The sequence below is a fragment of the Cervus elaphus genome, chromosome 18 (genome assembly GCF_910594005.1).
Source record: "Cervus elaphus chromosome 18, mCerEla1.1, whole genome shotgun sequence".
Taxonomy (NCBI): domain Eukaryota; kingdom Metazoa; phylum Chordata; class Mammalia; order Artiodactyla; family Cervidae; genus Cervus; species Cervus elaphus.
In genome coordinates this window covers 86,532,947-86,605,035 of record NC_057832.1, presented here as the reverse complement: position 1 = coordinate 86,605,035, position 72,089 = coordinate 86,532,947, and the positions used below count along the sequence as shown (strand labels likewise).

Below are 72,089 nucleotides of genomic sequence, written 5' to 3'. Positions count from 1 at the left end.
GGTTGGCCCTCCTTATCCACAGGTACCATATCCATGAAATCAACTATGGATCAGAACTAGTCAAAACAATAAATTCCAGAAACTTCCAAAAGCAAAACTAGAACTTGCAGCAACTACTTACTTGGCCATTTACATTGCATTTACAAGACTATTTACAAAGTATTTTCACTGTATTAGGCGTTACGAGTAATATAGAGGTGATTTAAATTAGATAGGAGGATGTGTGTAGATTATATGCACATACTGTTATTTTCTATATAAGGATTTGAGCATACGTGGATTCTGGTATCTGCAGGTGGTCCTGGAACCAATTCCCTGCAGATACGAAGGGATGACAGAATACCTTTAATTTGAAAAAGTTTTCTTGCGCTCTTCTTTATGGGACATTGTGTCTCATGCCCTCCCACTCCCTGGACATCTTCTTACTAGTGCTGAAGGTTGGGGTTCACTTCCAGTTTGGTTTCATAAAACAAATACATTTCACTGCTGCCTTCTGGTCATAAGTTCCTTCCAATGATTCTCTGTGACTGTCAAATGGACTCCAATATCCTACTCACTTTATTCATTACCTTTGCTCCAGGTTGTGCGAGCACTGTCCGTCACTTTAGGCCATCATTAAATAGATGCAATTCTTGTCCTTTCCTTGGGCTTCAGACAGCTTATCTACTAAAGGAGCATTCCAACCTCTAATGTGTTCTCTTGCTGCTTATAAATTTCCCTGAGGCTCTCACATTGCTCCTGAAAACCACACCCTTCATTTCCATGGATACACCTGGAGCATCACAGCAGCCTCTAGAGTCATCCTTCCTTCCAGTCTGTGTGATCTCTGTAGATTCCTTTGAGGGGACCAGTATTCTACTGGTGCGAACTTTATTCTTGGTGTCCTCAGAAAGCAGAACTGGGATTTGTCATTTTTTACATTATCAGAAGGGAGGACTTTCTAAAAATTAAAGCTGTGGAAAATGAAAAGAAGGATTCAACATAGAGGGTTTGGGAAAGAAGAGCAGGAGAGGAGAGAATTTCTGCAATGGATGGAAAGATGTGATTACTGTATCCTGAGGTTCATTCTCAGTGAGTTCCCTCCCTGGCCTACCTGCCTAACTTAGAGACTCAAAAGGGTGAGGTGATCTCTAAGGAAAGGACTTTGTCGGTGTGCAGTCTATCCTTGTTGTTACCTAGTAGGGGGAGGAAGCCTGGGGGGATCCTGCAAAGATGGAGGAGGTGGAGAGAGGGAATTTTTATTTTCCCCTGGTCAATACAGAAGGACAGGATGAACAATAAGATTCTGAGGAGAGAGGATTTGCTAAGGGAATCCAGTGACCAGAAGCGCAGATGTTAATCAGACTTTCTAAGGTTCAAAGAAGAGAGACAGTCAGGCTTTTCTAATTAGCCCTGCTGCGAGAAGTGGAGAAAAATGAGGAAGACCAAAATCCACCAAATGGGGTTTTCAGGGTAAAACTGGGAATACCCTGGGTAACTATGATGACTGATCGTCTACTCAGGATTTTGCAGGATGATTGATCATCTACTCAGGACTTTGGTAGGTATGGCAGCTACTACCCAGACTATGAGAACTGATTGGGGGAGCTGCAGAGTTTTCTGGATCTACTGACTCATAATCTGGTCACCAATCCCCGGCCAGTTTCTACTGATGATACATCAGTATCAAATATGCATGTATATTATCTGTGCATGTACAAGATATATGCATGTACATTATATATGCATGTACATTATATATGCATGTATAATATATACATACATACATATGTATATATTCCATTGTAGGAGGGTGGGGTATAATGGCAGGTGCTTGGACTCTAGAGCCAGACTCTTTGGGTTTAATGCAAATGGTCTTCCATTTTCTCACTTGGAAAATAGAGAAACAAATTCTACCCCTTAGAGATGTTGTGAGATTTAAGTGAGCTGATTGATACGAAGTGCAATTAGCATCATACCTGGCAAATAATAAACAGTACATTTCAGCTATCATTATGCTCACTCTTGATCCTTTTTTCATGGTCTCTTCTTTTTGACTGGGTCCTACTGACCCAGCTAATCTCTGTCCTCTGCTTCTCCCTTTCTGTCAACAGTCAACTCTCTCTACAGGTCAAGTTCCTATCAAGTTAATTATCACCATCTCTGCTGGTTGGAGCTTGGACACCAGGCCACTTTCACAGGACTCCCTAGTCCAGAGATGGGGCACAATTATCATCTAATCAGCATTCTTAAAAATAATTGATAAAATTTATAAAGCATGCTTCCAAGAGTGGCAAGGTCACACAGTACGAGCTGGATGACCTCATATTTCCTACAAGGAACCTGTATGTCATTCTATTTGTAATTAAGAGAAAAGGTTATTTTAAAAATAGTGTGAGTAGACCATGACCTTGTCTGTCAGGAAAGCTCTGAGGGAAGCCTCACGAGTCATGTTCTCTGTCCCTAGAAAAGGGCAGTGGTTCCTGAGAGCAGGAGTGAGTCTATTGATAGAGAACAACCTCCTTGTGGCTGGACTGCACAGTGCTGAGCTGGGGCCTCGGGACTTGCTCTGTGCTCTGACCCTCTCTTCCATTACGGCCCCTAACATCCAGCATTGGAGCCACTGACATATATTTTGCCTGCTAGTGGTAACTAGTTTCTCAATGCATCAGCTGAATCAAAGACAGATCCTGTATTTATACCCACAGTGCTCAGAACAGAGCTTGGTGGGTAGGAGGTACAGTAACACCCACATGTTCAGTAGAATCAAATGCAAGGTCCCAGGAGGCATTTCTCAAGGTGGGCTTTCCTTTGACTTTGACTTTCCAATCCTTTGACTCATCCATTCTTGGTTATTCCTTCAAATGCAATACCTTAGTGCCCATTCCTGCTTGTGCAAGAGCCTTGGACTTTGTTCTTAAGGGGTTTGTTGTCTATATGCCTGGAAATCTGATTCAAAAGGAAAATAAAAGATCAAAATCCAACAAACTGTAATCCGCCAGGCTCCTCTGTCCATGGGATCTCCTGGCAAAAGACTACTGGAATGGGTTGACATGCCTTCCTCCAGGGGATCTTCCTAATCCAGGGATCGAACCAAGGTCTCTTGCATTGGAGGCATATTCTTTACTGTCTGAGCCACTGGGGAAGCCCATGGATAGTAAACTCGATAGCAAATCTACAATGCTGAAACCTCAAAGTTAAAAAAAGAAAGTGAGTCTGCTTATCCTTCCTGAACTGAAACCTAGAAAAAACTACCAACTGCAAGTCAGAGTGTGCTGGAGAAAGAAGCTGGGGTGGGATGGGGGGGATGGGCCGTATCAGGCTCAGCGTTTCTATTAGCATTTCAGCCTAGTAATAACCCACAGCTCATCAGAACCCAGTAGGAGTTTAAGCAGTGCTAACATCTGATTGGCTAAGGCAAAGTTTCAACTCTATCATTTAATTAGAGTAGAGTCTTCGTATTAAGTTAGAGTAATTGTCACTTTCTCTCCTGTTTAGCCACTGAAACTACTGGGCTAAGAAGAGCAGGAAACTATTACTAAAAAAAGCGGGGAGTGGAGAGTGTCACTGCCCTTATCAAGGCTTTGACACAAATATTTACACTGCATTTTACATGTTTTTTTTTTTTTTTAACTTCCATTATCCTGAAAGGGATTTTATAGTTTTTCTGACATATGCCAAAGCAGGTTTTTACATTTTGCAAGTATGCAAATAGCAAATGGAATAAGAAATTCATGCAGATACTTTCCCAGATTTTCAAATGCAGAACATCGTGTTATGCTGGTTCCAGAAGTTATAATTGCACTTGAAAGTCCTGCCTTGGTGTGGCATTCAGGACTTGGGGAACTCTGTACGCTAATTCATGTCTGGCTTTTACAGCTTTGTAATCAGCCCTATTCATAAGAACTGGCTTATGGAAAACACATTTCTGCTTCGGAGGGAGAAGCAGTGATTAATGATGATTTGGAGAGTGCCTTCTGGGTCCTGGAGAAGCCTAGTAAACAGAGGATACTTTAGCCATTCTCTGGAATCTCTGCCTCAATCCCCAAATCCCCCTCTTTCTGCAAACTCTGTCTTGTGTTGATGGGCAGAAGGCAAAGTCCCCTCTGGACAGCACCTATTGTCCCTGCCTCTCTGTCTCCTGCTCTCCCTGGATTCTCTTAGTAATTTATCCAAAGTGGCAAACTTTCAGGAATGCCCCCTTTAAGAGTCTGGCAAAAAGTGTAAGCTTGTATCATCTTCTCCTCAAAAAGAAAGGAAAGCTCTTTGGAGAACTGAAAACATTTCCTTTCAAACAAAGGCAATCAAGTACTCTCAGGGGCTAGCCCAGAGAATTATTCCTCATCCTCCTGGGACTAAAATGGTGAAAAGCACGAGTGTCTCCCCTTCAAAGAGTTCCAAGATCCTTGCTCTGAAGGACACTCCCTCCCAAATGTCTGCACACAACCAGGCAGACAGTAGCTCCAACTCCTATGTCAGTCTGGTTAATCCAGGACATCTGGTCACCCCATGTGGGAACCGGATTCTGCATGCCCTCCAGTGTAAGGAGAAGGGCCTGTCCTTTGCATGGTAGATCTGGCTGCCATGGCAAAGAAAAGGCAACAAGAATAGAGCAGGGTGGTAAATCTCCTTCATGGGCTATGTTGGCCTTAGGAAATAATTGCAGGCAAACAATCAGTCACTATAAAATAATTTTCAAAACAGGCAAGCAATCAACCTAAACTTCCTAGATGTTTCTTGCTAGTTTTCTTATGATTAACTTAATCTAGTGGTTTTTCATCTACAAATTCTGGATAATCAGCTGTGCAGGTTTACAGTTACTATGGCAATATTTTGGAGAGGGAAGATGTGTTCCCTTGAAGCCCCGGAAAGAGCAGTGGGCTCCAGGAACTAGCACTGCGACTCTGGCCCGGGGCAGTGTGAGTGTGGTTGACCTAGAGCCTAGTGTGGTAGTTTTTAAACCTTAGTAACCTTAACCTATGGGCTTCCCAGGTGGCTCAGTAGTGAAGAATCTGCTAGCCGATGCAGGAGATGCAGGTTCAAACCCTGGGCGGAGATCCCCTGGAATAGGAAATAGCAACCCACTCCAGTGTTCTTGCTGGGGAATTCCATGGACAGAGGAGCCTGGCAGGCTACAGTCCATGGGGTGGCAAGAGTCAGCCACGACTGAGCATGTACACACAACCTTAACCTGGGAGACAGAAAACAATTCTCACTCCTGTTCACACTAACTGGCTCTGAAAGTTTAAGTCAACTACTTACCTTCTCCATTTTCTTACTTTTAAAATAAAATCGTAGAATTGTAAAAGCTACAAGCAACCTTTTTAGGGGTCGGGGAGGTAACCTAGTTCAGCTTCTGTACTTCATTTCACAGATGAAGAAACTAATACCCTCATTATCTATCTCCCAGCCAGCCTGAGAAGGTCAACTGAAATTCCAAAGTGCTTTGAAAATGTTGAGGTTGTACAAACTGTTCTGCGATTGAAAGGAATCAAAATTATGACTCATGATGTCAATGAGAAAAATCCTTCAAGTTTCAGTCCAAATACTAATATTTTATTATCATTAATAATACTCATGTTTAGCTAGATGTGGGTATTTTTATTGCTCCCAAATTTTCAGAAGTTTGGAAGAATAAAAAAGATTTTATTTTCTCTCTGACCAGTCAATCTGTTACATGCCCTCTGAAACCAACAGTGGATTTCATAAACAGTGCTCTAAACTTGTACAGAGGGTTACTTACAAAGCTTTCAAACCACTTCAGTCAGAGGATACCAGTCATGTCATTAAGGGACAAACAGTCATGTCTGTCTCTATCTACATGTCTTAATGGTTTGGGTTGGCAATGCACATGAGTCTTTCAGACCTCAGAAGTAAAACTCTCATCTCTCATACATCTTTCCTGTGAGTTATTAATACACCTTAGCCTGGATTCCCTTGAAAGCTGAGACAAGTAGTTTGTTTGATGGTATTTGATTTGAGAACATGATCCCAGGGAGCAGGAGGGGAGAGTGTAATGGAGGACAAGAAATTCAACTCCGGGATGCAGGATCAAGTCAGATTCCAGAGACTAGTGCTCAGGTTCTGGGGACCTTCTAAGAAGCCTTACAAAGGTGTGTCCAAGGACAAAGAGTGAGCGCTTTTGTCTGTTGGATGTCTGAACTTCAGAGTTATAAAGGTATGAGTCCAGAATAAGATCCTGCAGGCTCCCCTTGCTATGGTCAGCAAAGCTCCAGGGCAAGGGGTGCCTGGTCTGATCAGATTGTACCTAGTAAAGCTGGTTGAAGCTTGCACAAACCTGGTCACTGCAGCAGTGGCTCGATTAAGAAGTGGGCCTGAGAGAGTTAAAGGCATATCCTTGAGGTATCTGACACAGATTAACTCCCGTGTAAAGCTGTACGCTGTCATTTATTCACTGAGTACTGCTCTTTGGAGGTTCCTGATTCCTAGGATGACCCAGCTCCCCTCACCCTGCCTTTTTTTTCTTTTTTAATCTTTAAAAAAAATTTTTTTTTTGGCTGTGGTGTGGCATGCAGGGTATTAGTTCCCCAACCAAGGATTGAAGCCATGGCCCTTGTAGTGGAATGAAGAAGTCTTAACAGCTGCACCACCAGGAAAGGCCCCAGCTCCCCTTAATTACTGAAACAATGCGTAGTTTAGCAGTGGGTACCTCTTAGCATCACCTGAGGGGTAGGGAAAGTGTGTATTTATCCAGGCTTGGCCAAAGGAGTGTTTCGATGTCATTTAACATGGAGTAGGTTTAGAGGGCTTTTGTATAAAGTAGATAACTTTCACTTAGGTGTATCTCTGTGTCACATAAGGCAAGAGAAGACCTTCACCTTATAGGTATCTGATGTCACACTGTAGGATCAAGCCACCTTTGCACAGCTCCATTTAGTCCAAATCTGAAACATCTCCAAGTTTTAGGATTGACTTAATAGGTATAAAAAAGAGGTGAATGGATGATGAGAAGGGGTAGTCCTGGGACCAGCAGTCTCAGCACTACCTGAGAAGTTGTTGAAAATGTAAATTTTAGTTCCCATCCTACACCCACTGAATTAGAAATTCTAGGTGTGAAGTAAAGCTATCTGCCTTTTAACAAGTCTTCCAGGTAACTCTGATACATGTTAACATTTGAGAACCATAGGATCCTCCACATAAAATCATAGAATCTTTCAAAACATTTGATGGCTTCAGAGAAACAACACAAAACAATGATCAGACATGCACCATATTGGAGCACATGGTTTCAACACTTATTAAGAGCTAGTTACATTTACTGCTTCTAGGAATACAAAAGTGAACAAGGCCAACCCCTTGATCCCAAGGAGTTTACCATCCAGACAAGTAGTCTCATAAGAATAACACATTGGAAAGAGGAACACCTAAGTGGGACCCAATCCAAACTAGGGGAGGGAATCAGAAAAAGGAGGGACTTTCAAATTAAGGGAAGAAAAACCAAGGGTGCCCTGGAATGAAATGGAAGGACACCTGTTACAGACCAGACAGGTCATTCAGTGTTCTAGGGGAAAACTGAGTCAGCCTGGTGAGGACTTACAGGAAGTCCAGGTGCCTGGAATGCAGATTCCAGGAAGGGAGTAAGAGAAGAGAGATTGGAAAGATGCCAGGAAAAGATCGTGAATTGTTTAATATGTAAAGAATCCTGGATTTTATTCTGAGAGTCAGGAGGAACCATTAGAGCATCTCAGCAGGAACCACATCTTGATATGTCTGTTGGGTCCTCCTTTACATCCTGGACACAAAAGTGGGTGTGCCTGAGAGCTCAGCCTCCCTATCTCATCCAACTCAGAGGCTTGACATGCTGACCATGTGCTGATGGTCTCCAATTCCATCTAGTCAAACCTGCCTCATCCCCAGATTTCCAAATTGGCATCTCCACTGGGATATTCAGAAGACATTTCTAACTTAACTTGACAGGATCAGAACACTCGATTCCCTCCCCAGAGCCCCCCATCCCACCCCCCGCCACCCTTAATCTTATGTCTCCTTCAATCTTCCCTCAGCTCAGTAAATGGCAGCACCATTTACCCAATTTTTCAGCAAGAAAATCTAGGACACATACAAGAGTCCGCCCTTCTCTCATTACCTACATCCAAGTCATAAGAATATCCTGTTAATTCAGCAAGTTTTGTTGGCTCTACTTCCAAAAACTACCCTGAAGCATTCTATTTCTTTTGAGTCCTTCTACTTTCTTCTTGATGGCCAGATGACTTCTCAACAGCTCAAAGCCCATAATATGGTCCATGCTCTGAGCATCTTTTAGTCTTTCCCACAGAAGCCCCATGCTGGGTTTGATTTGCTTGGACTGGGTTTCATGTTCATCCATGAACCAATGGTTATGGCCAAGTGAGATAAACACTCTTTTTCACTCAATGCTGGGTCACAAACCCTTCTTGGCAGGCAGAGCCAGAAACAGTTTCCCTCAAACCACACAGTGGCAAGGGCTGGAAGGAGCTGTGGGGAGACCAATTGGGCAGGGATTGTGGGGGTCAACAGTCCCCTAAGGAGATGTAAAGTCTTATGGAAAGAAGGATAATGGATGCTGGGCAAGCAGACAAGAGATTTCCACTTGAGTAGCAAACCAAGAAACCACTGAATGATGAAAAGAGAAGAGTTTCTTTTTGAAATGTACTTGAATATTGCTTTTTCTTTGGGTATTGGCATTTCATTTCTAAGAGTTTAAATTTAAATGAAAATTATTTTACGCGCCCTGGGCACTCATTCACCAGCATTAGCATTAGCATTAATGCCTGGTTACTTGTAACATTGTGTTTGCTGGGCTACACCGAAGGCTTTGATTTCCATCTTCTAGTAAAACTAAGTCTCACACAAAGTGTGTCAATATCCAAAGTCATACTAATCCAGTTCATACACTAAAGGAATTATTTACTCTCCCACATCTGACCATACATGACTTGTATAGTATATAATGACTGTACAGGGCATATATAATGATAATAACTAGAAGCAGTTTTGGAGGGGTGTGTCCATGCCACAAAAGTAAAGCCAAAGACTTAAGAGTGTAGTCCAGACCAGAAATGGATATAAACAATATAGAAAAACAGAATTCCATTTTTTTTTTCCTCTTTAAAGTTACTGAAGGATTTCAGGGAAAGACAAATATAGTGCTGACGTGGAATAAGAATGTCAGTGGGCAAGGTGTGTCGTCCTTTCTGAGAAGCCTGCATGTGCAGGCACCTGGACCATCTAAGTAGAAGAATCCGGCATGACCCCTGTACTTATAAGCAGAAAAAAAAAGAAAAGTTCTTTACCTAAAGGACTCCCTTCTTTCTTTATAACTTTCAACCTTGTCCCCAAATAAGGACTTTTGATTTGGAGATCTCTCCTTACCCTAGTTGTTGGTGTCATGGGATTTGATCCCTGCTATTCTGAGCTGGCATCTTGCCCCATTTTGCTGTGCCAGCCACAGCTCATAGGCAAACACATTCTACCTGTATGGTGGGACTTAAGTTGGCCCAAGGGGAGATAGTTTATTTTAAGAAGTATCCATTGCTATACACACGCACACACACACACACACACACACACACACACACACACACACACACACACACAAAGACTGACTGCTGTGTTCCCAACCTGAAATACTTTTGGGAGGAAATTAGAAGGATACAGTTACAGACTGAGGAGAGAATTAAAGGAAGATAATGGGTATTTTCTTCCCAGCTGATCTTATCTGTTGAAATGTGTAGAAACTATAACTATTTCCTCTGCTTAAATAATAGAAAAATAGCTATATTTATGCCAAAAGCTAAATTCTCACAGCAAAAAAAAAAGACACCTTAAAAACTGAAGGCATAAACCAACAAAAAAGCAAATAAACTGATAGCTCCTCAACCACAAAGCATTTAATACTGAAGCCCTTTGACAGCTTTATTGGATTTTCCTACAAAGATCACAATAGTTACCCTTGCAATCAGCTTTTGAAATTAACTTGGAGTGCCCTACAGTTAGAAGTTGGCTTAGTAAGCAAGTATCATGTTTTTCTTTTTGTTACCCCATTCTCTTTGCCTCTCCCTTGTTTGGACTTCTACTTTTTTTCTCTTCTTCTTTTTGAAGATTTCAAATGCACTACTTTATCATATCTCAGGGCCTCAGAATCCAAAACTCTGTAGAAGAGTCTATTGACAGCGGAGCTCACTAATGTGACAAAGGCACCAATAGAAGTATGTTGTCGAGAATGCAAAAGAATTCCACTAGATAAATGCTTAAGCCCCTTTTGTTCTGTTTTGCAACTTTTCCAAGGCAAGATGCCTAGGCCCTTCTTTCACAAAAAAGTGCAAGGAAAGCGGACTTGACCTTTGCAGACTGTCTTAAATTTTAGGTTCTGTTTGTCAGCTGCTAGAGGCCTCACCAAAGCAGTGAATTGAGAAACAAAGAGAGTGAAACTGCTCATGCTGCCCGAGAAGGAAGCATTTATCCTATCACAATAGTTCTTTGTCTTTCCTGAATTTGGATTGGGTATCTGGGTTAGTGTCCAGATACACTAAACATGGACACCTGATTTTCTCAAGGACATAATGTGGGGGGCGGTGGGGGGGGGAATGCAAAGGTATTTTAGCTTCCAAGCAGTTGTATGATGACTTTTTTGCTAAGATGACTTTTTACTTTAGAAATCTGGGCAAGCAAGGATAGTAATTTTCATGCAGAAAACTTCAGGCTTCCACTCATAAGATGACTTGGTCTTCCCTTCCAGTCCTACCCAAAGGCTCCTTTAACCTCAATACATACAGCAATAGATGTTCCAAAAGAGACTTATAAAAAGAGGTATTGTGCAAGGGGCTTGGAAAAAAAAATGTTTGCATTCAAAATTTATAGTAAAAGCCATAGAATTTGTTCTCATGCTTCTTTTTCATTTACAACCTTCTGAAACTTGAAACAATTGGAACAATGAACTTCCTCTTGTTTATCATTCGATCAGGATCATCAGACTCCTTTGGCCATGCCATGACCGTTTGCAAGAGCAGTGTATCCCTAAGTGAGGACCAACTACTGTACAGAAGGACTGAAATCTGAAAACGACTTAGAATAACATTTCAGGGCTTCACTGCTGCTTGATCTGTTTCTTTTTAGCTTGTCCTAGAAACAGTGAGGCTCTGCCACATTTTTAAGGTGGGGTGGGTGGGGGGGATAACATCTAAATTCCTCGTGTATCTCAGAAATCTAAATTAAAACATTGAGGAAGCAGTTACTAGGTTGTTCTGACAAAGATAACAAGGCTGTGAGGATTGGATTTAGAAATGAACATTGCAGGGCTCTCTCGGTTGTATCCAATCTGGAATGTCACACTCCGACTTACAAGTAGTTAGGACGAACTTAAATAGCCCGACCCCATAAAAGAAAAAAAGTAGCATTGCACATGATTATGAGCTGTAAGGCTTGGGACCATTATTATAGAATGCTGTACCATTTTGTTTCAATTAAGGAACACAAATAAATCACAATAAAAAATTGTTCAATAGGCTTGGCATCACTCTGTATAGTCATAACAAAGCTACCACACTGCTTAAATCGCCTGTTGAGAACCACTTGGTAATGACTAACAGAGCAAGGGGACTAAGGGCCTCTTTCCCAGTGTTCTGAAAATCACTAGGAGTCCCATTCTCTTCTGATCCCCCACTAACAGTGTGAGGATGGATGAGAAGAGACAGAAAGATCCCAGGGTCACAGACAGACACTTGCAGCAGATAGCAGGAGACCAAGGCCATGGAATCCATCCCATTGCTACTTGGGAGAACCAGTGTCAAGATAAGCCAGGCTCAGTCCCCCTGTCCTTGTGGCTCGAGTCCACCTCCCTATCTTAGTGTGATATCCTTCTTTGTCTGTCTGAGTGGGGGGTGGGTAGAGAGAGGGTGTCCCCAGGGGCCTATCATTCTAGCAGGTGGGTTAGCACAGAGAGACCTTGAAGACTGAGACATCCCTTTGTTTGAGAAAGACTAGTAAATGTCCCCCATCCTCTCCCCATCCCATCACCAAAGCCGTCCAACTTTATTTGGGCAGTGCTGATCAGACCTATCCTGAAATTTTCATTCCATCAATACTATAGTTGTCAGAACAAAGCATGGAGCTCTCATCTGCTTTACAGAATTTATTTGCACTGCTCATTCTGACTTTGTTAAGCCAGCTGCATGTAACTGGTGAGCATATTCCCAGGAAATAGTTCCCTGATAACTTCGGAGCCTGCAAGTCTGCAGGGTGTTGTTCTAGTTTCCTTAACAAAGAAGTGAGTGTTGGGGCTTCAAATGAAAGTTATTTTTTGCCCTTCTATAGTTGAGGTTGGGTGAATTTCCAATGTCTATTCCTCCCCCTCTCCCCCCTTTTTTGAAAGAAGGTGTTTGTTCATTTTCTCCTCTCGATTGTGACTGTAGATCATTTTGTTGTGGGATTCCTCTTGCTCATTTTTCTCTCTACCTTCCCAGGCTGAGGATTATGCCATCCCTCAAATTTGTTTTACTACTGTGAGCATAAAAAGCAGCACGTTTGCATTTTGAACAGAGCAGAGATTAAGGCACTGGCAGCCTTGAAATAGTTCTTTCTCAATTTCCATTCCCATGAGGTTATCCACAGCAAGTCGCTGTTAGTACAGGGTCAGTGTGATGAAATGTATTTGTTGAGTCTCTTTGGTGCCAGAGTTTTTGCCAACAATCTGATCTACCTGATAGTAGTGCTATTTCAGAAATGTCCAGTCAGTAGAGCAAATACAGTGCCTGCAGACCTTCAAGCCTAGCAGTGATAACTGAAACTCCAGCAAGCAAGAACTTTAATTTTTCTCTTTAGAGACAGGCAGGCGGGAATGGCAATATCAACAGAATTTGTAAAATGAGAATGTTAATTTTAGGACTAAGCCCTAGTTAGACCTCAATTGAAAATCCCGCTAGGGTTATGATATTCCTGTCACTATCCTTTAGCACTCTCTCAGCTACATACATCAGGGCCCGCTTGAAGAGGTATTTAACACGAATACAACATGTAGAAATGTTTAAAAAGAGGTCATTGTATGTTTAAAGTTTTTAAAACAGGGATACATGAAAAACATACCATGTCAGCATGGCGAAAAAAACCACAGCAGTAATAAAATAGCCAGAGTGCATACGTGAGGAAGGTAATCATAGCTTACCTGAATGGTCTTTGCTCTGCTAGGAAATGGAGAAATTGGGTTTTTCTTACCTTTCCATTTCCCATCTTAAAATTAGCTGATTAAATGACCCATGTATAAATCCAAAATATACCAAAGTAAAACCAGCATTTATATTTCACTTGCTTGATCTGTAAGTGACCTCTTATAACCTTGCATAGATCCCATGCCAACCTTACTAGGTTAAAGTAACCTATACCTGAGGTCTTGAATCTAAATGACAGGTGTGGGAAGCAGGTTGAAAAGCTGATGATAGCACTTCTTGACCTTCAAGATAAGAACTGAAAGAGAACAGAAAAAATAAGGTCATGAAAGATGTATGTGTGTATGTGTGTGTGTGTGTGTGTAAGAGAGTAGAGGCAGGAGGAGGGGTCGTGGGGGGCAAGTGGACCAGGTCTAATATGTGATAACCTCATCTTGCCCAGCTAGAAACTATGAAGTCCAATGTAAAAAATAAATTCTTGACAGAATTTACAGATGTCTATACAAATGATGCCTCTCTATCCTTTTCTTCCTTATCTCATACATAAAGTCAGTTTTAACAAAATTCACAAAAGCCTCTGAATTCTGAAACAAAGAAAAGTCTTGGCCTTGATCATGATTTCTGCATACCAGTCTGAAATTTAGGGCCAACAAATTATAGAGCTCAGAGTTCCACCCTGCTGCATGGAACCATGCAGGAGTCCCACAGTGCTCTGGCTTGTCAGCTCATCTCCTAACCTACCAAACATGGGGAAAAATCAGTGGGTTAAATGCGAGCATAGAGACTTGGTTTAAGTTCCAAGTTCTGTAGTTTTTACTTCTAAGTGTGTGGACTTGAGTAAGTTGCTCTCTTAGCTCCACTTTCCAATCTTAAAAATAGAATTAAGGCTCTATATAAAATACTCTGTGATGCCTGGCACATAAACATGTTCTGTAGACATTATTATTATTGTTATAATTATTTCTTTCTTCAGAACTACCTGATAGCTGACTTCAAATTTCCTGTGTTCTGAATGGCTGTTCCAGCTTTCATATCCGTTTCTCTATATAATCTTGACAATCCTTTCCTTTAACCCTTTGTAACACCCCTCACCACCACACACATACACACGCATGAATGCACACACACATGTCGCTTAGCTTAGGTTCATCCCTCCCTTCTCAGATTCAGTGAAGCCTCCCCTGAGGACCACCTGTCCTGTCTTCACTCTGTCCAGCAGAGATCATATACATTTGTTACCTGCTCTTCTAGGAATGTTTCTTTCCTTTAGAAAGTCCCCTAAATTTGCAATTGAACAGTCATCAATGTATTAGATTAACCTTCCCTGTTTGCCTACAAAATACAAGCCCCTTGAGGATAAGACATGAACTCCTTTGCCCTTTATTCTATGTCTACCACCTGGCAGTGTAAAATTGTTAAGTATTTAACAACTTTAGCTCAGTGAATGAGTACAGAAATTAATGAAATTACGATTTTATTTCTTATTGTATACACTATTTGGGTCACTTATACTTCTTCATGAAACTTTTTAAATTCCCAAATAATCAACCTCAGAATAGGGATGGCAGTCCTAGATCCACAGAGTTATGATGGACATAAGACCTGATGGCCAGTAAAGTGACCAGAAAGACATGGCTATTCAGTACTTGAGAGTTCTTTTTCCCTTTATCACCAGCCAGCATATCATGTAAACCAATGCCAGCCTGTCAGGGATGGAAGACAATCTGACAGGGGGCTCTCACAAAGAAGGTTTCAAGCAGAAGAAAACACAGTAAAGGGCTGTGCCCCAGGGTAGCCAGAATGTAGAAGTCAGAAGACTTGGGGGATGACCCTGGAAACATGGTGGCTTTGCAGAAACCTTACACATGTTTCCTGGTTTTAATATCTCTGCTGTAGTTCACAATCCTCTTCCAAGTCCAGATTTCACAGACCTTTCTGAGAATGGGCTTCTAAACCTGCTCCCCATCTCACTCATCCCTATATACAAAATGTATTAATCCCATATACATTCTTCTCCTTGCTTCTCTGATGATCCAGTCCAGATAGAACACCACTTTCCCCAAGTGAATGGTGGTGGAATGTACTGGGCTCATTGTTTTTGGAGTCAGACAAGTTGAGAATGAAATCCTAGTTTGGCTGTTTAATAGGTCAAGGTAAATTTGAGTAAGTCTCTAGACCTTTTAAAGCTTTGGTTACAAGTATATAAAAGAATTGATGTGAGGAATAAAGGAGATGATTTCTATTAACGACTGAGTCCACTTGCACATATTGAGATGTTCAAGAAATGCTACCTTTACTGTGCGTGTCTGTGGGCAATCAGAACACCCTAACCTGAGACCCAAATTGGTGCTTCATAGATATCTGCCCTACCAGGAATGAGGCCCCTCACAGTTTTCCTTCTGATTCAACTAATAAAAGCAGCTTCCTTTCTCTCCTCAGGTTAGTGAGATTTTACTTGTTATATAGAAAATCCATTCATCAAAAAATGTAGTTGTTATATCCAAAATGCATTAATCCAGAAATATATTTGTTTTCTCCAAAAACCTTTGGGACAAGGGCATCAGCAATCTCACCAGGATGTAGCAATCATGAACCAATAAACCAAGCAATTTATAAAACAAAAAGTGGGCTTCTAGCCCTGTGCCCAAAGGCAATGCAATCCAAAGGAACACAAATGCTGTGTGTGCCTCAGGGTGTTCCCAGTCTTGATGAAAATAGAAAATCTGGAAACTATGAAACATTGGGGAAATATTCAAGAAAATTCCAAACAGGTTATTTTTGATGATCAAATGTATAAATAAAACATTTTATAGAATTTCTGAAAAAGAAAGTCTAATATAGAGATGGTCTCTGGGAAAAGATTAGGCTTCCAAAGACGGTTGCTTACTGTTGCATGCTCACTGACTCTTTGCAACCCTGTGGATTATAGCCTGTCAAGCTCTTCTATCCATGGGATTCTCCAGGCAAGAATACTGGAGTGGGTTGCCATTTCCTCCTTCAAGGGATCCTACTGACCCAGGGATTGACCCTGAGTCTCCTGTGTCACCTTCATTGGCAGACATGCTTTTCCATTGAGCTACTTAGGAAGCCCTCCAAAGGTGGTAAAGATCCAATACAATGAACAAATATGTAGCGTTATAATCAAAGCAGAGCTGGGGTTAAGTCTTAAATCTATAAGTCTATAGTTGTTTGCTCTCAAGTAAATTACTTAAATGATCTGAATTTCCTTATTTGTAAAATGGAGAAAAATAACCATTTAATAAATGAAAGAATGTAGGAATACCTGGCACATCAATAAGTGGATGCTATTTTTTTTTTTTTCTTAAATCAAAGGCTTGAGTTCAAAAGCATTGGGCACAGATGAGTTAGGGCAACAAATTTACGTTCAAATCCTAACCATCCCACCAGACACTGCATGACATCTGGCAAGCTACTTAGTCTACCTGAGTTTCAAATTCTTCATCTCCAAATCTGATAGAATTACACCCACCTTTCTTGACTGTTAAGAGATGCAGGTTAAATGCATAAGAAATGCCCCATAATGGTAGCTGTTCTGTTGTTTTTATCCTAATATTATTGCTATTATTAGCATTATTATTTGTTAATATTGTATGAATGGAAGGAAAGAAAGGAGAGAAGGCAAAAGACAATACAAGCCCGAACCAAGAAGCTGGAGTGCAGTAAATGAAGAGGCAGCTTTCAGGTGAGAAGGAGCTTGGATCTGGAAACTGATAGACATAGAGAGATAGGGAGAAGTCAGGTTAAAAATTGATTTTAGGGAGCCATCCAAGTGCCAATACGTCCATATAATCTTAGAACCCTCCTAGAGATTTTTAGGAACGAGACATCAACCGCTTTTCTTAGTAAATCATTTCTTACAATGCCTGGGATTTTTGTATTTCCTTCTATTGTTGTTGTCACAGTCTAATTTTTCCCCCAGTTTTATTGAGATAAGTTGACATGTAACATTGGATAATTTTACTTATTTATTTTTAAAAAAGTTTTTGGCAGCACCATACAACATGTGGGATCTCAGTTCCCCAACCTGGGATCGAACCTGCACCCCCTGCATTGGAAGCACAGAGTCTTAACCACTTAACAGCCAGGGAAATCTCCCACGTTGGATAGTTTTAAGGTGTACAAAATGTGATTTTATATACATACATATTGTGAAATAATTACTGAACTAATTGGATGGATGTTTAGTTAACATCCATCACTTCAGAGAATCTGATTCTTCATTCTGCTTCAGGGCACATGGAAAAGAGTCAATAAACACTCTTTAGGGAATACATTGTATGCTATTTAGTGCTTCTTTGGGTAAGGTGAACTGATCTTGTTGAATAATGTTGCTCCAATGACAATCACTATAGCATTGAGCACCCACTGGATGTTGGACAATTCACACCCAGTAGAGCTGATTTTAGTGTTTTTGTTTGCATATGAGAACCTGATTAGAGAGACGTGAAACAGCCTCTCACTTTACGTGGCCATAAGAAGGTACAGCCAATACGTGACTATATCTATATAGTCAGCAAAGTTCTTGCCCCATTTCCAGGAGGAATTTCTTATTGGGTTCTTGTGGCTATCTATCAGCATTCTCTTTGAAGAGGGTTGTTGAAGGTGTGAACACAGGAATATAAATTTATTTACTTCTGATCTTTCTTCAGCGGGTCATTTTTGTTTCTCACTCTCCCTGCCCACTAGTATTACCTAGATGCTTACCACATACTGGCCTCAATTAGATCCAATTAGACATGAAGAAAAAAAAATCAGGCTATTAATGGAAAGAAGATTGAAATAATGAAAATAATTCCATTCCCAAATGCAGTGTTGCCATAGTCTGTTGATTTGTAATAAAATCTGTCAACTATTTATACATATATTCACATTGAAGACCATTTTCAGATTATAATTAAGAAAAAATAAAACAAATCGTTCTCAACCTCCCAGAGACACTCCGATAAGGAGTAAAGTTTCTTCAAAATGATCAACAACCGTGCATCTAAAGGAAAGTGTGTGATGGTGATGGAAGACACACATGCTTACATGACAGGTCGCCAACAGCAGTGCGCAAAGCAGAAGGCATAATGCTTTAGACTAGCAAACTCAGCTTTGCACGGTGGAACACACACTTTGTCTTCACTTCCACACAGAAATGTGCTCTCACATTTTTTTTTCTTGAAATATATTCTTGAGTCAATTTTGGCTTCCTTTTTGACTTTTACTAAAGACATGACTACAGAGAATTGTCTCTTTGCCATGACATAAACAGTAGAACAGAGAGCAGTGTGAGCTGGTATGAATTGTTGCCTGCCTGATCCCCCTGACTCTACCAAGAAATTGCACCTGCGATTTTTTTTTTTAATTTTCATTTATTTTATTTGGGTGCATTGGTCATAGTTGCTGCATGCAGGATCGTCCTTGCATCATGCAGGACATTATATTACAGTGCACAGACTCTAGTTGTGGTGCATGAGCTCAGTAGTTCTGGTTGCTGTTGTTGTTCAGTCGCTCAGTCATGTCCAACTCTTCGTGACCCCATGGACTACAGCACGCCAGACTTCCCTGTCCTTCACCATATCCCAGAATTTGCTCAAACTTATGTCCATTGTGTAGATGATGCCATCCAATCATCTCATCCTCTGTCGTCCCCTTCTCCTCTGGCCTTCAATCTTTCCCAACATCAAGGTCTTTTCTAATGAGTCAGCTCTTCACATCAGGTGGCCAAAGTTTTGGAGCTTCAGCAGCAGTCCTTCTGATGAATATTCAGGGTTGATTTCCTTTAGGATTGACTGGTTTGATTTCCTTGCAGTCCAAGGGACTCTCAAGAGTCTTCTCCAACACTACAGTTCAAAAGCATCAATTCCTCCTTCTTTATGGCCTAATTCTCACATGTATACATGACTACTGGAAAAACCATAGCTTTGACTATATAGACCTTTGTTGGCAAAGTAATATCTCTGCTTTTTAATATGCTGTCCAAGTTTGTCATAACTTTTCTTCCAAGGAGCAAGCGTCTTTTAATTTCATAGCTGCAGACACCATCTGCAGTGATTTTGGAGCCCCCAAAAATAAAGTCTGTCACTTTTTCCACTGTTTCCCCATCTATTTGCCATGAAGTGATGGAACTGGATGCAGGCTTAGTTTCTTCATGACATGTGGGATCCCAGTTTCCTGACCAGGGATCAAACCCACATCCCCTGCATTGCAAAGCAGATTCTTAACCACTGGACCACCCGGGAAGCCCCTGCATCTGAAACTGCTATTGGTACAAACCCAGAATAAAAGTGCTAGAGCAGAGGAAGTGCTGCAGTGATGCTCTGTGTGTTCCTGCTCAAACTCATCTTCTCTCTCCTGAATATCCTGACAAACATAATAGCTCTAATCACACAGTTTTCATTATGACCCTTCCTCTAAAATGTTTTCCTCCTTCCAGAAGAAGATAATGGGGATACATTAAAAAGAATACCCAAGATGGCAGATTGAAGTCATTGAAATCTGAAGCTTCCAATACAAGCTAACACAAATAATTGACTGAATGCTTTAAAAGAAATCCTGTGGACCACGACCAGAGATCAAACCCATGGAAGGAAGCAAGGAAATAAGAGTATCGCTGTTGGTGCTGGGTCTTTGTGGGGAGATCCAACTCTATGTGACAGGCTTTCTGCCTGAAGCCAAGAGCTGGGACCAAGCTGCTTCTTATGAATGAGGGTTGCAGGAGTTCCCAAGACAGGAATAGAAGCAAATTTACCACTTGAAGCTAAGACCCACCACGCATAATAAGAGGCCTGAATTTTGGTCATCTTTGTGGCAGGAGAGTATAACCTCTAGTTTAGAGCCACATACTTTATAAGGCTAAGGCAAAAGCAGAATTAAAGCCTTCTTAAAAGCTGGGGGATATTCCTACAGATGAACAAGAGTTACCAAGCAAGTGAAAAAATCTAGCAGTATAAAAATTTCAACAGATTCATTAAACAAAAATTCCCAAGTAAACATACATGTTATAGAATGATTTTCAATCATAAAATGAATATGATGTTCTCAAAGAAATGAAAAATGGACTACTATCCTTGGGAAAAACATAAACAAAAACAAGAGATTACAAAAACAAAGACAGGTGCACATGCCAAAGAAAATGTTATTTGTTGACTTAAACTGATCAGCTGACAGAGGTAAAGACAGAGAATCCTTAAGACTGAAGATAAAACTAAGGAGGTATCACAGAAAGCATTATAGAATGCTAAACTATTGGCAAACAGGAAAAAGACAAGAGACAGAGGATAGATCAAGTACTTCCAACTTAACATCAGATTCAGATAGAAAGAAGAGAAAAAATGGTTGAGAGACAATGTTCAAACAAATGGGTCAGAATTTTCCAGACTGTTAAAAACCTGATGTCTTCCACTGATGGACAGTTGGGAGAGTTTAAAATGAAAACAAACCCCAAACTAGGGTCATTTTAGTGAAAATACATAATCTTCAGACAAAGAGAAAATCCTAAAAGCTAGTAGACTAGTAGGAGACAGACTACTTAAAAAAGAATGGTAATCATTTGATGATACTCAATAATAAGGCACTAGAATATGGGCTTCAAGGTAGTAAGTGAAAATATAATTATCAACCTATTTTGTATAACACACAAATAATCATTCATAAAAAAGTAAACATTAAAGCTATTTTAGACTTTAAATTTATTATTGACAATGAACGAGTTTAGAAGGGAAGTGGTAAATGGAAAAGCATAACTTCCAAACTGGGGGGAGGGGCAATAGAGGACTAAAGTAAAAAGAAATCAATCTATCATAATTTAAATAAATAGAAACAATTAGGTAAGGGGGAAATCATATATGTATACATATATACATTTATATGGCATAAAATATGACCAAAACAATAAGTAATGTCAGCAAACATAGTAAGGATAAGTGAATTCTCTTAGTTAAAAGAAAGAGATCTCAAACTAGATTTTTTTTTAATCCAGTTTAAATATTTACAGTATATAAATTTAAAGCAAAACTATAAGACAACTTATATTTAAATACAGGGAATTTAAATACAGGGAAAATACTTCTAAAATAGATGTCTGTTCCTTAAAAGGTGCTATAGCTATATGAAAATAAGTCGAAAGAAAATTTAAGCTAAAATGTAGTGCAGGCTAGATTTCAAATATTGACGTGTTTTCTTTTTAACCATCTATTACCCAGTCCACTTTAGAGTAAAATATCAGTAAGGGAGGAATTTAATGAGCAAACAGTCATGTTTCATTCTCTGGATAACCACCTATCTTTTGGACAAGCGTAGTAGAGACACATCTTGAATTGAAAGCTGATCTCTCTCCAACATATTTATTTTCTTTAAAAATCAGACAACCTAGGATTTCTTTTTTGTGATGGAAATGATGAGTTAATGATAGGCTGGTTTTTTAATTACTGAATCTTCTGACTTTGTTTCTGGAAACCAAACAAATTAAAACCTATAATAAACCACAAAAGCAAAATAATATTAATAATGAATAGTCTAAGAATTCAGGGTATATGCCCATCACTGTTCTGGGCACCTTCTTTTAATCCACCATGAGACAGGCTTGCTTTCAATTCCATATCCCATAGTGAAGTGATGTGCTTAGAAAAAGCAGAGCCTGGCTAGGCACCCAGATGTGGCTGACCTCTCAGTTCTGTACCTGCTCCCTGGTCCACATTCCCATCATCAATTCACACTCCTCTCTCTGGGATGGAACTGAGAAGCAACTAGAAGCTTATGCACACTGGAGAGCTAGTCTCTTCCTCTGTCTCCTGAGATGCAACCTAGGGAATCAGAGGATGACTTTTAAAAAAAGTCCAGAAAGCCTCAGTAAGCTTAAGGTTCTTCTCTTCTGAAAAGCCACAAGAAGAAAAACAAACATGGGATCAGAGCATCTCCATGGCTTCAGGGAGGACACTGGCTATGCCCAGGGTAGGTCCCGGCTCCCGGCCAAGGAGTAACCAGTTGCAGCTGTGTGGGCCCTCAGGAGGGGGCAGGGTGGGGCGGACACTCAGATCCACAGCTGCTCCGCAGGGGTGAGGCGGAGCCCCCACTAGGCCAGGGGACCTGCCTGGCTGGAAGCTGCTGGAGCTGTGTGTGGTTTTTGAGAGGCCAGGTGCCCTGCCCAGCCTCCAGAGAGGAGTGGTGATGGACATGCCTTAAAATAAAGCAGGGACAAAGTGACGAGTCTCCAGGAGAATGTCACAGCTTTATTCTTTGCCTGCCTCCTCTTCTAATGGGCATTGTCCAGTGAAGCTGGTTCTCAGGCACAGAAAGGAAAATTCAGTGAATCGTGATAAAACAAGAGGCTTGAAATCACGAAAGAAAACTCCACACACCACATGTGTGCTGTTCTTTGAAACCTTGTTCTTTCTCACACTCAGGCCTCTTGGAGGGTGGAGTCGGGCTTTCCTCAACATGGAATCCTGGAGTGAGTAGCAGAATGCAAAGGGGAAGCAGGCTCTTCACTGATGTTTGAAGAAAACAGCAGTCAAAGACTTCCCTCTAACAGATGGTCCCAAATGTACAAGGATCAAGGTCATTTAGATGAGAGAAGTCTTGTGACTTTCAGAAAATGGGATTGCTTTTCCTTGATAGCCACTGGAAAATAGGTCTCTGTGAGAGCAGTAGGACCAAGGATAAGGGCCAAAGAGCACAGGAAAAGACTTTCAATAGGGAAACGCAAATCAAAACTACAATGTGATATCACCTCACCTCTGTGAAAATGGTTCTCATCAGTGTAATAAGAGATAACAAGTGTTGGCGATGATGTGGAGAAATTGGAACCCTTGTACACTGTTGGTGGGAATGTATATTGAGCAGCCATTATGGATAAGAGTATGTGAATTCCTCAAAAAATTAAAAATATAATTACTATATGATCCAGAAATGCCACTTGTAGGTATCAAACTGAAAAAAATGAAACCCTTATCTCAAAAAGATATCTGCACCCCCATGCTCCCTGCAAAATTAATCACAATAACCAAAACATGGAAACAATCTAAGTGTCTATTGATGGATGAATGGATAAAGAAAATATATATCAGCCTTAAAAGAAAATAAATTCTTGACCTGTTTGACAAAGTGGATGAAACCAGAAGATGAGGACATCATTCTAAGTAAAATAAACCAGTCACAGAAGGACAAATATTGTATGATTCCTCTACATGAAACAGTCAAATTCATAGAAAAAGAGAGTATAAATGTTGGTTTCCTAGCACTGGGAGGAACATGGGAGATGGCCTTTCAATTGGTATGAAGTTTCATTTATACAAGATGAATAAGTTCTAGAGATCTGCTATACAACTTGGTACCCATATATCATGTTGTTTAGAAGTACAATACACCATTCTATTGTACATCTAAAAAGTTCTTTAAAGGGTCAATTTCATTTTAAGTGTTTTTCTCACAACTGAAAAAATTCCCACAGTTAGGTGGTAAATTTACAGATCATCACTCTATGCTATTATACACCACAAGATACATAACTGTAAAAAAAAATATGCATTTTCAAGTTTTAAATCTTGGGATAGCTTCATATTGAAGGTTCAAATTGAAGATATCGCTCACCAAGAGTTGATAATTAAAAAGTGGCCTTGTGTCTGTGTTTGGCAGTCTATGAACTCACTAAAGGTTTATATGCATTTATAAATTGACATATACATTGTTACAGGAAGTCACATTATATTTTATTAGGAAGGCCATATGGTTTCATTGATTCATTCAGTAAATATCAGTTGAACATTCACTGGGTTCCACGTAGAGGGGCTGGAGACATGGTGATAGGTAGGTGCATCACAAGGCATGATTCCAGCAGGGGAGACAGACAGAATGTTTATATGAAGGAAGGCCATGGGCTAAAGTCAAATAGTGGATCTGAAGCTTTAGGGGAAAAATCACTTCAGGCAGAAGGCCTGACACCCACAAAGATCCCGAAATGGGAATGAATTTGGCCTATGAGAATGAGCAGATAAGGATCACAAAGGTAGGTTGTCATAAAGCATTTTCATTTTATACCAAGGATAATGAGAAGCCACTGAATGGTTCTGAGCAGAAAGAAATGTTTCTTAATTTATATTTCACAATGCAGTAGATGGAGGCAGTAGTCAAGCATGGATTCGCCCATTTATTCATTCAATAAATATGTATTGAGCACTTCTTATGTACTCTACTAAAGGTTTGTATAGTCAAAATTATGGTTTTTCCAGTAGTCATGTATGGATGTGAGAGTTGGACCATAAGGAAAGCTGAGTGTCGAAGAACTGATGCTTTCAAACTGTCATGCTGGAGAAGACTCTTGGAGAGTCCCTTGGACAGCAAGGAGATCAAACCAGTAAATCCTAAAGGAAACCAACCCTAAATATTTATCAGAAGGACTGATGCTGAAGCTGAAGCACCAGTACTGTGGCCACCTGATGGGAAGAGTTGACTCATTGGAAAAGACCTTGATGCTGGGAAAGATTGAAGGCCAAAGGAGAAGGGGGTCAACAGAGGATGAGATGATTGGATGGCATCATCTACTCGATGGACATAAGTTTGAGCAAACTCTGGGATATGGTGAAGGACAGGGAAGTCTGGTGTGCTGCAGTCCATGGGGTTGCAAAGAGTTGGACACAACTTAGCAACTGAACAGTGAACAAGAACATCAACTAACTAATTATGGGGCAAATTAAGGGTTTCTATGGCCCTATGTTTTTTTTTACCTATAAAGTGGTCTCCCTGGTCTCCCTTACTACAGTCAAGCTTCTGTCCCAGGAAAGGGGCAGGCTCTCTGGCCTTATTCATCTGCATCTGAGACAAGTCCGCCCCAGGACTTCTGTCTTAGACACAGTTTCTGGAAACCTTCATTTAGAGGTACATGAGACACATTGGGTCCTGGGTTTGTATCTGAGGAATAAACTCAGAAGTCTAGGCCAGCATAGATCTAAAAAGAATGTAGCAGAGTTTTGAGGCCTATGAAGATGAAAGTAAGAGCGTCTCTAAGAGCAGTGGAGCTGGGGAGAATTTTAAATAAAGATACATTTAACTTCTGTGAAAAAAGGAACTGCAGCAAAATCAGAAATTCCATAGGAAAACAGTTAGGTTCAAGGCAGAGGTAAAATTTTCTGATGGCCATGACATGATGGAATAACACTGAGGTACAGATAACAGCCTTCCTGGAGGCTCAGCTGGTAAAGAATCCTCCTGCAATGCATGAGACCCGGGTTCAAACCCTGGGTTGGGAAGATACTCTGGAGAAGGTAATGGCAACCCACTCCAATATTCTTGCCTGGAGAATCCCCATGGACAGAGGAGCCTGGCGGACTACAGTCCACAGGGTCGCAAAGAGCTGGACATGACTGAGCGACTAAGCACGCACAGGCAACAGCCCTGTGGCCCTCATATAAAGTGACAGTCCTATTTGCATTCTGCCCCACCTGGTTTCCCTGGTGGTTCAGACAGAAAAGAATCTGCCTGTAATGCAGGAGACCCAGGTTTGAACGCTGGTTTGGGAAGATCTCCTAGAGAAAGGAATGGCTATCCACTCCAGTAATCTTGTCTGGAGAATTCCAAGGCAAGAGGAGCCTGGCAGACTACAGCCCAAGGGATTGCAAAGAGTTGGACATGACTGAGTGGCTGACACCACCAGCACCTGTAAAGTGTACATCAATCAGGGCAGGCACATCCTCTTGGCCCCAGGGAGCCATGAGATGCACTGTGGACCAAAATGCAGTTACAGCCAAGGATCAGGGAGCAGAGTGTTCCTCTGGTGGGGAGAACTTTAGCCAATTAGGTTGACCACAAGCTAGTGGCTTCAATGGTACCATTCTGTAACCAGAGACATTTTGTAAAAAGAAAAGAAACTATCATTGGAACAAGGGAATTGGTAAGCATATGGGTTCTTGAGAAAGATAGCCTGGTGGGTTCATTTCCTGCCTGCACCATCATGTGACTGAGGGAAAGTCCTCAACATGTCTAGGTCCTGGGATCCTCATTTCTCAAATGGGGCCATGTCACAACTTTCTTTCATAGTTGATATGAGAAATGTCAAATTATGATATGAGAAATATATGAAATTATGTATATGAAGACCTTGGTGCAGTGTTTGGCATTTGACAAATACTCTTTAGGTATAAGCCACCACCATATATAATTAATCAGAACATTAGAGAAGAATGGATGCTTTTCTGCTAAGCCCAGGGACTGCACTTATATGGTATCTCAGACAGTTATGATAATCAAGTTCCTTCCTGGAGTTATAGGAAAGTGCTTTAGCCCTTCTGTGGGCACAGTTTAATTCTCTGCTTTTACGGCTTGAGATATCATCAGCCTGCCTCCAAAGAAATTTAGTAGGGAGAACTTTATTATCTCAGGGAATTTCCCATGGTTCCAGGTCTAGCCCAAACCTAGGCAGAGACACCTGATTTTGTAAACACTATGATCATGTGTTCACTTCTTTTGGGCAAAATCACCTGAAACAAGATAAGACTGACCTAAATATCAGAATGTCATGGAGAGAGGTACTCAGAATCTCTCTGACTCCATGTATTATTTATCTAACTGTAATCACACAGCCATATGAAGAGAATGCCAACATAGTGATCTGCAATGCAAATGATGCCACAAACATTTCCATGTTCAAAATCTGTAGGGCCAGTGCACAGTGACACTGTGGGCTGAGTTTCACAGGAAAAAAAGGAATCATCAGAGAGATATTTGGGATGAACATGGAACTAAACAAAGAAGAGTCATTAAATGGAATGTTTGAAAGGATCAAGCTAATCCATTTCACCACAGGGCTGGACTTTCCCGAGGCACAGTGATTATTGGTTACAGTGCTCTGCTTCTATCCCACATGAAGGATCATCTTGCCAATAGGTCTGAAATCTTTGAAATCCTTTGGTTACTACTCCCTGCCCTCACACATTCCTCCAGTGAGCACTGGATATGTTTTCTAGTAACTCATTCTTTCTTGGCTAGTCAGTTCCCTTATCACCCCCTTTGGATGGACTTGTCTTCTCTTTGTTGTTATTGTTCAGTCGCCAAGTCATGTCCAACTCCTTGTGATCCCACGGACTGTAGCACACAAGGCTTCTCTGTCCCTCACCAACTCCCGGAGTTTACCCAAGTTCATGTCCACTGAATCGGTGATGCCATCCAACCATCTCATCCTCTGTTGTCTTCTTCCAATATCGTGAGTCAGGTGGAGAGTTCATGAGGATGAGGATGTGGCAACATCTTTTTCTTTAAGATATTCATATAATCTCTGAATTATTATACATTCTTAATTCCAACGATTTCCAAGTTATTACAAGAAAATCTGTAGAACCCTCCAAGTGCTGACAATAAAAACTAATCTCTTTGGAGTCTTCATACATTTTTCCCTGTTCGTCTTCTCATTTCCTGTCAATTTCCTCTTTATTCTCTTTTCAAATCTCATATACCACAAGGTCACATTTCTCAACAGAGCAACTTTGAGCTAGAAGTGGAAAAGAAATCTTTGCCCTTCCTTAAACCCTTTCTCACTCAATATGGGCTTCAATGACTCCCAAGGGGATCTGATGTGGCAAAGAGCAGATAATGTTCCTCAAAGCAGCAAATATCATTTAAAGTTTTGTTTTTGACAAAAGAGTTAATGTAGAGCTGAGACACCAGTCTTATGCTAACAAACTTTAAATTTTATCAAGTTAATAAATGAATTTGTCATGTAAAAGTCAGTCATGGCTCAGACAGTAAAGAATCTGCCTGTGATGTGGGAGAACAGGGTTTGATCCCTGGGTTGGGAACCCCTGGAAAAGGAAATGGCAACCTACTCCAGTATTCTTGCCTGGAGAATTCCATGGGCAGAGGAGCCTGGCAGGTTACAGTCCTTGGGGTCTCAAAGAGTTGGACATGATTGAGCTACTAACACTTAGTCATGGAAGAATGGAAGAATGTAACAAAGATATCTGTCCATGTCAGTAAAGGTTCTGCTGATCTCAGAAGAGAATGTGGTTCGTGTCAGAGGACATGCAAAGTCATCACAAATACGCTTCACATTTGTGTTTCTAGCTTAATTGCTCATGGTTAAATTGAAAATAATAGAAATGAGGTTTTGTTTACATAAAGCATGAAACTTTGTCCTGGGAACTTTTGTCCTCCAAAGAATTCCCAGCAATGTAGGCTTTGGAAGGTGCCCGACTATGTGGAGTTTTAACAGGAAATGCAAAGAGAATCAATGTAGAGTTTAAGAAAATGTCACAATGTCAGTGGGTATGAGTGATTTCCGCTATATAATATCAAATGGGGAGGAGATGTAACCGCTCCAGTGAAGAAAGAGATGCGCTTGTCACATTGTCAGTATCTTTCCTTTTGAAAGACTTTGTTGTTCTGATAAATCCAGTCAAAGACTCTGTTACTCAACACTATAGTTTCGGGGACCACTGTCTGTGAAAAGCAGGGTCTTCTGGAAAACTCCATTTCACAGTACTGTACTATTAGTTTTGAAATTGATGTAATAAATCTACTGAAAAAAACACTCTCTGCCTACATAATCGTGTCTATAAAATCATCTAGCTGTGCTTTTCTTACTAATGAACATAAACTTTGGGCCATGCTCATTAAAGGCAAGGTTACCAGGAGGGTATTTAGAGCTGTCTTCAGGTCAGACCCATGGCTGCCTGTTTTCATTTCCCTCTGACGCACTGGATCACTCTCTCTCCCACATACCCTTAATTGTCTTGGCTATCTTTAGGTTCTGCTTCCAACTTGCTTGAAACTGCTTGGGACATTTTCATGTCCTCTCTTTCTCAATAAACCTCCCCAACCCCCTTCCCCCTTTGCTTCTCTCTCAGTTAACCCCTTGTCCAGTTTCCTCTTCCACCAATAACCACAATTTTCTGCCCTCCCAGTAACCCAGATCAACTATTTTCTAATCACTAAGGCACAAAAGTGCTTTCCTCATGTTGTCAGAGATTTAACTTCCCAGGCAATTCCACCCTCTCTCATCTACCTAGAGTTCACAAAAAAAGGATTTTAAAATAAGGCTTTAGAATCTAAGCACAGTAAGATGTACAGGGGGTTGAGATCAGTCAGAAGTCTTCTTAGAAGGAACAGAGGCAAAATAAACATTTTAAGAATTTATGAATGAATGGATAAAGAATGTGGTACATATATATAGTGGAATATTACTCAGACAAAAAAGGAAAGAAGTTGGGTCATTTGTAGCGATGTGGATGAACCTAGAGTCTGTCATACAGAATGAAGTAGGTCAGAAAGCAAAACAAATATCGTATTTTAATGCATATACAATGGCACCTAGAAAAATGGTACTGATGAACCTATTTGCAGGGCGGGTATAGAGACACAGATGTGAAGAGGAAGGTGGGGCGAATTGAGAGAGTAGCATTGTCTTACGTACACTACCATGATAACCCAGTTATCTAGTGAGACACTGCTATATAACACAGAGGGGTCAGTTTGGTGCCCTATGATGACCTCGAAGGGTGGAATGGGGAGTGGGTGAGAGGGAGGCTCAACAGGGCATGGATATAGGTATGTTGCTGCTGCTGCTAAGTTGCTGCAGTCGGGTCCGACTCTGTGCGACCCCATAGACGGCAGCCCACCAGGCTCCACTGTCCCTGGGATTCTCCAGGCAAGAACACTGGAGTGGGTTGCCATTTCCTTCTCCAATGCATGAAAGTGAAAAGTGAAAGTGAAGTCGCTCAGTCGTCTCCAACTCTTCGCGACCCCATGGACTGCAGCCCACCAGGCTCCTCCGTCCAAGGGATTTTCCAGGCAAGAGTACTGGAGCGGGGTGCCATTGCCTTCTCCAGGATATAGGTATACTCATAGCTGATTCACTTTGTTGTATGGCAGAAACTAACACAATGTGATGGAGCAATGATACTCCAATTTTAAAAAGTTTATTTGAGCATCAGACTAGATGTGGTTAAGTGTCCCACTGACAGGCGCTGGGGAAAGACTTTCATAGAGAAGAGGCAAAGAACAAAATGAGGAAATCACGTGATTGGCTGCAGCTGAGATGGTCGCTCTCTTTAGGAAAGCTTAATTGGATATTTGTGATCAGTAGTCCTAGGGTTTTAATTTCTTAATCTTGAAGCATTCAAACGTAGTTTTGGATTTGCCTGCTTGCTCCCAAGGCATTAGAGCCACCTCAGGCTCATGGCCTCCATGTTTAAGTAATTTAAAAATTCACCTTTTTTGTCATCCACTCATATGTAACAGAGAGAAAAGGCAAGTAGGGAAAAGGCAAGAGAAAATAAAGCTTTCATATTGTGGTAAAGAACCCATCTGCCAATGCAAGAGATGTAAGAGATGAAGGTTTGATCCCTGGGTCTGGAAGATCCCCTGGAGGAGGAAATGGAAACCCACCCCAATATTCTTGCCTGGAAAATTCCATGGACAGAGGAGCCTGGTGGGCGACTAAGAGGCTGCTAAGAGTCAGACACAACTGAACAACTGAGCACACGCACACACCCACATTATTGAAGGTAAGGCTCTTGCTGTGATCTCGGGGGCGCTGTCCACCTCAAGATGTCATTTGCTTTGGAGGAGGAACCTCCCTGATCCATTTTAATTTTAGATCTCCAACTGGTGTGCAGTTCCAAGGCTGTGGAGGAGGACTTTCTGGCAGGCATATGTGGATGAAGGTTCAAGGTCCTCAAAGTTTGGCTGCCATCTGAGTATGACCATTGGTATGGCCCCTTCCAATGAGGTTCAAGAGCCGTCTTTGTTCTTTGTGATTCCAAGTCAAATGGGTGGGAGAAATTTGGATATATTATTATGGAGAGTTATAGGCAGATATTTGAGAAAACAAGAAGAATTCAAGACTCAGTCCAATTTCCAAGTAGATAACAAAAATCTCAAGTCCTCAGGGAATAGGAATTGAATTTAATACCCACAAGAGTTGCTATATTCTTCCACCAAAATACAATGTTTTTCTCGATAGTTTCTCCTATTTCTATAAAGGTTAATTGAAGTTAGGCTAGTTTGTTTGCAAAACAAGTCTAGTTTTATTAAACTTGACTATTTACACAAGTGAAGCAAGAACAGCAATTGACCATATAGGCTCTTTTAAAGTTAGTTTTGCTGGACCTTTTCATAAGGAATCCCTCATGGGCTTTCAAAGGGTTCTCTAGGCTAGGGAGCCAAGCTGAAAACACCATCAGATTTTGCTAGGAATTTCTATAGATCTGGGTGAATTCCTTTCTTTTGGAGGGCCCCAAATTTCCTCATGTTCCTCAGGGTGTCAGGAAGTGACCTTGTCACCTTGTAAGGCTTGGAAACTTGTCAACAAGGTATCAGGTGATTTTTCCAAGAGGCTTTATTGATTCTGTAAAGTCAACCTTAGCGCTTTTAAAACTATCTGATCAGATGTGATTTTATGCACACGACTCAAACATGATATTCCAGTCAAAGACTCGGTAATGTAACTGATGCTTCCAATTGTGTCCTGTTATAAAAAGAACAGATTCTTATTGAACTTATGCCAACAATTATATTGCCATGAAAATAAGAATGCTCAATGAGTTTTCAAATTCTGGAGGGATCAGATAGGGAGAAAAAGAAAATGTTTCAATTTTGTTTACAAAGACATACTTTATTAAAGTGCTGTAGGTCACAGATAGCTTCAGGGAAGAAGATTTCCTTAAACCTGGAAAATCAAAATGTTAAAGAATCAGCAAAAAGTCATTAAAAACTAGAATTATTCTCATCAGTTTATTCAATCTTGCATTGTTAATTCTTATTTTGCTTGAATCCAGATTTTCCATTAGATCTTTGGAAATTCTTACCCAGTTTAGGTATCTAATCTTAAAATTATCAGAAAGCTATATTCTAGAGTACTTGTCACAGTCTTTTCCGTGATTTTCTCTGAAAACACTTTTGCAAGCATCAAAGTAAAACAGCAATTGTCTATGAATTACAAAAAGAGTTTAAAAATGGCTGTAAAGATCTGATGAAAGCTTATTTGATAAGAAAATTTAGTTATTTCTGTGGCAAATACTAACTTAAGATAATAATTGGACAGTAAAGAAACTGGTAAATGTATATTAGCTTCAATTTCTGGAATAACTATATAAGTAACATATATACCTATATAACCTAAGAAGATTTACCAGCACTTCTTATTTGATAATGCTTCCCACGTAATTTAGCATGAATATCTATCATGTAACTTAATTTAGTGTAACAGTATGCTTTCAAGTTGCCAAAAAGATTTTGGTGACTATTTATAAGGTGACATAAAACATAATTATTGTTGAAGTTTATAAACTTTTATCTTGCTTGCATTTGTTTTTAAAAATTATGTTTAGCTAATTCATGAAGATTCCCCTATACATTACATAGCCCACCATCATCTTAAGTTCTTTTTCTTGCCAACAGATTTTGAAATAGAGATTACATGAGTTTATCTGACTTTTAGTAAACCCAGAATAAAATGTGTATGCCTGAATTACGTAATATTGGTAAATCTGAAGTGCTTATTTTAACTAAACCAACAAATCTTGCACTGTTTTTATTTACCAAATATTATCCAAGATCATCTGAACTTGAAAAACATTTGGGTTAGTTTCTATATTTTCTGAAAGAATATATAACTTATATAAGCACTTATTTTTCTTTCAGCCAGTTAAAAAGAGTTCTTTTACAAATTAGGTTTGGCAATACCATTTGGTGGTAGAAAAAGTCACGCATCTATAACACACATATAGAGACATACATAAACATACAGGCAGATGTAAGCAAATATAATAGCTTTCATTTTTAAAAATTTTAGCCATCAGACTGACAAGATAATACAAAACTTACTAGGTTCTAAAAGAACAAATGAATCCAAATTGTGTTTCTGGCAAATGAGTTCTGGAATAAGTTAAGTTTACCTGTGTAGATGCCTTAAAACTTTTACTGATTGTATAGAAGACTTTTAAGGTTAAGATCCTTGTTTCCAGGGAGCTTCCCCACCCCACCCCCCATCTTCTAATAAGAATTATCTCCCTGAAGTTTGCATTCCAAAGAGATTGTCTCTTTGGGTTCCAGGAGAAGACCAGGAAGGCGTATTTACATAGCAAAGTCACAGGATGTAAGTTTTCTCCCAAGTCTTGTTTCCACTGTCCTGATCTTTATAGTATCTGCAAGCATTTAAGATGGTATAGGAGGTCTGGGGATTAATCAAAAAAAAAAAAAAAAAATAGGTGAGCTTTGAGTTGCTTCTAGAGCCACATATCTGTTCTTATAAAAACTAGATTTCTTAAACCACTGCAAAGTCACAAGTGTTAGTCACTTAGTCGTGCCTGACTCTTTGCAACCCCATGGACTGCATGCAGCCCACCAGACTCCTCCGTCCATGGGATTTTTCCAGGCAAGGATACTGGAGTGGGTTGCCATTTCCTTCTCCAGGGAATCTTCCTGACCCAGGGATCAAACCCCCGGTATCCTACACTGCAGGCAGATTCTTTACCACCTGAGCTACCAGGGAAGCTACCAAGACACTACAGTCGTTTTTAATTCCTCAAAGGATTGGGCTGAAACCAGAATGATATCCAGAGGCTGACTCATCCATCTGACTACACTGTATTCATTTTGCTTCTTCATATCAGGGAGAAGATTTCCAGTGAAGATGGAAATCAATAGATTTCTATGTCCATTTTATTTTAGGGGAGGAGACCTAAAATTTTCTTTTTTTTTTCCTTCTATCAGGTTCCCAATAACAATTTCCAATTTAGTCAACTTTTGACCACAGAGCTCATTTTAAAAAATCCTTTCGGGGATCCCCCTAGTGGTTTAGTATTTAAGACTCCTGAGCTTCCATTGCTGGGATGTGGGGGACACAGGATCAGGGAACTAAGTCCCCCCAAATGCCCCATGCAGCCAAAAAGTTAAAAAAAAAAAAAAAAGGAAGAAAGAAAAAGAAAATGAAAGCTAAAATAATCCTTTCAAATATCTTATTATCAGAGTTTAGCCTGAACAAAAATAATACAGATATTGCCCACTTTTCAAAAGTTCACCTTAAACCACTTTGCTTTTACAAAAGACTGACATTAGTACCTGTTTTTGCTAGCTAAAAGAAATATGAAGAAGAGTTTCACTGTTATGAAAAAAGCAAAAAGTGGAAATAATGTCCAGCATGTGTTTTGCATCTAGCCAGTACAGAGGCAGCACACACCCTGAGCAGTAAGGGTGGCACAGCCAAGTTCCTCCCCCAGAGCTACACTCGGCATCTCAGCGTCAGGCTGCCGTAACTTAAAGCTGTGTCTGTGAACTTCAGTGGCTTTATCTAGATGGATTTTGTGCAGCCATTAGCAAGTTGCAGCCTAAGGTAATTACTTCTTCATCTTCTGCCATTTTAGCTTATGAAAGGTTTCCTAGAAAAGACTCTACTTTCAGATACCAGGGGAAAGCTGTATTCCTGCCAGTATTGAATTCCTTTTTTTTTCCCCCTCTTTTAAACCAAAGAAATGCCTATGAAATGACTCAAAATCAAAAAGCCTTTTATGGCTTACAGACACCCAGAGGCATCCCCAGGAAGGGTGCAAAAGATACAGCCCTGCCAAGATCCAGAGCAACTCCCAAAGAGAGCCAACAGAAAGAAAGATTTAGACAATTCCCATGGGAGCTGCCAACCTTCAGTAGCAGCTAGCTGAAAATGGGTACAACTCACATTTCTATCCGGTCATATTTCAGGGTCTCCAGCATGATGGTTGAGATGCCTGGACTTGTAAAAACTGACAGCCAGTGTGTTCCAAGCAGGCAGAAAGTCAAGCCAATCCCCAGGACATGCAACGAGACAAACAAGAAAACAATAGCTGTCTCTGGGAGGGGAATATCCACAATCATTGAGTATCCTGGAACCAAACTCACAGTCTTCACTGGGAAAGGAAAGGATAATCTGAAATTTTACCTTTTTCTCTTCACTGGGCACAACAGATATAGATTTGTTTTTTTAAGAATTCTCACCCTCCCCCAGCTTCTACCAGTTTTCTCAGGATCCTGTCTGCCAGCTCCAGTGTGAGCAGGGTATCCCAATGGGTCCCATCTGTATTACCGGAAATTGTAAGAGAGGAAAAATTATTTTCCCTTTATATAACTGGGACTTCTTTTTCCTCATCAGTGGATAAGTTTATCAGGGCTAAATGTCTCCCACTGTGGCCTCTGTAATTCAAGATTATCTTTGGTAAAATTAACCTACTTATTCAGACAAAGATTTGGGCCCATAAATGTTGCACAACTAGTTAGCCAGAGTCCAAGGTGGAAGACTCCCAGCTCTGCACTCATTTCTCTTTCTCTCTTTCTTTTTTATTTTCTAACAAAAATTTAACTGAGGTCTCATCCTGGACCCAGTCCAGTTTATGTCAGACTCAGTTCAGCTCTGGACTGAGGTAAAATGAATGCTCAAATAAAGTCTAAGAATCCATAAATGCAAAACCTGTGGAGTTGGGACATCTGAGAAGGGTTTACCTGGGACTTCCAGATGCAGTGAATATCAGTGAGTACAATAGGTTGGAGGGTACCTTTGTTTGCTCATTGCTCGCTACTCCCAGGGGCCATCAGGGTTTCCTTTAGATCCCTCTTCTGACACTAGAACTGTTATACGATAGAGACATATTAACATGTTTAAGTCTTTTGGAGACAAAATTGATTTGAATTGAGCAGTGCCTAACCAGAAGTGGTTAGGAACACTCAACCAGTGGGAGTGAGGGGAAAGACTTTCGGAGAAGATGAAGTAAAAAGCAAAGAAATTATTTGACTGATTTAGCATATGAGGTTGACTCACTTAGGAAAGCCTACTTGGTTGTTGGTGATGGGAGGTCCTTATGTTTTTTGTTTTAGTATAATTGCTTTAGAATGTTGTGCTAGTTTCTAATGTACAACCAAGTGAATCGGCTATATGTTTACATATATCTCCTCTCTCTTGGGACCTCCCCACTCCATCCTACCCATCTAGGTCATCACAGAGCACTGAGCTGAGTTTCTTGTACTATACAGCAGGTTCCTACTAGCTATCTATTTTACACATGATAGTGTGTGCATAGGGCTTCCCAGGTAATTCAAATGGTAAAGAATCTGCCTGCAATATGGGAGACATGGGTTCAATCCCTGGGTCTGGAAGATCCCCTGGAGAAGAGTATGGCTACCCACTCCAGTATTCTTGCTTGGAGAATTCCATGGACAAAGGAGCCTGGTGGGTTACAGTTCATGGACATGACTGAGCAGCTAACACACAATCCTAGCCATTTGTTACTCTCTAGTTTGCCTCCCCTTCCTCCACTGTGTCCACAAGTCTGTTCTCTACATTTGCATTCCTACCCTGGAAATAAGTTCATCTGTACCAATTTTTTAAATTCCACATACATGTGCCAATATTTATTTGTTTTTCTCTTTCTGACTTATTTCACTCTATTTGAGGGACTTTAGGTCCATCCACATCTCTACAAATGACCCAATTTTGTTTCTTTTTATGGCTCAGTAATATTCCATTGTTTTGATTTATTAACCTTGAGACAGTTCAGGCTTAGACTTTAGTTTGCTTATATAGGCTGATAAGGTATTAGAATAGCCTTAGTCCAATGCCCTCTTTTAAATCAATTTAACAATCTGAATCTTTGGTAAATCTGTTCCTTCATAGAAACAACAACAACAAAGGTGAAAAGGAAAAATGGGTTTGGCAATAAGGACCTCAGAGCTGTGATGGTTAACACTACATGTAGAAACTTGTCTAGTTTGTCCTCGACACTCAGCAAATGCTCAGCAAAATTTGTTTTCTCCCTTTTAATGTCAGTCACTAAACTTCGAAGCAGACCTTTGCTTCTTCTTCTTTATTATAACTTTTTCATCTCCTGCTACTGTGTATTTATACATCTTTTAGCAAATTGATTTTTCCTTATTTTAAAGAGTTTTGTGCCCTCTCCCAAGTATCCACTGATTGTGCAGTGCATTCAACAAATACTTCACATGTCTAAACTGCCGAGTATATGACTCATAAGTCCTTTTTGGTATTTCTTCATCCAACACAGGCATAAAATTAGTCATATTGTTTCAAAGAAAGCTGTAACTTCCTAGGAAAAGCAGTGAGAACCCTGTGCCTAGGCTGAGTGGAAACACACACATCCTCTCCCACTGGTACTCACCCCCATCTCCAGCTCCCACTGCATCTGGCTTTATTCAGGGGAAAGAGGGGTGGGGTGGATTAGGAGTTTCTTGGGAAATAATTTAAACCTTGGGCTTCCCACATAGCTTAGTGGTAAAGAATCCACCTGCCAATGAAAGAGATGCAGGTTCGATCCCAGGGTCAGGAAGTTTCCCCTGGAGAAGGAAATGGCAACCCACTCCATTATTCTTGCCTGGAAAATGCCATGGACAGAGGAGCCTGGCAGGCTCCAGTCTGTGGGGTCTCAAAGAGTCAGACATGACTGAGTGACTGAGCAATTTAAACCTTGTTCATAGGTAGACTTCAGACCATTCATGATCATTTTTAATTTGTCATTCACTTACTCCTGCCAGGCCCTCTTCCAAGACTGTAATGGTCCATTTCATCTTGTGACCACCACCACCTGACAGGCAGGTACTCCAAGATTATTAGGTAGAAAATGGAAGCAAGTCAGGCAAAGTGGCCCCTGGTGGGACTTAAGCTCAGGCAGTCAGGGTTGAAAGTTCCTGCCTTACTCTCTTTTGTTACTGTTAATTTTTATTTTATATTGGACTATGGTTGATTTACAATGTTGTGTTAGTTTCAGGTGTACAACAAAGTGATTCAGTTATATGTATACATGTATCTATTCTTTTGCAAATTATTTTCCCATTTAGGTTATTCTAGAATATTGAGCAGCGTTCCCTGTGCTATATAGTAGATCCTTATATACAACAGAATATTACTCGGCCAGTAAAATGAATGAATAATGCCATTGGCAACAACATATATGGACCTGGACATTATCAGATTATCAAACTAAGTGAAGGCAGACAGAGAAAGACAAAAATTATATGATATCACTTATATGAAGAATCTAAAAAAATAATACAAATGCACTTATTTGCATAACAGAAACAGACTCACAAGCCTAGTAAACAAACATATGGTTACCAAAGGAAAAAGGTGGGGGCGAGGGAGAATGAACTAGGGGTTTCAGTATATAAAATAGATAGCAAACAAGGAGCTACTGCCTTACTCTCTTGAACTGTCATGGAAGGAGTGGAGTCATAGAGAGGTGCACAGAAGCTAAATCATGAGGGACTCCAAAGGAATCTGGAGATTGATTCTATCCTGGGGGAAGGAATGAGGAGTAATTAGCTATGGCCAGCAGGGCTTAAGGTTGAGAGGAGAGCAAGTGTCCCAGTTGGTATAGGGATGTTTGATATCTACCTCTAGACTGATCCAGGCTCACTGCCCCCCAACCCCGCCACAGTGCAAAGCCCCAGCCTGGCAGGGGGACATGGATGTGGGAGGGGCTGTGACTCCGTGGCCACATGGCTTCCTAGGTCCTTGGGGGTCATATTTAAAATGCAGCATTTTGTCCAGCTGTGCTCCCACCAGGAGGGTTTGAGAAAACCTGCTTTCTCCTATCTGCCCTAGAAACCATTAAGCATTTTCATTTCTGACAAGTTAGTGTAGGAAATTTTTGGAGAAGGAAATGGCAACCCACTCCAGTATTCTTGCCTTGAGAGTCCCATGGACAAAGGGGCCTGGTGGGTTACAGTCCATGGGGTCGCAAAGAGTCGGACACGACCGAGCGACACACACACACAGAGCATAGGGAAAGTGTTCTCTTATGGTTTGACTTTGTAGATCCCTTTTTTGCTGGGAAGGAAGAATGTTTTTCTATATGATCATTGACCTTTTTTTCTCTCCTCTGAATTGCCTTTCCACAACCTCTGCCCATTTTTTCCCCTTTTATTCTCTTGGCCTTTTGCCTTTTCCTTGTCATTCTGGAGGAGTTCTTTATATAATTCTGGATTGTAATCCAGAAACATGCCATATGTTGCACCTTGTTATATATGTTGCAAAGATTTTCTCCCTGATGATAATTTATATTTCAGTTCAAGGTGTCCCGTGGTGGTGGGAAGTGGGTGGTCAAAAAACTTAAACTTCCTTCAGCAAGGAGAGGAGAGTCCAGTTAAAGTACATGACCTCCATTCTGTGGCCTGCTCGGCAGTGGATTCAAGGAGTAAAGTGGGTCTATTTTTGTGAATATGGAAGCATATCTAAAATTTATTATTGTTTGAGGAAGAAGGTTATAGAATGAGAGCTCAATATTTACTGTTTATTAAAAATATATATGGACCTTCCCTGGTAGCTCAGCTGGTAAAGAATCCACCTGCAATGCAGGAGACCCTGGTTTGATTCCTGGGTTGAGAAGATCCCTTGGAGAAGGGATGGCCTACTCACTCCAGTATTCATGGGCTTTCCTGGTGGCTCAGACAGTAAAGAATCCAGCTGCAATGCAGGAGCCCTGGATTCAATCCCTGGGTTGGGAAGATCCCCTGGAGGAGGGCATGGCACCCACTCTTAGTATTCCTGCCTGGAGAATTCCCAGGGACAGATGAGGCTGGCGGGCTATAGTCCATGGGGTCACAAAGAGTCGGACATGATTGAGTAACTCAGCACAGCACACCAAAAAATATATATATACAAACAACAATACCACACATTTCCTATGAGTGTGTATATATAGAGAGAGACACAAAGAGTCAGATACAGACACAGAGAGACACATTGTATAAGTTAGAGCTCTCTTAGCTGACAGACTTACTTCTTTGGGCTCCAAAATCACTGCAGATGGTGACTGCAGTCCTGAAATTAAAAGACACTTGATCCTTGGAAGAAAAGCTATGACAAACCTAGACAGTGTATTAAAAAGCAGAGGTATTACTTTGTCGACAAAGCTATGGTTTTTCTAGTAGTCATGTATGGCTGTGAGAATTGGACCATAAAGAAAGCTGAGCACCAAAAAATTGATGCTTTTGAAAGGTGGCATTGGAGAAGACTCTTGAGAGTCCCTTGGAATGCAAGGAGATCAAGTTAGTTAGTCCTAAAGGAAATCAATTCTGAAGGACTGATACTGAAGTTGAAGGAAGTAGTGGGAGATACTTATTGAGATCCTGCTTCTCAGTAGGATTGATTGGAAGGACTGATAGTGAAGCTGAAGCTCCAATACTTTGGCCCCCTGGTGCCAAGAGCCGACTCATTAAAAAAGACCCTGATGCTGGAAAAGATTGAAGGCAGGAGGAGAAGAGGATGACGGTGGATGAGATGGTTGAATGGCATCACATACTTGGTGGACACGAGTTTGAGTAAGCTCTTGGAGATGGTGAAGGCCAGGGAAGCCTTGCGTGCTGCAGTCCATGGGCTCGCAAAGAGTCAGACACAACTGAGTGACTGAACAACAACAATTAATACAGTCTCTACTCTTGATTTCCAGATGATGAAGTTAGGGGAAAATGACTTAAACTGCATTCTCACTATCCATGATGTGTCACCTGTTATGGGTCCTTGCCTCCCTTTGTTGAGATTGCCAAGGGTCTGGGTTTCAAAATTTCCTTTGTGGACCTTCCTTAGTTCAGGGAGCAAAGTGACTGCTGGAGAGTGGATAGCAACCTTGTTTCCAACTAGGAGTTCTGTAAGCAACTTCTTTAGATCTTCTCTGGTAGTTGGAACTAACTCTATTTGCATCACTGTGTTTTATATACCTCAGGTTACAGAAATGAAGGGAAGGAAAAGAATATTTCTAAGGTTGTCTTCCAGGGTTGGAGGAATAGCAGAAATGAGAGTAACAAAAAGAGAAAGGATGTCTCTGGCTGTGGGTCCCTGATGACTAGGATGACAATGTGGCTGAAGATCTGTGGAAAGAATAGTCTGTGAATTAAGAAGGGCTTAGTTCACAGAAACCAGCTCTTCTAGGAACTGTCTGAGTCTTCTTAGGTGAGTTATTTCACCTTTTTGAACTTTTGCTTCCTCATTTGAGAAATGGTGATGATATTAACCCAAAGATTTGTAAGAGTTTTACATAAGATGCTTGCATATGAAACCTTGTTCTATTCTGCCAAGAAGCAGGATCTCAGTAAGTATCTCCCACTACTTCCTCCCCACAGAGGTTTGAAAACTGATAAGAAGCCTTATGAAGAAAGTGATCACAGAGTCTATCATCCAAACCAATATTTTTGAGACTAAAAGGGGCCACTTTCAGTAACCATATCAGGACAATAGGCATTAACTGAAATTGTCCGTGGAGAACAAGTCACTCTTCTAATAGAAGTATACAGGAAACAGGGAAACCTCTGGTCCAGGAAAGCCATATAGCCATGCTGCCAGATACATCCAGGAGTTTCTAAGAGTAGATTTGGAAGGGAAATGAAGTTCACAGACTCATAAAAACAGACAGGCTTCCTTATAGATAAATAGAGGCTAAACAAGAAAATAATTGACTTTGGGCCTGGGCACTCACTAAGTTCACACTAAGAAGAGATACTGGAGACAGGGAGAAGGAAAGGCCTGAAGGACAAAGATCTGTACATAGCTCCCATTTTCCTCTCTGCGTCTTGGAGTTCATCATAATATAACAACTCATGTTCTTACATTCCGGACAGCTGGTTATATTTTATTCTGTGGATGACCCATTTTTAAAGGGGAGTGAGGGGTATGAGGCAGAAGTATTACGAGATCAAGGTCTGCAAACCCAGGCTAAATTCAAGAAGCCCCACTCACTCAGCAGCAAGTAGCAGGCTCTGTTAAGATCTGCAAAACTTTCGTCCTAGAGATTCCTGCAATGCGGCATAGAGAGGGTGGGCAACGGGGGGCCGGGGCGTTGCTCTTGACATTGTAATATGGCAATCCTCCACCATCAGTGGTTTTCTCTGGAAGTCTGCGGTCTAGCAGTTTTATATTTGAGCACTCTTTGATTGATGTAGTCCAGTCCTCTTAACCAAAAGGGGCGTTCAATAACCATCCCCCCTACAGTGTCCATGTGGGCAGATGGAGGGCTTAGAGGGAGAAGAAAGCAGAGCAGGCTCTACCCTCTCAGCAAAGAGGGCCCTGAAGTATGCCCATAATTTTTGAAAAGGTCAGAGAGACAGAACTCACTTTATATGCAATCGTTTTTTTCCAAGACAAGCCACAATGGAGCAAGGGAAAATACAGTCTAAAACACACTCAATTTCAAGTAGTTGGGGCCAGTTCAGAAAGTTAAAATGAGGTATCAGCTAAATAAAGAAAAATTATGGAGGAGAATCTTCCCCAGCCAACTTTGGAGTCAACACAGTCAGATTTTCTAAAAATAGAAAGGTTGACTTTTGGTGGATTGTCTATTGGGGAAACATTTTAACATCAATATATTTAGTTTAAAAGTCAATTCCTTCTCAAAGTTTTGTTTAATGCCTTTTTAAAATGTGTATATGACTATGTTTGTCTACACATGCACACACACACACATAAAAGGTGTCCATAAAATCTGGAAACACAATTTTGTTCCACAAATTAAATATGTCTTTGACAACATTATACACATTCATTTATCTTTCCAAACTTTATGAACATCCTGTGTATCCAATGCCATATTTATTATTTTTATTCCAAATTTCTATTTTCTTCAGTCTAATTTGTTGTTTTGTAAAGCATGGACCTTTTCTGGAAAAAAAAAAAAAACCTCCTCCCATATTGTCAAGAGCTGACAGCAGTATTGTTAAAATAAGCCTTTTGTGGTTTTAATGCTGAATCCTTGGTGCTATTTTTCACTGATATACACATGTGCATTTATATACCCAGAAGAGTCCTTCTTTCTAATAATTTTTATTCACTATTTGGTTTCTTCCTTTATATTTACCTATAACTACAGTTCACTGGGTCCCTGCTATGCCAGGCAGTGTGCGAGGGATCTCATATATAGTCTTCACTTTTTAATGAGAATTCTGAAAGTTATTATAAACCATTTTCCAGTTAGAAAAGTCAAAATTTTGAGATTTTCCTTTATGTTCACACTCTCTTCCATGCTCCTGACCCACCCAATTATCACATTTTATTGGTTCATTTTCCAAATCATTTTGTACATCCATCCCATCCTCTCCATCTCATCCTCTCTCTCAACCACTCTACCGTTAAAGCAAGAAGCCCCACATAGGCTCTCTCAGTTGCAGTGAACTTCTAACTGGTCTGAGCCTTACCTTTCTCAGGAACCTTACCTACCTTAGGAACCACTAACCTAAATCTATAGACAACTATCACTTTCTGTTTGAGCCATCTGATAGCGTCCTAGCAGTCGAAGAACAGCTATAGATACCACTTCAACTTTCAGCACTTACTCTTCATCTGACTGTGAATGAGATCTTCAATCTCTGTTGCCTTGTCTATAAACTGGGGATAAAGAGTGAGGATGACACTTTCGCAGAGGAGGCATCTGTATCATTGAGAGGTGAAGTAATATCCCCAGTTCACACGTCTTTTTCCTGGTGGTCCTGCTCTAGAACTTGTAGGCTTACCCACTGCACTATGCTGTTTTCCATAAGCACATCTTACATCATGCACTTCATGGAGTTGTGATGAGCACTAGAGAAGCTAATACATGTGAAAATTTAACCAGAATCTGCAACATAATCGTTATTTAACCAATGTCCGTGTTTTGTCTGTTTATGGAACCCAATAGGTAATTCCCAGCCCTAAAAACTGTGTGGTTCTGAGCTACCTCCTAGGATCAGGGAGGGTGGTAGACTGCTCTGCTTTGACTGTATGGGAAAGGTAAAGGTTAATTAAGACAGGGTGATGATTAGAGACAAAGTGGTACCTTCTTCTTCAGAGTTCTTTTCCACTTCACATATTCAAGCTCTCCACCTTCGGAAGTGTCCTCAAGGCCCTGCTACTTCAGAATCCTTTCTACCACAGCAATCTCCTCTCCAAACTAGGTACCAGTTCACCCAGAAGAGGGAGCCACCTGTGTTGTCTCCCAGAGAAGGAAGCCTGAGGATGGAATGAGAGAACTGATTTTGTGAAAAGCAAAACTAGAAAGCAGAATATAGGGTCTTCTATGCTGAACACAGGAAATGTTTTATGCAAGTTTGACTTTGGTTAAATTACTCAACACATGCAGTCGATGTTGATAACTGACCAAGTGAAAAATGTTTCAACGTAACTTTAGAAACCTTTTCAATATTTTAACCTTGCTCCAAATTTGTTTTTCACTAATCTTTTTCTTCTAGTTTACTGTGATGCTGTGGCAAAAAGTTCCAGTTTTGACATACAGAAAACTACGTGTGCATTTTAAATGCTCACATTGTGTTACTCATTATACATGAGACACTGTGCCCCTTTGTCACAAAGCCACTTCCTCTTCAGCAGGATGGTTCCTGGCCTGGAAGGGGGAGGGATGGAGGTTCGGATGTCTGGAGCCAATAGACGTCTCTGGAATTAGCCAAGCTTGCAGACCGTCATACCCTTCTTGGATTTCATTATCTGGGGACATGTCATCTAGTTCTGCCATTCATGGGACTGTTGATGTAGAATTATGAAAAATGGGCATCTGAAGGTGCTACTGAAGACTTAAGAGGAATTACAGAATGACCTCAAATGATGACAGCAATTTCCATTCAGAAGTTTTAGAATAACCACATGGTGTGATCTCGGAAATAAGCGACAATTGCAAAAGTGAGATGGTTTAACTGCTCTTTCACTCACTGAAGGTTCTCAGTAAAAGACTTCAGTTGTCACCCTAGGGGGAAATATGGTTCCAGAATAGCCGGCTTCTGACATGCTGTGGAAACTGTTTACTTCTCTTTCCCTTCCTTTGTGTCTCAAAGCTCACAAATTCCACAGAGACTCAAGAAAGAATGGTTAAAATGAAAGTAAATATTTTCACACATGTGGACCTTTGGGAAAAAAGCAGTAATACACTGTTCAGCTGCTACTATACTCATGGTCTTCTAAACTGTTTAATGTCATTCCAGTGTTTGATTAGTTCAAAATATCCCCATCTGGGGTGCTAAAAGGAGTTTGAATGGTTATATTGTGAAAGGCAAAAATCCTTACTTTGAAAATTCTAAAATATACTGATTTATTTATTTTCGATGAAGCTCATAACTGTAAAGATAAAACATCTTTAAACAGGTTCAAGACTTTTCCACATTGTTGGCTTGATAACCAAGTGTTTGGGGCCAGGAAAGCCCCACTGGCCAGTGGAATTTTTAGTGACAAAATTTAGCCCTGATATGATTTCCAAGGGTGAAGATTTCCAACAGTTAGGGACAGAGGAGCCTGGTCGGCTGCCATCTATGGTGTGGCACAGAGTTGGACACAACTGAAGTGACTTTGCAGCAGCAGCAGTAGGACTAATGGGCCTCATTAGGGGAGCAAATAGACAATATGTGGTGGTTTATTTGCTAAGCCGTGTCTAATTCTTGCTACCCCTTCTCCAGAGGATCTTCCCAGGGATCGAACCTGGGTCTCTAATATTGGAGTGGGTCGCCATTTCCTTCTCCAGCAGATCTTCCCAGGGATCAAACTTGGCTCTTTTGCTTTGCAGACAGTCTCCTGCAATGCAGATGGACTCTTAACCAGGAGAGGCTAAATAGATAGTATTGGAGGAATTAAAATAGAGCATAAGAATAAATACAGTAAAGAAAACTGGGGGAAAAAGCAAAGTGAAGAGGTAAGAAATTTTATAGCATCATTCCTTGGTAACATGCTCTAATGGTAACTTTAGGCTTTCCATGCTTAGTAATAAGTCATAACCCAGTGTATTATTTATGGAACCACTTTCAGAGTAGAACCTGACTCTAAACTATAGTAAGTTGCCTTAGTATATGATCAGTCAGTCAGTTCAGGCACTCAGTCATGTCTGATTCTTTGCTACCCCATGGACTGCAGCACTCCAGGCTTCCCTGTCCATTATCAGCTCCTGGAGCCTACTCAAAATCATGTCTATCGCATCAGTAATGCCATCCAATCATCTCATGCTCTGTCGTCCCCTTCTCCTCCTGCCTTCAATCTTTCCCAGCATCAGGGTCTTTTCCAATGAGTTGGTTCTTCCCATTAGGTGGCCAAAGTATTGGAGTTTCAGCTTCAACATCAGTCCTTCCAATGAATATTCAGGACTGATTTCCTTTAGGATGGACTGGTTGGATCTCCTTGCAGTCCAAGGGACTCTCAAGAGTCTTCTCCAACACCACAGTTCAAAAGTCTCAATTCTTTGGTGCTCAGCTTTCTTTATAGTCCAACTCTTACATCCATACATGACTACTGGAAAAACCATAGCTTTGACCTGACAGACCTTTGTTAGTAAAATAATGTTTCTGCTTTTTAATGTGCTGCTAGTTTGGTCATAGCTTTTCTTCCAAGGAGCAAGTATCTTTTAATTTCATGACTGCAGTCACCATCTGCAGAAATTTTGGAGCCCCCTAAAATAAAGTCTTTCACTGTTTCCACTGTTTCCCCATCTATTGGCCATGATCTAGAAGCTTAACTTTGTGGGCAGCACATATGCTAAGAAGACCAAATCAGAAGCATTAGATTCATGTCTGGGGAGTCTCCAGTTTTAGGAAGGATGTTGACAAGTAGTAGTTAATCTTACAGAAGGTAGCTAGCATAATTAGGAGGGTGCAAAAAACTGAAAGAGGGTAGAAATATTTGTAGTGGAGAGGATAAGGAGAGGGACCATGAAAGCTGTCCATACAGGGCAATTTGCAGTGGATAAAAGAGAAGAGCCCGGGTCTGTGCTGCTCAGAATGAAAGAACTAGAAACAGTAATCTACACTATAGGGACTGAGTTTTCAGCTCCACCCAAAGAGTCATTTTCAGACAACCAAAAGGGTCTTTGGACCCTTTGTGTTAGTATATTTTCTGTAAGCATATAAACATAGCTTGTCAATGTTATAATAATAGCTGAAAACTCTAAAATATTTTACACTTCTTTTTAAACTACAGCTTAAGTTTTTTACATAGAAAATATCTTCAGAGTACATTCTCTGGTTTGAAGGTTAGATATTTTGAGACCTTTCTGGAATCTGGATTCTTCACAAGAATGTCTCATGATTTTCAAGAGAGCTGGTAGTCTGGTGGACTTTTGCTATCAGAATTTCAGCTTTTGGCCTTCAAGTCAAGCCCTGTTTTTAATTCATAACAATATTCCATTAACTACAGTGGTGTCACTGAAACAAAACAAAGCGAAACTTGGCAGAACTTTTAAAAGGCAGCCAGAAACATTGTGTAAAATGAAGCTGCCATGGACACCTTGGGAATATTTGAACTCTCATTCCAAATAGATCAGAGAAAGATAAGAGGCTGCTTTTTGTAAATCCAGTGTATTGTCCAGGACTCATCCTTGGCAAAACCTGAGCCAAATAACCAGTAACCAGTTGTCATCATGGAGTGATTCTTTACAAGTGGGCAATGAACTGTGCCAATCCATTGTGAGACCGATATTACAGGAAGAGCAAACTTTGAACTGATCTACTTTCCATTGTCTTGGCTGTGACATTTTCTTCATAATATCCAAGGACTTAATAGGAAATGTTGTACAAAGATCAAATGCATGTGTGTGTTCTCAGTCATGTTCAATTCTTTGTGATCCCGTGGACTGTAACCTGCCAGGCTCCTCTCTCCGTGGGATTGTCCAGGCAAGAATACTGGAGTCGGTTGTCATTTCTTCCTCCAGGGGAATCTTCCTGACCCAGGGATTGAACCTGCATCTCCTCTGTCTCTTCATTGGCAGAGAGATTCTTTATCACCAAGCCACCCAGGAAACCCTACAAAGATCAAATAGATGACTGCAAAACTGGATGACATTTAACCTTTTCCTTCCCTATCCTAAAATAAACCATTTCCCAAAGAACTTTTACAATGAGGGAAAAGCAAAATCATCATCATTAACATCATAATAGTTGCTTCAGTGTTGTAAATTATGTGAGTCCCTCCAAGTGATGGAACATTCCCAAGAACTTCTACTAGATGTCTTACAGGTGGGATCAAGTTCTGAAAGGACACCCAGGGCTGATATGAAACACCTCCTCCAGAAAGCCAAGAAAAGCAACAAGGCTTGTCAAGAAAATGGCAGAGAAAATCATGGACCCTACGGCTAGCTTAAAGTTTAAAGACTTTGATCTGGTATTGGGGTCAGATACTGAAAGAATCCCATGGACAGAGGAGCCTGGCAGGCTACAGTCCATAGGGTTATGCAGAGTTGGACATGACTGAAGTGACTTAGCACACACGCACTGACATATATATTTAGAAATGTACATATGTGTGTATATTAGTGGTAGTAGTTGAAAGTTGGTCTGTGTGCATTCTTATTGATAGGCAATGGATTCTTTAAGTTTTCAAATTCAGGTCCTTGTCTAGGGCAGGAGAGTGTTTTTTCCTTGGTACCTCTGCTTTATTTCTATTCTATTTTATATGGGTCTTTTTTTCCCCCATGAGATCTCTCCTGCCTATCCTTTTAAATAGTCAACTTCTCTCAGTTTCTCAACCTGGTCCTCCACATTACTAATTATATTTTCCAATTCCACTGATATTCTAAAGACCTTCCATATGGATTCATTTGGTCAGCTCTCAAGCTTCCTAGAACAGTTTCTCCCCCAATCTAGCTGGTTCCTTCTAAGTGATGCTTCCCACTGTGTCAAGAAAGTTTCCTTCCTTCCTCATCCTCTATCAAAGAAATGCTGCCAAAGCCCTTCTGTTCCATTCAATAGGTGAATACCTGAATTCTGACAGGAAGACCTGTCATCGGCTCTTCCAGCTATGTAGAAAATCCAAAAGATTGGCCAAAGAACTCCTGCTATTACACATGATTATAGCACCGTTGCAATATACAAAGCTAATATAAAAAAATCTTCTCTTTCCTATGTACCAGCAAGGAACACATGGAATTTAAAATTAAAAGCACAATACCATTTACCTCAGCACCTCCCTTCCAAAATCAAACACTTATGTATAGGTCTAACAGAATATGTGCCGGACTTATGAGAAAACCTCAAAATTCTGATGATAAAAAACTAAATAGAAAGATATTGCATGTTCATGAATAGGATGCTTCTGTATTATCAAAATATTAGTTCTTCGCAAATTGATCTATAGATTCAATATTTCACTTAAAATCCCAGCAAATTATTCTGTGGATATTGATAAATTGATTCTAAAATTTTTGTGAAGACACAAAAGACTCAGAATAGTCAATACCTGTTGAAGAAGAATAAAGTAGTAGGGCTGACACTACCCAAATTCAAGATTAACTATAAAGCTACAGTAATCAAGACAGTGCCTGAAACAATATTTCTTTTTATTCCTACTCTTTCACAAGGGTAAGTCTCTAAACTCCTCATGAATGGAAAATTTCTCATTATGACTATTTAAAGGAGCCCAAATCACAATTTTCCACTGTACTTCTTCCCTACTTTCTATCTTTTGTCAACATCTATTGTCCCTCTGCTACAGCCCCCAAAACAACTACTGACTTCTAAGTCAAGGTCAACAGTATCTCTTTTGCTGCTTGTGTGGTCCCACTCTTTTGTGTCTATGTATTTGGCTGCACAGAAATCTTTGCATCACAGTAATGGCCTGTGACGGGTATGTGGTTAGCTGTAACTCTTTATACTGTATAATCATCATGTACTGAAAGGACTGTTCCACACTGATAATGACTTATTGGTTGGAAAGATGGAGAGATATTCCATGTTCCTGGGTAGGAAGAATCAACATTGTAAAAATGACTATACTACCAAATGCCGTCTACAAATTCAATGCAATCCTTATCAACCTACCAATGACATTTTTCACAGAACTAGAACAAAAAATTTCACAATTCATATGGAAACACAAAGACTCTGAATAGCTAAAGCAGTCTTGAGAAAGAAGAATGGAGCTGAAGGAATCAACCTTCCTGACTTCAGATTATACTGCAAAGCTACAGTCATCAAGACAATATGGTACTGGCATAAAAACAGAAATATAGACCAATGGAACAAGGTAGAAATAAACCCATGTACCTATAGGTACCTTATTTTTGACAAATGAGGCAAGAATATACAGGGAGGGCAAAGACAGCCTCTTCAATAAATGGTGCTGGGAAAACTGGACAGCTACATGCAAAAGAATAAAATTAGAACACTTCCCAACACCACACACAAAGATAAACTCAAGATGGATTAAAGACCTAAATGTAAGACAAGAAACTATAAAACTATTAGAGGAAAACATAGGCAGGCCACTTGATGACATAAATCAAAGCAAAATCCTCTATGACCCACCTCCTAGAGTAATGGAAATAAAAGCAAAAGTAAAGAAGTGGGGCCTTATTAAACTTCAAAGCTTTTGCACAGCAAAGGAAACTATAAGCAAGGTGAAAATACAACTGTCAGAATGGGAGAAGACAATGGCAAATGAAACAACTGACAAAGGATTAATTTCCAGAATATACAAGCAGCTCATACAACTCAATACCAGAAAAACAAACAACCCAATCAAAAAGGACCTAAACGAACATTTAGGGAAAAAGACCTAAACAGACATTTCTCCAAAGAAGACATGCAGATGGCTAACAAACACATGAAAAGGTGCTCAATATCACTCATTAGTAAAGAAATGCAAATCAAAACTACAATGAGATATCATCTCACACTGGTCAGAATGGCAATCATCAAAAAGTCTACAAACAATAAATGCTGGAGAGGGTGTGGAGAAAAGGGAACACTCTTGTACTGTTGGTGGGAATATAAATTGATGCAGCCACTATGGAAGAATGTATGGAGCTTCCTTAAAAAACTAGGAATAAAACCACCATATGACCCAGCAATCCCTCTCCTAGGCATATTACCCTGAGGAAACCAAAATTGAAAAAGACACATGTATCCCATTGTTCATTGCAGCACTCTTTACAATAGCTAGAACATGGAAGCAACCTAGATGTCCACTGACAGATAAATGGATAAAGAAGTTGTGGTACATATACACAAAGGAATATTACTCAGCCATAAAAAGGAATGCCTTTGAGTCAGTTCTAATGAGGTGGATGAACCTAGAACCTGTTATACAGAGTGAAGTAAGTCAGAAAGAGGAAGATAAATATTATAATCTAATGCATATATAGACTCTAGAAAAATGATACTGAAGAATTTATTCATAGTGAAGCAATGGAGAAACAGACAGAGAATAGATTTATGGACATGGGGAGAGGGGAGGAAAGGGTGAGATGTATGGGAAGAGTAACTTGGAAACTTACATTACCATGTGTAAAATAGATGCCAACAGGAATTTGCTGTATGCCTCAGGAAACTCAAACAGAGATCTGCGCCAACCCGGAGGAGTGGGATGGGGAGGGAGATGGGAGTGGGGTTTGGGAAAGATGGGATATATGTATTCTTATGGCTGATTCATGTTGAGGTTTGACAGAAAACAAAAAAATTCTGTAAAGCAATTATCCTTCAATAAAAGTATAAATAAATTTTAAAAAATAAAAAATAAACCATACATATGATAATATGAATAATGGCACTCCTCTTTTTCAAGTAGATCTGTAAATCTATATCACCTTGCTTACTTCTGGATTTAGTTATATGATTGGTCAACACCAGATTGGTAAATCTTCAAAATAGGTTATATTAAGATTTCATTATTTATCACAAGTGATAAAAGCAGGCTAATTTTAAGAGCTACCTAAATTAAAATTAGACTTAGCATTTGCGTGTTTAACTGATAAAATCTATTTGGGGCATGTGTCTCCTGTGATGAGATTCAAATGTAAGTTTCCTATGTCGGCAATTTACTGATTAACCAATTAGAAGTTTTTAAAATCCACTATCTATAGCAAATAGGAGTGATTGGAAATGCTGATTAATGTCTGACTTCTCTTCAAAATAATTGCTCTTTATTCCAGTGTATCCTTTCTGGCAATATGGTGGAGAATTTCTGAAGTGAAAATCCCAAGTTACACCACTGTTAAGCAGTTTCTGGTCCGATGCTAATGCCCAACTTTTATTGCATTGTCAGACAGTAACAGTTACATTGTCTGAGAACATTGTGAACTTGCTCTTTTAGCCTTTGGAGAGCTTTCTGTGCTGCAGACTCCATTTATAGGGTTTTCCTTTGGTAAGGCTTGGTTTAGCTAATTTTCAAACCACAAGTAAGGAGGAATTTTTAGTAATAATGCAATATAAATGGCATGACTTATGTTCCCTATTTCAATACGGTAGGAACTAGTCGTAGGTCAGGCCAGCCTCGTCCTTGGATCCCTCAAATATCTTCAACTGCTGCTCAAATGTGTTGGGTTTGGCACAACCTGCAAGACCCTGGGCCAGGCACTGTTTCCTCTTTGATTTTTAAGCCCCTGTGTATTTCAAGGGAAACTTAATCCATATGTTTCTGATTCATTTACACTTAACTCATCAAAATGTTGTCTTGAAGGAGCTATTTGATATCCAACAAATCTTTGGAGCCCTTTTCTAGAGGACTTTGAAAATCTTTATTTTGATCCCCATAGAACAGAAAGTTAGAGTTACTCTTTTGGTGTGTGCGTGTGCATGAGTGTGCTTCAGCAAGCAAATTCAGCCACCCTCAGGCATGAGTTCAATCTAAAACTAACAAATAACATGTCAGCCAGAATTTTAACATGGTCTAATGTCCTACCTACTAATTAGAGCCTCTTGTTGGGGGAGGGAAAGATTCTCACTCTGATCTAAACTGGTCCCAAGTCCATGAAAATGTTCACCATCTGTTAGCAATACAGGACCTAGCTGTGGCTGACAGTCATTGCCCTGTTCTTGGGTTCCAATCCATACTGAACTAGTTAGAAATATTTTATTGTTATCATGGGTTCTGTTTTAAACTTCTAAAGTCTTGGTTAAATTTTTATTTCCTAACCTTAGAGGAGGATAAAGAAATGAAACTGCCGGAGTCTGATAGTTATCTTGCCAATATCCTGGGTTAAGACTGCTTAACTAGCTTAATTTATACCCTTAGAATCGACCAGATTGTTGGTTTTAAATTCTTTCACTAAACCCTTTCGCTGTTCATGGAAGTGGTTCATTTTTCCTTTCTCCAAAAATATACAGTATGACAAGTTGAGATGGTATTTTCTGCCATTCAAATCAGCCAAAGGGAGGCTGATGTCAGAAAGGAAAAAGCACTTATGTTACAATCTCCTAAGTGACAAGCACTTTATGGATTTATTCATTTAATATTCAACAAGATTTTAATAAGGACCCATTAAGTCTCAGTGTTGGAGGCACTGTGATAGGTGAGGGGGAAACAGATGAATGAGATGAAGGTCTCCATGTGCCAGAGACCTGTGAGATGGATGGTGTTGCTGATAAGCACAGTGAAAGGGGAACAGAAAGGGTGGTACCACCTAGTAATGATACCTGTCAGTTACTGGATGTGAACTTTGCATGAGATACTGTAGGAAGTACTTCATAAGCATAATCTCAGTACTCTTTACAAGAATACTGTTACTTGCCCTGTTTTAAAGGTGAGAAAGCTGGCCACCCCAGCCTTTGGGGACAGGTCCTGTGAGTCTGTGCTCTTATTCTTCATATGTGACTGCCATGCCCATGTTACTCATTGAGTCAACTGTATTAAGCCAGCCACAGTACTTGTCCATCTTTACTCATCATACTTATATTTTCTCATTATCTGATCTATTATCTGTGAGCTAAGTTAATTCTCAATAGGTTAAAAAGGCTGAGATTCAATGGCTAAGAAACTTGTTCAGGGTCATCTAACTGGTGGGTATCAGAACCAGCATTTTAACCCTCATCTGCCAGGCTGTAAATCTGGGAAACTTTCCCTGCTACATCATGTTATCTTGCCTACTGTACTCAAATCACCTTCAAATGTATCAATTTTGCTCTTGAAAGGAGTGATTTCCAGCCATAATGGGTGGGTAAACATACCCTTCCTTTTGCTAGCCAGTTTCACAATTCACAAAATAAAAGACAAGCTGTTGCAAACATTTTCATCTTTTGTTTTCATTTAACTCACTTGCCAAGACCTCAAGAGGGACTCGCAGAGCGCTTCTAAGGACCCGTTATTTCTGAGGCTGTTAGTCATCTGTCTGGTGTCCCTGGTCAGCCGTGTTTGGATTGGGAGGTGTCTTTTTCGGTTCATTTCATTTTGCATTTCTATCACCTGAACACAGAACTTTCCAGAGTCCCTTAAAAAATGCACATCGGTACGTCTTGAGACCTCATGGAGGTTATTAAATAGCACAAGTGCAATTCTGCCTTCGGGGCATGGGGTCTGTCAAGGGGGACATGGTAAGCTGAGGTACCTGAGCAAGGGCGATGACAGGCTCTGGGGGAAAGCCCAGTATTTCATCCCATCCAGTTTTGAGTAATCCTGGAGTGCTTCGACATATTCCTGGCTCCAGCTCAGGGAGCCTTCCCCCCTACCTTGACATGCTTATGTGCAAATAAATGCAAGCATTGCCCAAGTATAATAATCACAGAGAGTTCTGTGTAATGAGGAAAATTGCCTGTAAATATCTGACAGCTGATTTAGGCTCCATTTGAAGTGTATGAAAATCAACACGTTCCATGAACTTAGCCTTGCGTCAGAATCTCCTAGAGTAAAAGCTATTTCCTAGGTAGAAGCGAGGCACTTTGGGGAAGCTCTGTTAACCACTTCAGGGCCCAGAGATGAATGAAAAGTTAGTTAGAGACCTAGAGATGTGGCATTCCAGAGGCTCGCTCCAGGGCATCTTTTCAAGACACCAGGCTATCATACTCCCTCTTCCTGCGGGCCACAGAGTCACTAATAAAAATGAAGCCTTTTTAATAAAACTCCTCTGACGGTAGGAATGAGTCAAATATAGCCCTTTTCTTTTCCTCCCCAGACACTCCTCAGGCTGTCTAGAAGCTTGCCCAGAAGCAACAAGGAACATGCTTTAAAAGCAATAATTAGCAATAATTGCCACACATCTTTACTTTTTGAGCCTCAGACCCTATCCTCTTTTCCCTAAAACTTTCAGAAGGCTGGAGGAAATTGCTCGTTTTCTTGCCCATCCTTTCTCCCCACCATTGTACAGACACTCCTTCCTGCCCTAAGTTCTTCTTCATGAAAGAGCTGTACCCTCTGTGCATCTCAGCCACTCATATGAGTGCTCTTGAGCTGAAGTTCAAAACTTCTCAGGCACATTGTTTAAACCCTTCATTTTTTACCACCTTTCATGGAAAAACAAAAACCATTGATCTCAATCCTTTCCTTCCTCCCATCTAGCTGTTCTTATTTTTGCCTTATCTCTGCTTTTTCTTTCAGACCTGCTTCTTGAAATGATCAGAACATTACATGAGTTCTCTGCTCCCTTTCCCACTCCCAGCCCCCACTGCTCAGCTGAACCTGCATGGCCAAAGTTACTGTGAATCTCTCTCTAGCTGAATCCTAGGAAAGGTTTTCCCTTAAAAAAAAAATTAATTTGTATTGGAAAATAGTTGCTTTACAATGTTGCATTAGTTTCTGCTATATATATATATATATCTCATATATATGATATATATATATATATATCTCCCCTCTTTTGTGGATTTCCTTCTCATTTAGGTCACCACAGAGCACTGAGTAGAGTTCCTTGCACTATACAGTAGATTCTAATTAGTTATCTATTTTAGACATAGTATCAATAGTGCATCAATGCCAATCCCAATCTCCCAATTTTTCCCATCCACCTTTTCCCTCCTTGGAGTCCATACATTTTTTCTCTACATCTGTGTCTCTATGTCTGTTTTGTAAATATGCTCATCTTTACTATTTCGCTAGATTCCATGCAATTTCTGACTTAACTTCACTCTGTATGACAGTCTCTGGGTCCCATTCGTGTCTCTGAAAATGACACTGTTTTGTTCCTTTTTATGGCTGAGTAATATTCCCTGTTGGCTCAGTGGTAAAGAATCCACCTGCCAATACAGGAGACCCGGGTTCAATCCCTGGGTCAGGAAGATCCCCTGGAGAAGAAAATGGCAACCCACTCCACTATTCTTGACTGTGAAATCCCATGGACAGAGAAGCCTGGTGGGCTACAGTCCATGGGGACACAAAGGAACTAGACGTGACTTAGTGACTAAACAACAACAATGTTCCATTGTATATATGTACCACATCTTCTTTATCCATGCATCTGTTGATTTAGGACATTTAGGTTGTTACCATGTCCTGGCTATCGAAAATAGTGCTGAAATGAACATGGGGTGTATATATCTTTTTGAATTATGGTTTTATCTGGATATATGCTCAGGAGTGGGATTGAAGGATATAGTAGCCCTATTTTTAGTTTTTTAAGGAACCTCCATACTGTTCATCATACTGACTGTACCCACCTTTCTAGCTTTGATTGCCATCCTGGTGGCATGTCATCCTTCCACCTACTCCCTTGAGAAAGGTGATTCAATGACTTCCCTCATATTCACTCTCCTTGTTTTCCCTTCATCCTTCTAGAAATACTTTCCATTTTTCTTCTGTGGATATGAAACCCCTTCTTAAGGGGCCTCCATCATTGGTGCACTGGGTCTTGTAAACCCCCCAGGTACAGATTCTCTGTCTTTCTCTCAGACTCTTACTGGATATATCTGGACCTAAGCATTATATATACAATCAAATGTATATTTGGAAAGATAAATACACCCACACAATTTTGGAGGTTTGCCCAGGACCGTGCTTTCTAAACAAGCACTCCAGTTGATTGTGATACTGGTGACCTGAGGGTCACACTTAAACAAACTCTGCTTGAAAACCGAAGCCCCTTATTTCATCTTTGGTCCATGGTCCTCCTGGGAGTAACTGACCAATGGCTTAAACACCTATCTACCCACTGATGCCTCTTTAATCTTTATTTCCAACTTAGATCTCTCTCTCTCTCTCCACCTCTCTTATTCTCAATTTATAGATTCAACTTCCTTCTTGGTATTTCTAAATGGATGTTACATAAGATACTGAAACTTAACATAACCAAAACTGGTCTCATTGCCTTTCGACCCAAACAACCAAAATAAACACACACACACACACACACACACACACACACACACACAAACAAAACCAAAGACTGTGTTCCTAACTTTTATTAATGCCTCAACCATTGGTCAGTGACCATCTTCACTCTATGACTCTATGAATCAAACATGGAGACTTTCAGTCCCACAGCCAATGGATTTCAAGACCTCTTGATTCTGTTTCTGTGTTAACTCTAAAATCAATCTCTGGTGCTACTGTATTAATACCTCATTTTTAGGTAATTGTATATTTACAGTGCTTTCCCCATTTTTCTCTCTACCTTGGCCCTTCAATCCATTCTCCATGGTTCCATCAAAGTGACCTTTCTAAATGGAAATCTGACCACATCACGCCTTTACTAAAATAGAGGCTGCTGCAGGTTGATGGTAAGATTCCTTAGGTACCTGGGGTCCTTTTTGATGTATGTGACCTTGTCCTAGTTCACCTTTCTCAATCCTATCACACACTCCAAAACTTAGACCTTGCAGTTACTTTGGAGCCCTCTTACCTTTCCCTATTTCCCTCACATCTGTTTCCTTAAGTTATTGAATAGAATGGCATTTTCTACTATTTCCCCCTCTCCAGGATCTCTTGTACACTAATAATAATAAGGATGAAATAACATAATTTCATAACAATGAAATAATAAGTCACATTTAATGATTGCTTACTCAGTGAAAATCAATATTCTGTACATAAATATATCTTACTTACCCCTCACAATCTTTGAGTTAAAAATTACTACTATCCTGTTTTTACTGTAAGGACATTTATCACTGAGAAACTAGTTAATTAACCTAAGATCACACAATTGATAAATGGTGAAGCAAGAGTTCAAACCCCAGTAGATGAATCTAGAGCCCATCCAGTTAACTATGGCCTTAGATCTGGGATCATTTCCTCCAAGGAGTTTTTCCTTATTATTTTCCTGTCCCAGCCCCATAGTACCTTTCCCTCTGTCTCTCTGCTCCTGTGATACTCTGCTGTTAGCTGGTAGACAAACCCACCTCCTCCTATTAATTTCCTTGAAAGCAGAGCCTCTGTCATTTATTTTTATATCCCCAAAGCCTAGCACAGTTTGCGTGTATCACAGAGGCTTAAATAAAAATTATGGGGTGGGAGGGAGTTAAATTAAGAGTATTAACCCATACACACTGCTGCTGCTGCTGCTAAGTCACTTTAGTTGTGTCCGACTCTGTGCAACCCCATGGACTGCAGCCTACCAGGCTCCTCCGCCCATGGGATTTTCCAGGCAAGAGTACTGGAGTGGGTTGCCATTGCCTTCTCTGCCTATACACACTACTGTTTATAAAATAGATAAACAGGTACCTACTGTATAGTGCAGGGAACTATATTCAATAACTTGTAATAACCTATAATAATAAAAATAACTTAAAATGAAAAAGTATATATGTATATATATGTGTGTGTATATATATGTATATACTTTAATATATGTGTGTATATATATATACACACACATATATATAATTGAATCACTTTGCTATACACCTAAAACTAACACATTTTAAATCAACTATATTTCAATAAAAAAAATAAGTAAAAATTGTTATAAAAATTGAAAAATATATTGGAGGAAAAAAGACTATGACTGAACAAATAAGATTGAGAAAGAAACAGGGGAGAGAAAGAGAATTTTGAGACAGATCTATTCATCTTCACACCCTCATAGTGTTTCCTACTCTTCCATGCACAATATTGCCTTGCAAAGATATACACAAGTCTCTTGAATTCTTGCAATAGGATGATGCTGATAATTTGATTTTTGAATCAATGATTCCTTTCCTTAGGTCTTCCCTAAGGAAAGACAGAAAGTGGGGAGCAAGGCCTCATGGCTTATTTATCTTTCTACCTGCACCATATTTCTCACAAAGCTGCATACAATATCTTCTCAAACAATTGGAAATAACTTTAAAAACATTGTGTTTACATTTAAATGAACTATATTAACTATACACAAATGTTCTTTTTAGTGGGAATTCATTTATTCAAACTGATTTTTTTGGGGGGACAGATACCTTGACTTAAAAATCACTCCTAAAGTAGATGTATAAATCTAGTCTTAAAGTTCTAAACAGATAAATATATGGAATGGAAAAGTTGGAATATATGGCAAAGTATATGAGGCAAAGTACATATATATATATATATATATATATACACACACACACACATATATATATATATGACGAATGTTCCAGAAAAGGATGGATTATATAAAATTTTTCTTATATGGGAGACATGGCAAATCTTTTACCAAAAGCTTGATGTTTCTTATGCTGGAGCTCTATGCTTTCATCATGTGTTTTTGATTACCACTTCCATTTTTAAACATCTCTTCCATTAGTTAATTAAGTCATTTATCTATTTCCTCAATAAACGTGCTGAGTACCCCCTCTATGCCAAGTATCATGAATACATTGTTGAGTGAACTAGGTTTGATATCCTCAAAGGGTTTCCACTTTATGATATACTAAGGGAAGAACATAAAAAGCAGGCAATAAATAAATATCTCAATATATATAATTTGCCTTTCTCAGATTTACTTCACTTAATATGATGATCCCAAGGTCCATCCATTTGCTACAAAAGGCATTATTTTGTTCTTTTTATAGCTGAGTAACATCCCAGATGCACAGCACCTTCTTTCTCTGGTCATCTGTTGATGGACATTTAGGTTGCTTCAATGTCTTAGATGTTGTACATAGTACAAGAATGAATATTGGGGTGCATGTATCTTTTCAAACTATTGTTTTTATCTTTTCCAGATACATGCCCAGACAAATACAAATATCATATAATATAAGTTATATGTGGAATATTAAAACTAATACAAATGAACATATTTACAAAACAGAAAGACTCCCAGACATGGAAAACAAATTTATGGTTACCAAAGGGGAAAGTGATGGGAGGGATAAATAAGGAATGTGAGATTAACAGATACATACTACTATATGTGAAATAGATAAACATGGAAGTATGTACAACACAAGGAACTATATTCAGTATCTTGTAATAATCTCTAATGGAAAAGAATCTGAAAAGTATATATATATACACACACACACACACACACACACACACACACATATATATATATATATAAATAAAATCAGCAGCAGCAAGAAAAACCCCCTGGAACCAGAGTCAGAGTTGTCTCTAGCAACTGAAATACTCTCCTTTCACCAAATTTCACTCTTAGTCTTTGGCCAACTCCCACACAAATCAAGTCCTCATGCTCTAATATTTTTCAAAAGGATTTAATGTTCAGTATATACAAAAAGCTTCATAAATGAATTTAAATATGAGTCTAACACAGAATAGGCAGGTATTTACTCAGATGGATATTTGGGTTCATCTCTATGGCACAGAAACTTAACGAGAGTTCCTTAATGTAAGGACATGATAAGATTAGGATTGACTTCTCAGGGTTGGTGCTGTGGTTCTGTGGTGTTATCAGGGTCCCCAGTTCATTCTATCATTCTGCTACCTCATCCTTAGCATGAAGTTATCATCGACAAGCTTGTGGCCCCGTGTTTATATGATCACTGGATCATTGTTCCATGTCTAGCATCCCATCTGCACTCCAGATAAGAAAAAGAAGAGAAAAGGAACAATGAATGAAACTCTAAGGACACTCTAGCTGCAATGGAATCTGAGAAGTTACTGTTTATCTGGGCACATTGCCTCACCGAATAAAATTGAGTTTCTGTTACTAAAAAATAAAACAGTAGATATTGAGTAAACAACTAAGAGAGTCTAGGAGAGACCCATTCATTCATTTACTCAGCATGGGGATATGATGGCAAGCAAAACAGACATGATCCTTGTTTTCAAGATGTTTAAACCTCCTGGGGGAAAGCTAAGTGCATAAATAAATACAGAATAATTTACTAAAAGAAATGTCCCAGAGAAAGAATATGGTCATGTAAGTGTGCATTTTCATAGGGTTATTAAGTCATGTCATTGAGAATGGATTTAATAAATTGAAATTTAAAAAATCAGAAAAGTTGGACTATATGGCAAAGTATATAATATATATATATATATAAAATGAATGTTCCAGAAAGAGTGGGTTATATAAAATTTTTCTTATATGGGAGACGTGGCAAATCTAAGAAATGAAGTATATTTATATATATAGATACAGGTCAGAGGAGAAGTAGACAGTGGTATGAGAAGGTGTTATAAGGGCTTACCAGGAAACTAGAGGTATGGAGCATCATCACGTTTGCACTGTGAAAGATCACTCTGCCTGTGCACCGAAGGATGCATCAGTGACTGATACTGAGGAGTTATGGGGTCCAGGTGAGAGGAAATGGTGACTTGGACTAGAGTGTTGGCAGTCAGTCAGTCAGTTCAGTCGCTCAGTCGTGTCCAACTCTTTGCGACCCCATGAACTGCAGCACGCCAGGCCTCCCTGTCCATCACCAACTCCCGAAGTCCACCCAAACCCATGTCCATCGAGTCGACAATGCCATCCAACCATCTCATCCTCTGTCGTCCCCTTCTCCTGCCCCCAATCCCTCCCAGCACCAGGGTCTTTTCCAATGAGTCAACTCTTCGCGTGAGCTGGCCAAAGTACTGGAGTTTCAGCTTCAGCATCAGTCCTTCCAATGAACACCCGGGACTGATGTCCTTCAGGATGGACTGGTTGGATCTCCTTGCAGTCCAAGGGACTCTCAAGAGTCGTCTCCAGGGAAACGCAGAGGCAAGCAAGATGGCGGCGGCGGCGTCTCAGGGCGGGAGAGCCGGTGGCGGCGGAGGCAGTAGTGGGGCTGGCGGCGGCTCCGGCTGTGGGACAGGCAGTAGCTGCAGCGGTTTACTGGACAAGTGGAAGATTGACGATAAGCCTGTAAAAATTAACAAATGGGATGGATCAGCTGTGAAAGATCCTTTGGATGATTCTGCCAAAAAGATACTTCTGGAAAAGTACAAGTATGTGGAGAATTTTGGTCTAATTGATGGTCACCTCATCATCTGTACCATCTCTTGTTTCTTCACCATCGTGGCTTTGATTTGGGATTATATGCATCCCTTCCCAGAGTCCAAACCTGTTCTGGCCTTGTGTGTTATATCCTATTTTGTGATGATGGGGATCCTGACCATTATACTTCATACAAGGAGAAGAGCATTTTTCTCGTGGCCCACAGGAAAGATCCTACAGGCATGGATCCTGATGATATCTGGCAACTGTCGTCCGGTCTCAAAAGGTTCGATGATAAATACACTCTGAAACTGACCTTTATCAGTGGAAGAACGAAGCAGCAACGGGAAGCTGAGTTCACCAAGTCCATTGCTAAGTTTTTTGACCACAGCGGGACTCTGGTCATGGACGCATATGAGCCTGAGATATCTAGACTCCACGACAGTCTTGCCACAGAAAGAAAAATAAAATAGCTGCTTCTAAAAGCTGCCATCTTTTGGCTGGATCTTGCCGAATTAAGGGGTGAGGGAGAAAGAAACAGAGAACTTAATATGGATAAAGTAAGAAATGTTAAAAATGTCCCTGTTTTGTCTTGAAATTTTAGTGCATTCTGGATAAATAGAAACTTCTAGCTCAGATATGAGAAGTTGTAGTTCTGATATCTAGCTATAGCCTCTTTGGTCTGCTGATTGCATTGTTTTGATTTGCTTTTCTGGAAAAGCATTTTTGCTAAAAGCCGTACAGACTTCCTCCTTCATACCTAGCAGTACTTTATATAGTATAGCTTTGTGCTATGCAGCATTTGAAGACTCAGTTCTTAAAATTGTTAACCTGTTGCTGACCTTTTTATGTTAATTCCTATTTCAACTGCTGTTTCCCTTAATTTCCCTTAATTCATACAACTTCTTGTGTATGACAGTTTCCCTTCACACACCATTTTTGTGGGTGTGTATATATCTGACTTGGGGAGAATTGGGGGGGGGGAACATAGCTTTTTAATTTAAGAGAGACTTTCTGCCTGTTATGTTTTGTGCTTTTAACCAATTAAAGAAGCCAATGGCAAAAAAAAAAAAAAAGAGTCTTCTCCAGCACCACAGTTCAAAAGCATCAATTCTTTGGTGCTGAGCTTTCTTTATAGTCCAGCTCTCACATCCATACATGACCACTGGAAAAATCATAGCCTTGACTAGACGGACCTTTGTTGGCAAAGTAATGTCTCTGCTTTTTAATATGCTGTCTAGGTTGGTCATAACTTTCCTTCCAAGGACTAAGTGTCTTTTAATTTCATGGCTGCAATCACCATCTGCAGTGATTTTGGAGCCCAGAAAAATAAAGTCAGCCACTGTTTCCACTGTTTCCCCATCTATCTTCCATGAAGTGATGGGACCAGATGTCATGATCTTAGTTTTCTGAATGTTGAACTTTAAGCCGACTTTTGCACTCTCCTCTTTCACTTTCATCAAGAGGCTCTTTAGTTTTTCTTCACTCTCTGCCATAAGGGTGGTGTAATCTGCATATCTGAGGTTATTGATATTTCTCCCAGCAATATTCATTCCAGCTTGTGCTTCCTCCAGCCCAGTGTTTCTCATGATGTACTCTGCATATAAGTTAAATAAGCAGGGTGACAATATACAGCCTTGACATACTCATTTTCTTATTTGGAATCAGTCTGTTGTTCCATGTCCAGTTCTAACTATTGCTTCCTGACCTGCATACAGGTTTCTCAAGAGGCAGGTCAGGTGGTCTGGTATGCCCATCTTTTTCAGAATGGTATACTGGCAGTAGAGAAAGGGAAAAATTATATAGAGCTTTATAAGGTATCAAGAGGCAAAATGAGTAGAACATGTTGATAGTTACAAAAGAAAACGTCAAAAGAAAAATTATTGTAGACAATATTGGGATCCATGGAACATGAAGGAAGTTTAATTTTTAAAGGAGGAGAAAAAGATTCAGAAAATAAGAAAGCTCTTGGAACTTGAAAATATGATAACAGATATTAAAACATTCAAAGGAAGTATCAAAGAGTTGAGAAAATCTCTGCAAAAAGGTAGCAATACAAAGCAGAAGAGAAAAGCAGAAAAGAAAAAGAGGCTATGATGGTTAATTTTAGGTGTCAACATAACTGGACCACAGGATACCCAGATGTTGGGTCAAATATTATTTTGAGTATGTCTGCAAAAGTATTTCTGGATGAAATTAATATTTGAAAGTGTAGACTGAGGAAAGCAGATTGCCCTCCATAATGTGGGTGGGACCCACTCAACCAATTAAAGACATAAATAGAACCAAAAGGCTGAGTAAGAGGGAACTTGTCTTGCTTGACTACTTTGAGCTGGGACATTGGTATTTTCTTGCCTTCAGATTCCAAATGAAATATCGGCTATTCTTGAATTTTGAGCTTACTGGCTTTTGGATTAATACTTACATCATTTGCTTTCCTGGTTCTCAGCCTTCTGAACTTGGACTGGAACCACACCATCAACCCTCCTGAGTCTACAGTTTGCTGACTCTAAGTCTTGGGACTTCTCAGCCTGCATAATCACTAAAGCCAATTCCTTATTATATATGTGTGTGAGTGAGTGCATGTATATGTACACATCTATACATAATCCTTATTATCCTATTGGCTTTGTTTCTCTGGACAATGCTGACTAACACAGAGGCCATAGTTGTATCATCTGAATAGCAAAAGTTCTAAAAAAAAGAGACTATAGACACATCGAGAAGAAAATTGTTGAAGGAGTTAATATAAGAAAAATTCCCAAGAACCAAACATGAGTTTCTAAATTTAAAGAACCCAATGGAGACCAACAAAATGAACGAAAACAAAATCACACTAAGACCCTTTGGGAATGTACAAACACCAGGAATTAAGAGACGATCTTAAAGCTTCCAGAGAGGGGGAAAAAAGAAAAAGATAAGAAAAAAACAGGCCCCATACAAGGAATCAGAATAATGCCAGACTTGTCCGCAGTCAGCATAAATTAGAAATCAGTGTATCTGTACCTTATAAATTCTGAAAGAATGAATGGTGCTTTCTAGGACAAGTTGACATTTAAAGCAGACTCAAGAATTGATTTGAGAAATTATTTTTTTAAATAAATAAATTGAAACAATTGTATCATTATTGGAATTAGGGACATGGATATCATACATGTCCTCAGCAAGAGCTGTTTTACCAGTGTTGGGACTAAATCCAGATTAGAATGAGTTGAGAAATGAGTAGGAGGTGAGGAAATATAACCCACAATTATAGACAAGGGAGGGTAAATTAACTAGCTAATGAGTAGGGAACTAATGAAAAACATTTTAACTAATGAGAAAAAAAATCTGAGCATATTTCATGCTAATAGAAATAACCTAGTGGAGAATGGCAGGTGGACACACTGGAGGGAGCAGAAGTGATTGAGTAGTATCCAAGTAGCATCAATGGCATTGGCTAAGAAAAATGATAGTCCTACCTAAGAGAGAAGGGAAAACATGGAGTCCAGAGCAGACCTTGATTGATTTAGTTTGGGCAACATGCTGAAGCATTTCTACTGGAGTAAGAGAAGTTTGAAATACTCCTGTAGAAAGTGAGGGAGCAAGAAGACTAAGAAAGAGCAGAACATCTTACCAAAGGCTTTACTTCACTCTTGAATTTGGCCTATTGCCATAAAGCAGTAATTTTTTCCCACTGACCTTTTGTGAGCAGGATTTAAAGCCAGGGCCTCCTCCTAATAAAGCAGAAAGTGAAGTGAAAGTCGTTCAGTCGTGTCTGACTCTTTTCAACACCATGGACTATACAGTCCATGGAATTCTCCAGGCCAGAATACTGGAGTGGGTAGCCTTTCCCTTCTCCAGGGGCTCATCCAAACCCAGGAATCGAACCAGGATCTCCTTCATTGCAGGCGGATTGTTCACCAACTGAGCTCTCAGGGAAGCCCCAAAGCAGAAAGAGTTATCTAAAAAGCTGAGCCTTTCTCTATTTTGATTCATGAGAGAGAATTTGAGCATATACAGCAAACTTTGAATGATGGTGAGCTTTTTCAGGGCAAGTACCATGTCCTGTATTTCTATGTATTGAACACCTACTATTCTATAAGGTAACTGCTTAATTTATCTTGAATGAATAAGGAAATGAATGATTAGATGAATAGCTTTTTTGTCTCCTTTTTGGCAAAGTCTCAACATCTTTCTTAATTTGGATAACTGAACTTTTGGCTAAGTATTGCTAAAGGCAGTGGGTAAATGGAGACTTGGAGATAAATACCTCTACAAATTTAAGACAGAGACAGAGATTTTCAGCATGCAGACCTCACAAAGAGAGATTCCTTGTCACACTAAATACATATCAAACACATTAACTGTGCTGCTGAACATCCCAGAGTCACAACTGCTTATGTTTAGTCCTGTTCATTTAGTTTTCAGTTAAACAGGGTAAAAATATTTATTACAGCGGCTAAAGATTTAGTAAGCAGAGTCATTTCCGGGTTTTTTAAGGCAACAGAATAGAGTAATGGTGCAAATATTTAAATAGAGAATTAATTTTTTTAAAATCACTATAATCTTGATTTAGAAAATATTACTGGTTATTCTACTGATTTCCTCCCAAGCTGAAATTAATATATATTCTCCTACACCCCGCCACTGAAAGTACACTGAATGTCAAGAAGAGTCCAGGCTGGAAGTAGATATACTGTTTGAAATATATGGTGTAGGATTCCAAACCAATGTCGTTAGCTAAGTGATTCCAAAAGTTCAAAGACTTCAGTTCACCTTTTTTTTTCTCTCATATCCAACTTTCTGTAGCAAACTGTTGTCAAACATCTGAACTGAAAAGTTTGAGTTCCTCATCAAAAGGAAGTATCGTTCAAAAGGGATCACTAAAATTAAGAAAGAGGTACATGGGGCATGGTAGGAGTGAGAGGGGGAACTGACAAGCAAGAAGGAATAAGACTCAGATCCTTCTAACACCACAGTGATGGGAGAAGATAGCTGAGGGTGACCTCAAAAGGTCAATGAAGAATGAGCAAAAGTATGGTCTGGCATGCTGGCTGAAGGAGATTCTTGTCTAAGTCTTTGCCCGATACTAAAAGAAGTGAAAGTGTTAGTTGCTTGGTCATGTCTGACTCTTTGTGAATCCATGGACTATAGCCCACCAGGCTCCTCTCTCAATGGAATTCTCCAGGCAATAATACTGGAGTAGGTAGCCAGTCCCTCCTTCAGGGGATCTTTCTGACCAAGGGATTAAACCCAGGTCTCCTGCATTGCTGGCAGATTCTTTGCCATCAGAGCCACCAGGGAAGCATGCCTGATACAGAAGTACCAGTTAAATCTCACGAAAAATTCTCTGAAGATATTTCAACATGATGGAGGTAGAGGGAAAGTGTTGTTCCAGGGCATTGACATCAGGGTGAGGCTAGTGTTGGGAGAATGTGATGTGAGTGCGTGAAGCTGAAACGGGAAGGACCAGACAAATGGAACATGACTGTCCAGTTACTGGCTTTGGGGACAATTCCATGTAATGCAAGGCGGGTGGTCACAAGAAACCCAAGCCAAATAGACTCCAGGGACTTTCAATGGAAGGAGAGAACCTGGCAAGCCTGAAACCCACGTTGTCACATTCACCCTCTGGCATTAATTACCATCAAAGAAGTGTGTCTGCAAGAGTGGTACTAGTTTTACACTTGCCATATTTACCACAGTGCCTCGCCATGGGCCGTGGGGCTGGGGCTCTGAAGAAGATTCTTGTCTAAGTCTTTGAGCGTTAATGTTCTTTGCTTTATTTCTTGCCAACCTGGGACTGAAGATGTGTTGAAGATGACTATCTTGCTACAGAAAAGTGACTGTGTGAAGAGGAATTCTCTGCTCTGGGCCAAACCCAAAAGGCCCAGATTTATACCCATTTTATTTATACCCAATTTATACCATAAAATGAACAGCCAAAGAATGCAAGAAGTGGCACTGCTCTGCTCAGAATCTTCTCGCAAGTATAAACAAAACCCTGGGTTGTTGCTGGTGACTGCCTTTTTTCTTTTTTTTTTCCAGAATCTGACCATGTTTTAGAATGGAAAAAATTGAACAGTGCTGTCAATGTCCCCATGGGGTCTAAACATCTTTTCTAACATTGTTTCCACCCATCACTTGGCTCCATCTATATAACAGAGTATAGCTTGGTTTCTGAGAAAACAAGTGAAACAAAGTTCAAAGGCATTCACACCCTAATTGATAAAGAATGGAGTAAATAGTTGGTATATGTGTGTATCTTAACTCTATACTATGCTGCAAAGGCCTACACCTTGGTAGAAATTTTTCATAAATAATCCTTGCTTTGTGTCCCATGATCTCACAAAGGTCCTCCAGAGCCACCCATAGGCTCATAAAGCTTAAAACCATAGCCCTGTGGTTTACTTCCCAGAGTTCTCTGCCCTGACTTCTCGTCACTGACCATGAAGCCTGTATTACAGAAAACTAAAATTGTGGCTATTCTCATGTGTCATTAGAAAGAAGATGGAAAAATAGCCCTTGACCTTTAAATAGAAAGTTATACACACAAACCTAAGAGAGAGTATGATAGTGGAATATTCTTGAAAGGGATGGTATCCTAGAAACCAATAACCACTTTAAAAGCCATCAAGAAGGGCAAATTATTGTAACTGAATGTCCTTAATGTTCAAAGATCTCCACTGGCTAATTTCTCCTTCTTTGATTGTTGTACCCTTCAGTGGGATGGCATTTTGTAGGAACCCTCATGCAGCTGCAAGAAGCAGAGAACATGCTAGACACATGAGCAGATGTACATCTTTATATTGGGTTGACCAAAAAGTTCATTCAGTTTTTTCCATAAGCTGTTAACTGAAAAACCCAACTGAACTTTTTGGACCAACCCAATATTTCAAACAGAGCAAACGCGACATGTCATGGGGTAACCAGACATCTCAGTTTTACTCGGTCAGTCCCACTTAATATCTTTTGTCCTGGGATCCCAGGCACCTGGATTTCCCAGGCAAGAATATTGGAATGGGTTGCCATTTCCTTCTCCAGGGGATCATCCTGACCCAGGGATCGAAACCATGGCTCCTGCTGCACCTCCTGCATTGTAGGCAGATTCTTGACTGCTGAGCCACTGGGGAAGCCTGTGTATCCTGCTGCTGCTGCTAAGTCGCTTTAGTCGTGTCCGACTCTGTGCAACCCGATAGACCCAGGCTCCTCTGTCCCTGGGATTCTCCAGGCAAGAATACTGGAGTGGGTTGCCATTTCCTTCTCCACCTGTGTATCCTAGCTTAGATAATAAATAATATAGGCACTCTCCTTCATCACTACACTGATTTTCTTCCAAAGCTTCAAGTCTCTGTGTTCTGGAGAAGGATATCATGGTGCAAGACAACATGAGCTGACCATGAACTGTCCCAAATGCCTGAATACTATAGTATCACTCAGTCATAAAATGTAGATTCCAGCTCACTATCAGGGAAAGAAAAATGGTATCAATAAGACCTGATCCAAAAACTAAAAAAGGCTACCCTGCAAGGCAGTGAGTGAGCATCTCACTTGAAAGCATTCAAGCAGGAAGCTATCTGTTGGGAATGCCTTTGAGGGGTGCCCAGCAGTGGTTGAGTTTGTGTCACATCATTGACTAACAAATTATTTTAAGTCTATAAGAATCCATTGAAGGGCTTAAATAAACAGGCCTCGTATTCAGAGATTCTGCCTTGCTGGGCTAGTGTGGGGCCAGGAATATGCATTTTTTCCACAGTCATAAAAATCAAATATGGAAAATATTTTAAAATAGAAGGAAGCTAACATGATCTGAAATGTCATATACCATCAATGTTCAGGGGCCACCCTGTCATACATTTCTACACATGTATTTATGTTTTACACTATTTACAATACTTTTACATCAACTAAATCATACCAAGGGTTTACTGTCATTGATATTAATATATGTGCTTTTTTTTCACTTACTTCTCCCCTTTCCACCTAAGTGTAATCAGGATTGTCCACTTGATATACATTCTTTTATAAATCTGTCCATGTACTCATATGCAAAAGTATACACATATATATGTGTATGAATAATGGGTTTGTCTATTTTTCAAAATGGAATCATATTATACACACTTCTTAGCTTCTTGCTTTTTCTTCACTTATGTATGGAAAGCTGCCAAATCAACTGGTATTGATCTCATTCATTCTATTTAATGTCTTCAAAGTGTTCTCTGGTGTGAATATACCCAATTTATTTATTTATATCCTATTTTTGAGCACCCACTTCGAATTTTTTAGCATTACCCACAATGCTGCAATTAATGTCTTTGTAACTAATATTTTTAATATCTACATTAGTTTCTATGGAATAGAGTGTCAGGGTTGGAATTACTGGGCCAAAGACTGCATGTGCTTTTACCCATAGTAGATTTTTATCAACCATCAGTGTATGAATGGGCCCCCTTCTCTACATCCCCACCAATACTATGGGTTCCCACCTTTCTTCATGTTTTCCAGTTTGGTAGATGAGCAATGGTGTTACCCTAATTTCCATTTTTCTGACATGCAAAGAAGTTGAGCATCTTTTCATATGTTTATTGACACTTAGATTTGCTATTTGTAAAGAGCCTATTTATATTCTTTGCCCACTTTGGGGTTGTTTGTAAGAGTTCTTTGTATATTATAGACATAAATCCTTTATCTGCCATATGTGTTGAAAATAATTTTCTCAGTTTATAGTTTATATTTTAACTTTATTTATGGTTTCTTTTAAAATTTATTTATATTTAACTATGTTTACCTTTTTAAAAATGGGCTCTTGGTTTGTTTTCTTAGTCATAACTTGACAGTGAGTTTTGTCACTGTGATGGAGGACCATTTGGTCTAGATGATCTCAAAGTTCCCTTCACACTCTTATGATGGTAAGTCTGAGACAGCATGGAGTTTTTCCATCTCTCTAATTCAAGTGCTGTGGAGTGAGATCTGCTGTCAGATTTTAAGGTAGATAATTAAAGTCTAATGAGAAGGTACTTAGCTCATGAATTAGCAGGATATCTATAAAACTTTAATATAATTTACAGAGCCTAGTTATGTACCATATTATCAGAATTCTATGGGAGATTTGACCCATAGAGTTGCCTTACATTCTTGGGGGTATTCATGACCTGGCACTCTATTTTCTAGAACTTTTCTTTAGGCTTGCTAGGGCCAAGTTGGTAACTAAAGAGGTGGGGTTTCTTTGGCTCATAACACCCAATACTCAGCCGAGAGGGTGTTTACCTCCAAAGGAAAGTCTGATGTGAACCAACAACCAGCAAATGAAATCCTAGTTTTGCATATGATTTTTTTTTCCCTTAAAGAAATCTAAAAGGTTATTTCTTGCCAGTTTTTCTCCTCTGGCAGAAAATATACAGGGCCTAATTGATTCCTGCAGAATCTCTTAAGCTGATGAAAGGAATACATCTCAGAGAGACGAACTTGTTGGCTGTTTGACATGCATGTGCCCACACACACACACACACACAGGGCCACATCTCTGCCCAAGACTTAACAGCCAGGCTCCTGAGCTCATGGATTTACTAAACCAAGTATGAGTCATCAGTTTTCCAGACCCTGGTCCCTCAGGGTAATTGAGATACCAGTTGGTCACCTCCTTGGCTATCTGTCTAGCCTATCCTCAAAGTGATCTGTTTACTTTAACAAGTGCAGTGAAATTGAAAAGCAAGACTCTTCTGCTAAAGTTATTTAATGGTTTGCTTTGGGAACCTGATTTTTTTTTTCTCTCTCTCTCTCTCTTTTTTTTTTTTTCTTCTTAAGTGTGAATTTGCCTATGGGAACTTACATAGGGTAAAGACTTTCTAAATACTATGCCAATGTCTGCTCCCAGTTTATGAACTTTCACCTGATGTATCCCCATATCTAAACCTGTATTTCCTACAAACAGATACTAAGGCCTCACTCCATAAAGTGCCCCAGTCTCAGAGTTCCTGAAAACAGAAGAAATTCCACTCAATTTGAAATAGTCCAATCCCCTGCTTTGCTTGCTCTCCTAAGGAAGAAACTAAATATTTTCTTA

General features: G+C 40.0%; 1 pseudogene; it reads left to right on the top strand.

The window, feature by feature from the left end:
- Positions 1-61,818: 61,818 nt before the first annotated feature.
- LOC122674288 lies at positions 61,819-63,018 on the top strand (annotated as a pseudogene).
- Positions 63,019-72,089: the final 9,071 nt, after the last annotated feature.